This window comes from Miscanthus floridulus, chromosome 14 (assembly GCF_019320115.1).
Source record: "Miscanthus floridulus cultivar M001 chromosome 14, ASM1932011v1, whole genome shotgun sequence".
Classification (NCBI taxonomy): Eukaryota; Viridiplantae; Streptophyta; class Magnoliopsida; order Poales; family Poaceae; genus Miscanthus; species Miscanthus floridulus.
In genome coordinates this window covers 82431943-82504031 of record NC_089593.1, presented here as the reverse complement: position 1 = coordinate 82504031, position 72089 = coordinate 82431943, and the positions used below count along the sequence as shown (strand labels likewise).

Genomic DNA, 72089 nt, shown 5'->3' with positions numbered 1-72089 from the left:
CGGGTGAAGTGCTACGATGGTATATCCGTGCGCTTGTGGATTCTTTCGCTTACGCTAAGAAATACCAACAAGCACTTCTGGTGCAATTGTCGGGGAACGGTTGTCATATTTATCTCCAAACCTAGTTCGCCTATGTATCCTTTTATTTTTACCTTTCTTTTCTTTTTATTCTTTTCCAATGGAGCACAAAACAATTCATCAACTTTCTGCTCCCAAGGGTGAGTTCTTAGAGCCACCACAATCCTCGAAGCCAATCATAGCTTCTAGCTATGAACTCTGCCTTGGCTTTATAGCCATGGTTTGGAAACAAACCTTCTCGAGGTTAGATTACAAAAACCCATATCATCACCTATGGGAATTTGAGCAGCTCTGTGCATGCCTAACCATTTTGGGCATGTCACATGAAACTCTTCGGTGGAAGTTGTTTTCCTTCTCTCTTGATGAGAGGGCAAAACAATGGTATGCCCATAACATAGGGAAGGTAAAAGGACATTGGCAAAAATTGAGGAACAGATTCGGTCTCGCGTTCTTCCCTATATATTGAATCATTTCCCTACGACAGGAGATTCTCAATTTCCAGCAAAAAGAGAAGGAAACCATAGGTGCAGCTTGGGCTAGATTTTCACTCCTAGCACACTCTAGCCCAGACTTGTCTATACCAAACCATGTGCTGTTACAACATTTTTGGTTAGGTCTTAGCAAGGAATCTGCCCTACAGCTTGATATAGCTATCGGAGGTTCGTTCAACCATAAAACCATAGAGGAAGGAGAAGCATTACTAGACCGCATTCTAGAGAACACTCCTCCCCTAGATCCCCTCCATGTAGAGCCCGAATCAAGCCAAGAGGAAGTCTCTTTAGCCAAGGCCGAACTAATACCTCCCATTTAGAGACCCTCACCTGAACTGGAAACTCTGGAGGAAGGTTTCCAACCTTTAGAATTTCCATTTTTCGAGGATGAATTTCATTAAGATTTTGGAAATACCTCAAAATTCTCATACCAAAAGAGACCACTAGTTCCTGCCACTCCCCTTGACCCCCTAGACAAAGAGTTTCTTAGGGAATCCATTAGGGAGTGGACTTCTATCCTAAGCAGTAAATGGGTAGAAGAAGTGGAGCGTTCTTTTGAAGAAATTCAGATTCACACCCCTTCTTTAACCATCCAATGCCAAATCTATAGAACCACGGTTGACGTGCTTTATAATCCTACTGTTGGAGCAAACCTCATGTCCACATCTTTCGCACACACGTACTTAGGTGTTGAACCCCTTGCTTTGACAAACAAATCTCTTAGGGTTGCCCCACGCTCTAGCCTAGAAGGATGTGGGATCCTGCACAACATAATAGTACTTCATGATAATGTTGAAATGGCCCTAGATTTCCAAGTCTTTGACATCCAAGATTTTGACATCATGATAGGGCATCCCCTAGAAAAACTCTTCATAGAGCTACCCACATTAGGGGATCTAGACATAAAGCTAGGGAGAGAAACTTTTTCCATTCCTATCACTTGAGCCAAACACTCGATGGCAGAATCTCTCCCCTATCCCAAACTGCTGAGTAGGTCATGCCGGTTTTGCCCTTTGAATCTCCCGAGTCAGCCTTAGAAAGAGATGCCAAACTCTTCATTGAAGAGGAGGACGACTTAGGTGAGACCATAGACCTTCCCAAGGAGGAAGCACCGGCACAACCTCTGATTGAACTTAAACCCCTACCCATTGGCCTACATTATGCTTTTCTTAAAGGTGACACCAAACTCCTGTAATCATAAATGACAAGCTTACTGATGAGGAGACAGCCAAACTCATCGCCGTTCTTGAGAAACATAGGTCTGTTTTTGGGTATTCCCTTTAGGATCTTAAGGGGATGAGTCCAACACTTTGCACCCATCATATTCCAATCAATCCCTCTAGCACATTGATTAGAGAACCTCTGCTAAGGCTAAATAATGCGATGAGGGAAGTCATGAAGAAGGAAGTCCTCAAACTTCTTCACGCCAAGATTATTTATCCCATACCACATAGTGATTGGGTTAGTCCTGTCCAGGTGGTACCTAAAAAAGGAGGAATGACGGTCGTTGAAAACAATAAAAATGAGTTGATCCCTCAACATACCGTCACGGGGAGGAGGATGTGTATAGATTACCGAAAACTCAACTCAGCTACAAAGAAAGATCACTTCCCGCTGCCTTTCATTGATGAAATGTTAGAGCGGTTGGCAAAGCACTCTTTCTTCTATTTTCTTGATGGGTAGTCGGGGTATCTCAGATTCCTATCCACCCCGATGATCAAAGCAAGACTACATTCACTTGCCCGTATGGAACACATGCGTATAGATGAATGTCATTCGGGTTGTGCAATGCACCTGTTTCGTTCCAACGGTGCATGATGTCTATTTTCTCAGACATGATTGAGGAAATCTTGGAAGTTTTCATGGATGATTTTTTAGTCTATGGAAAAACTTTCGATCATTGTTTTGAGAATTTGGACAAAGTCTTGCAACGATGCCAAGAGAAGGACCTAGTACTTAACTGGGAAAGTGCCATTTCATGGTCCGAGAAGGCATCGTGCTTGGGCACCTTGTGTCTAAAAGGGGGATCAAGGTAGACAAAGCCAAGATTGGGGTTATTGAGCAACTAACACCCCTTGTGAACGTGAAAGGAATATGTAGCTTCCTAGGTCATGTGGGGTTCTACAGACATTTTATCAAAGACTTGTCACAAATCTCTAGACCCCTCATGAACCTGTTAGGTAAGGATACGCCTTTTGAGTTCATAGATGAGTGCTTAAATGCTTTCCATACCCTCAAGAAAGCACTCATCTCAGCACCAATCATCCGTCTCCCGATTGGTCGCTGCCTTTTGAGATCATGTGTGATGCTAGTGGCTACGCTATTGGGGCATTCCTTTGCTAAACCAAAGATAAGAAGCATCACATGATCGCTTACGCTAGCAAAATGATAATAGGAGCTCAGCTTAATTATGCTACCACTTAAAAAGAGCTTCTAGCAGTTGTTTTTGCTATTGACAAGTTTAGGTCTTACTTAGTGGGAGCAAAAGTTATCGTTTACACTGATCATGCTGCATTAAAATACTTGCTCACTAAGAAAGACGCTAAACATAGATTAATAAGATGGGTACTTCTACTCCAAGAATTTGACCTTGAAATAAAAGATAAAAAGGAGTAGAAAATATTGTCGCAAATCATTTGTTGCGCATGCAAGTCACTAACATGTAGAAGTTACCAATAAATGACTTCCTACATGATGACATGTTGCTGAAGGTGACGAACTCCAACCCGTGGTATGCGAACATTGTGAATTTCATGGTCGTAGGATACGTACCACCAGGGGAGAACAAGAAAAAGCTACAAACAGAAAGCAAACATCACCTTTGGGATGACTCGTACCTGTACAGGGTTTGCGTTGATGGCCTGTTGAGGAGGTGCGTGCCAATGGCAAAAGGAATACAAATCATCAAGAAATGCCATGTGGCACCGTACGAAGGCCATTACGGAGTATTCCGCACACAAGCCAAAATCTGGCAGTGTGGGTTCTTTTGGCTGACGATGTACGAAGACACCAAAGAATTCATCTGAAGGTGTCAGAAATGATAGCAGCAAGGAAGCATCACTGCTCGCAATGCAAAGCCCCTACACTACAACCTACAAATAGAGATATTCGATGTATGGGGCATTGACTTCATGGGACCATTACCTATCCCATGATAGCGAGTACATCCTTGTTGCCGTCGACTACATATCCAAATGGGTGGAGGCTTTACCATGCAGAGCTGTTGATGCCAAGCATGCCCAAAGGATGTTCCATGAAGTGATTTTCCCTCACTTTCGAACACCCAAAATGGTCATAAGTGACAGAGGGTCTCACCTTTGAGGGAGCTTGGAACAAAGCACAACATAGCCACACCCTATCATCCTCAAACAAGTGGTCAGGAAGAAGCGTCAAACGAGCAAATTAAAAACATCCTGCATAAAACGGTCAATGAAATGGGAAAAGGCTGGAAGGACAAGCTACCTCATGCACTTTGGGCATACAGGACAGCTTATAAAACTCCCATCAGCATGTCACCATACCAGCTCATTTATGGAAAAATTGCCACTTACCAGTCGAGCTAGAGCATAGAGCTAACTAGGCAATTAAGAGCTGGAACATGGACATAAAACTAGCCAGTAAAAACCGACAAAAGCAAATTGCTGAGCTAGAAGAATGGAGGGAGAAGGCTTACCTTAGGGCCAAGCTTTACAAAGAAAGAACCAAAGTATGGCATGATCACTGAATCAAGCAAAAAGAGTTCAAAGGAGACAAAGTTCTTCTATTTAACTCCAAAGTCAAGCTCTTCGATGAAGGAAGACTTCGGAGTAAGTGGATAGGACCATACACAGTCATCCACACATCATCACATGGCACTATCACAATTCAGGACGACAAAGGTAATACTTTTAAGGTAAACGGTCAATGATTAAAAGTTTTCTTGGAGCCTTCATATAATCCAAAGAAAAAATAGATGTAATAAAATTAATTGCTTTTAACAAATTCCTTAACTCAAAATAAATACATCTCAAATTCAATAAAAGACTTTTAGCAGCATTGTTGTCTACACTTGGTTTTTAGTGTTTTCTTTTGTTTACTAATAAGACAGGTAAGAAAACAAGTGTGGGAGAGGCACCACACTTGCCTCCAACCTAGTTGCACAAAAAGATCACCATGTTCAAAACTTCGGGTTGTGCAACTCACTCTCTCTCTCTCTCTCTCCATATTTAGAACAATAAGAATTTAAAACTAAACAAAATTTTAAGATAAACTACACCATATCTTCCTATGATTAAAAGTTTGCATACTCTTTATTCCTTGCTAACATTCCTATAACTTGTGAACACTTATCATAGGAACCCCATTTTATCTAAGTAATTGACGAATGAGATATAGTAGGATGACATGAAACTTGCTCTTTCTTGCAAAGTACTTGGGGTTTTATCTTTACAAAACAAAAATTCAAATAGCATGTTCCTTGAATGATATGCAAATGCCCACCAGAGCCATAAACGTTCATACATGACAAAAATAACCTTCCGCATATGCCTCTTACTTTGTGTTGAGTTTGGTCAAGTTTTGTGACCCCTGTTGAGAGATGTTTCATGCTCCCAAGATCAAAACGCACGTACACGCCACATAAAACAGCTATTCCTACACTAGGAATATGCTAAAACATGTTTCCATCACCAGCAAATAAGTACTCCATGCTCTAAAATATGATCTCCCTAGCATATTTCTAGAAAGAGACAAAAAGACTATGCAAAAAAGAATTGAAAAAATGGGACACATGAAGGTCCCAAAATATTAAAAAAATAGGGAGACATGAAGGTCCCAAGATATTTGAAATAAATGATGAGCACATAAAGGCTTATAAGAAAAATAAGCTAACCATGTCTCCAAAAATAAAAAGCTTGAGATCATATCAAACAAAGGAGTATAGTTCCACTAAATTCTACACACTTGCACAGTTTTGATCTAAGAGTATGATGCTTCTCTCTGGTGAGGTCCGGAGTTTGACTTTACAACATATGCAAGGTAAGTGTGCCTCAATATTTTCATCCCTACCCAAAACTCTAGATAAGCTTTTTAGAAGTAGGATGATCAAAGGGAAGGCTAACTCTCAACATATGCCTTGGTGAGGAACCACTTACAAATTTGAGTGACTTGAGAGAATCATTCAGGGAACAAAAGCTATCTTTATGTAACACCCTAGTGTTAAGCATTGCATTTGGTTCTTGCATTTCATGAGCATGAGCATATGGAATTTCATCTTATTCTTTACCTATTATCACATGTGATGATGATTATATACATGCATATGCTTGTGATCATGTGTGACCAATGCAAGAGATGGCTGTGAGGTCACAAAAACACCTTAGACACATCTAGGATGGAAAATGGAACAATGTTTGTATTCATGACATGGGCCAAATTTGCTTCTAAGTCATAGTTTATTCAAATTTCATTTCTCATGATACTACTTTGACTAGAGTTGAACTGTAGCATAGAGGGTTTGCATGGTAGTGCACCCTTAATAAAAGTTGTAGTTCTTGACATGGGTAACAAACTTTATTTAAGGGTCATGAGCTAATTCAGTGCCTAACATGATTAAATAGGGCCCACAAGAGTCAACAAAATGCTGTTTTGAGACTTAAAATTTTGCCGAGTCTAGAAGCTGTTTTCAGTTTCAATGTGACCTACTTTGGAGCTTTGCATTTTGTAAACTAGGGAGAATTTGGCAATGCTTCTTAAAGCAAAGTTGTACTACTCACAAAGCTCTACAACCTTCACTAATACAGTTTTTGCTAATTCTGCACTGATTAGGAGTAACAGTGGTACAAAGTTGGGATGTTAGTCAGTCTGATGGCCGATTTGAATCGGCCGGCTGAGCGCGTCCTGGCCAACCGCTACCAGGCTGCGTGCGCTGCATGGCAGCCACTCGCCGGCATCGGCCCAGCCGGTCTGGCCAGTAGAGGGAGTAAAGGGAGGCGCAACTGCTGCTCTCTCCCATTCCCGCTCTCTCGCCCTACCTCTCTCACTCTTGCCCTGGCCATTGTCGCGCTGCCGTCGCCATCGCTGCACCACCATCATGTTCGCACTCCTTTCTTACCACACCACCATCTAATCCATCTCACCCATAGCTCCGCTTTGACATGCTCCACCTCACCGAGTCGCTAGCACCACCATTCGAGCAAGGGTAAGGCCGCATTGCGCGTCGCCGTCGCCGCCATGGACATGGAGCACTGCTGAGCTCCGAGCTCACTATGGCCATCCCTATTCGCTGCTCCTCCTACCTCTTTCTCCCCTAGTCTGTCATCGTCTTAGGTCCCAATAGCTCACGTCGTAGTTGGTTTAGCCGCTACCACCGTCGCCGCGTGGGAACGTGCGACCGCACCACGCGCGCCCGCCATAGCCACGTGCTCAAGCTCACCGCGTCTGGCACCGACTAGACCCCGTTGTCCCCCTCTAGAGTGTGTTTCCGCATGGCCTTGAACTCTAGCACCATCACCAAAGATGGGGACCCGCCATCAACCACCGTCTCGTCATAACGGCAAGTGCTGCCACGTGTGCTGTGCGCCATCATGCTGCCATGCATGTGGCTGGAGCTCACTGCCACTTCACTGTGGCTTGATCCACACCGTAGAGCTCCGCTAAGGTTTGTAGAAGCTGTAGCTGTGCTCGCCTGGCCGTGCCATCACCGAAGACAGTGAGTCCGCCACTACACGCCGCCACGGAGCTGCCATGCTCGCCGGCGAGGTTGCTCCGGTGATGTACCGAGCCAACTGGGGGTACTCCTCGATGTGGCTTAACGAGGTGAGTGTAGTGGTGAAGACCTCACCACCGGCGAGATAGGGCCTGTCAACTGCCACACCCCTGCTCTGTCTTTCTATCTTGTGGGGTCCTTTGACCCGCGGGACCCAGCAGCCAACCATAGTGGTTGCATGGACCGGGTGCACTTAGCTGCTGGGCCCGATTTGAAATTTGATTTTCTTTATTTATTTTCTAGATTTTGTAGCAAACTTAAAAAATCCATATCTTGAGCTAGGAGTGTTCAAATGGGGTGATGCAAATTTTTTTGGATTCATCATGAAGTGTAGTATTTGATAAAAATATGAAACCTACTATTGGGGTATTTTTCTAGGGAATTAAATTAAGCTAGTAAAGTGCTTTTAAATTAGTTTCTATCTTGTAAAATGCATAACTTGAGCCATATAAGTGATAAAATTGTGATTCTAATTTTGTGGGTCTTGTGTTGGCATGCTCTAGCTAGGAAAAATACTAAACCTATAATGGACATACTTGGAATATGGTCTTTCTATTTCACCTTAGTTAAATGCTAGTTTCTAGTGAAATTAATTGGGGTAAAAATGCATAACTTATGATCATGCCAATTTCTACATAGTGTTATTATGCTAGGATGAGAGTAAAAAAATATGAAATATGTTGTTTGACACTTTTCACTAAGCTAAACTATTTTCACTAAAATTAGCCTTTGCAACTTGCCATTTTGTAGAGATGGATATACTTATCAAATTGGCATGAAATTTGTACAGTAGACTTTTGGGGTCATATGTAAGATACTATAATTTTCTCAGAATTTATTGTGTACTAGAAGTATTTATCTTCTAAATCTCCCTATTATATAAGGAAATTAATAAATTTATATAAATAAATTAGTTGGGCTTAACCATGATGTTTTCTGTGATGCTTATGATGCATATGATCTATTGATATTAGTAGTTGTGCTTGGAATTGATTGGTTATATGCAGCTACTTAATCATTGTTTTATAATTCAACTAGATGGTTGCATGAGTAGTTTCCATTGTGTTGACAAATTCATGATGACAGTGACTTTTCCTGTTAAACTTGTTAATAACAAAGTTGTAGATAACTTACTCATATTGCTTTTCCTAAATTTTCATGGTAATGGGATTAATGGTTTAAGAATTATAACTATTAGAGGTCTGCTATCAGATTTGCTTATCCTCTAGACAGATCTGTAAGATTGAATTGTTTGACCTCGATGGCTACTAAATGACGTTAAGATGATTAAAATAGAGTTGTAGGAAATTTCATAAGCTTTTGAGAAAGTCCACAACCATATTGTTTGGATTCGTATAACTCTAGTTATGGTCAAAACATGTGGCTGTTGTCCTGCAGTCCAGAAAATGCTTTTTTATGGGAGTTGTTTAAATTACTAGAGAGGAGATATGCACCCACTCAGTTAATTTTGTTATCACCTGAATAACTTGCTGCCATGGACATTTAGGAAATATGCATTTCATCATATCATATCATCCATGTCATTATCTATGCATCCTTGATATCTTATTTCAAGATCATGCATATAGGCTCGCCCGAAGGAGAAACCCTACTAGAATTCAAAGAAGAGGCGGAGGACAATCAAGGGACACCCCAACCTGTAGCTCCCAAAGGAAAGGAGCTGGTCACTGATGAACTTCCAGAATGCCCTGATCACCGACCCACCTCTTTCCTGAAAGTCAAGCCCCGGAGCATTCTAAGCCTCCTATGTTTTGTAAAATACCACTTGAGTCCTTTATGTTTGATGCATTAGGTTATAAGAGTTGATTTGGAAACACTTGATGCATAGAACTACCTTGTCTAGACATATACTTTAAATCCTATGTAGGTCTAGGATTGAATATATGCTTAGCCATGCTAAGACCGATAGAAGTCGGATGATTTCCTGTCACCTACGAGATATAGGTGGATACCGGAGCACGGTTGGCTATATTTGCTACCGTGGAAAAGAACCATGGGATAATACAACTAGAGGCCAGGTGGAGTCTATGTGTAGGTTGACTCATGTGATTCCGTCTATGCCGATTAAGGACCGCATCGTTGGAGGCTCTCTTGTCATTTTGAACGTATGCCTCTCACTTAGCTGGCCGGATAACTTGTTCCGACCGCAAAGCCGAGTAGCTCACCTTAGGCCGGGCCTCATTCTGTTAAAGTGCGCACACTAGAGGTAGTAAGGATGTGCGGGGAGCCAGTGTGAGGACAAGGGCAGGTTAGAGTCCTAATCGACCTGGCATCCAGTAGTGTCCCTGAGGGTGCGGTGCTGATCGAACCCTCGAAATGTGTACCTGAGTTGTACCAAAGGTGACCTAAGGCTACCATGGCTGGTAGACCTTGGTTTGTGTTAGGAATAACTGTCCAGCTGATTGCAATTGATTCGAATCACCGTCTCTCCCGGATAGTGAGAAACTTGGCGGAGCCCCTTCATCGTAGTAATTGGACTATGGAATGTGATGGTTATGTTGAACATGTAAAATATTACACCAGCTATGGTTACTATTGTATGTTACTAATGATATCCCACATGTTTGGCACAGGTTAGTTGCTAATCTAGAGATGAATAGCTATAATCAACTTGGTTACCGAATTACAAAATGTATAGCTCAACTAGTGGCTTTTATGCAAAATGTTGTCAAGCTAGCTCCACTTATAAAGCCTTGCATGATCCTTGGAGTCACTTTATTTTTGGTTTATGATGGGTAAGTCTAGCTGAGTACCTTCTTGTACTCAGGGTTTATTTCCCACTTGTTGCAGATAACATAGTGTATCATGGATATTGTAAGAACTGCTTCTATCCCATTGTGGATGAGGAGTAGGCCCTGGGCAAGGCGCTTCTCATTAACTCCTCTATCATGCTTTTGTGAGTTGTAATCGTAAACTGGTAAAGTATTTGAACAATGGTGTGAGATGTTAGTTTCAAACTATATTTGTTTCCGCTACTACTTTATTTGAACTTGAGTTGTAATAACTTTAATCGTACTCTGATGTGTGGCAATGTATTTGTGAACTTTATATAACATGTGGCATGTATGTTGAATCATGTACAATCTTGGTTGTATGTTGCGATTAATCAAGACCCTTCATGGTACTCGATGGACTACCGGGTTTATATGGGCTCAAGTATGATAGTGCCACTGCTTCGTAGGCTACCATTGTACTTGTGCTCTTATAAATTGTACGGCTCTATCACACTTTATGTTTTCAAAACCATATAGAAAATCCAAGTTTCTAAGGAAGGATAGAGTGAGAAGATTTGAATCCAAGCTATTCCATTTTTCAATTACCCAAGATATTTTGGTAGACACTTGGAAGTTCACAGGTTAAGGTGAAGCTTGCAACAACTTGTATGCAGATTTTTAGATCAAGGAGATGAACCAGCTTAGTCCTTAAAGCTTTAATCGACGACGAGCAAATGACTAAGTGTGGGGGAGCTTGTTGGCGATGCTTAACTCATATTTCTACCACCAACATTTTAACAAAACAAACAATTAATGAATACCAAAACTTAGAAATAGGGCTTTTAGCTCACATTCTCCACAAGTTTTGGTGTTTAAGTATTTTGCAGAGCAACACATGAAAACATACCAAAATACACAACCAAGGAGGCGCATTCAAGCAAAACACAAAGCAGTCCATCCAAGTTCCAATTCTGGGCCGAGCACTGACGTGGGAGCAGCCTAGGCCCACATAGCAACTAACCAGAGGAAGGTGGTGTAGGGAGGTGCCATCGATGCAGGCGCACCTAGGGTGTGGCCGCACCCCCACCTGCGCCAACCGCCTTCCACCACCACATGTCACTCCCTAGTGGCTCCCCCATGATGGTTGCATGGGTGCATGCAAGGAAAGCTCCTCCAAACCGACCAATCCATAGCTATAAATAGGAGGGGAGGGGCTCTCTCTCATCACACACAAGAGAAGAGAAGAAGAGAAGAGCTACACTCCTATTTTTAGTTTTAGCTAAATTTAGTATAGGGAGTGAGTGAGAGATGAGCGGACAAGTACCGGGAGTTGTTGGCTACTTCCACTTGTGTACTCAGTGTCCCTTGTACACTTAGCGGAAGGAGTGTCGGAATTGTCGGTTCCTCTACACTTGTACCTCAATGAACCAAGTACTACTTGGAGTATAAGGTTCGTGTTTATCTTTGGTGTTGAGTTCTTAAGAAAAGTTATCTTTGATCACTATATTCTTGCGGGTTCGTCGTCCGTCCTCATGATGGATACTCTAGTAGAAGGGCCCTAATAAAGATGGATAACCCTTGCATGCGCGCTAGAGTAGTAGTCAATAGCATAGACATGGTGTCTAGGCTTGAGGCTACCTTTGTTTGCCTTGTATCCTCCATTGAGGGGTAGGTGACAGGTGGTGATAGCCCTATCCATCCCTTGTAATCCCCAACATTTGGGTGCAACGTAGAGCTATAGGCCAGCAACGCTTGGCAGACCAAGTGTTATCCGATGCCCGAAGCAAGTCTATAGTGGTAAAGCTATCTTGACTTAGGATCTCTATCCTTAGAAAACCTCACTACCCGAGCCATCTTTCTTCTTGTTATCTTTGGCAAACTAGCTAAGAGACTATACACATCCATTCCTTTTGGAAAATATGATACCCTAAATACTTCTGGGTGAAGTGCTATGACAGTATATCCGTGCGCTTGAGGATTCTTTCGCTTACGCTAAGAAATACAAACAGCCTCCTCCCTAGCACCTCGTTCTTCAAGCTTGAACCATGGCAGCGGAGAAGCATCCAAGGAAGGAGATGATGGTGCGGGACCTAGACGTGACTAGGGAGGCTCTCCACGCGGAGAACCGGGAGGCAGAGCGGTTGCGATCATGCCTCTCTGCTGTAGAGACAACACTCGCCACAGCCGATAGGAAATGGCCATAGCTGAAGCCGCAGTAGGTTAAGCGCAGGCGTAGCTCGCTGGTAAGGCATTGTCATTACCGTATCTTCTTATTTTGTGTGGCACTGGATCTTCTTAATTGGTAGGGTTTTCTTTGTTCTTGCTTTTTAGCCATCATGGAGCAGCTGAACGTCGCGTCTGTGCTACGGTGGGGCCAAACTTCCTTGAGCATGTTCATCCTCTACCGGTGTGGATCTTGGAGATAGTGACGCATGGCATTCAGTCTAGCCACCACCCACCTCTGTTCAGATGCGGACTTACGTGTGGTGGAGCTGGGGTTCCCGACGGAGCTACTGGTCCAAAGGGCTTCATAGGATTTTTTTCCTATAGTATTGGGATCCTTCAAAATTCTTGTTTCTCCTCTATTCCAAAGGAGCCATAAGTTTTTGAGTTTCTTTTGTCCATTTCTCGGGATTCTCCATTTTGTAGTGTTGGTGGGCCCCGAACAGATGGGGAGATCTGCCCGCGCGAAAATTTGATTTTCCGCAAAAATTTCGCACCGCGCCGAGCAGTGCCGCCAACACACACCGAAAATTAGATATCTCTCTTTTGCCCTCCGCTTAGAAATTAGGTTTACCATGCCATTAATTTTAGATAAGGGCATTTGTGGTACTGTGATGGCCACATAAAAGCGCAAGGAGTCGCCGTCTCCGCCTCCATCTCCATCTCCATCCTCTAGCCGCCACCGTCTCTCCTCCCGCTCCAAATCCTAGCCCCATGACCTTCCTCTCCACTCTCCAGCCATCCCCTCTGCCACCCCTCTCTGGACCCTAGGCGCCATCGACATAGCAACTCAACTCATCAATCTACACTCTCCAACCTCACCCTCTCATAGCTTTATGAACCCTAGCCGGAGCCAGATCCCCTTCGATTCATCGATAGCAGGTCAGCTGATGGTGGAAGGACCTCCTCGATGACGGTATAGGCCAGATCCGAATCCCCTACTTTGGCACCTATCATGGCCATCTGGATCCAAACCCTAGCCAAAGCCAGATTTGGTACCCCTTCATCAACGCCAGCCACACCAGTTCTGCGACCACGATGACAAGACGGCTGTGTCGATGACGAAGCGTAGCCTGGGTACGTGGAGGAAGACATACCTAAATTCCTTTTATGATGTGTGCTATATTTTAGTGGTTCAACCTGGGATATGTAGATAGTGATGGGATTACATATTTCCTATAGTTGAGTGTACCTGACATGTGCTTTATTGGATTAATGACTTTCATATAAGCTATAGTTACTAGTCAGGTGCTTATTTGCATACTCTTGTTCTCTGTTAGGTTGATATTCGCTAGAAGCTTTAGTTAATAAATACCTTTGTAATCTAGATGAACAGCCACTAACTGCTTTTGAACGAGAGCAGGAGGCACAAGTCACAAAGAATCATAGGAAGATGGAAGAACTAGGGGTGGTTGTTGAGGGATTTGGTGATACAGATGAAACATATTCAGATTTACAAGATGACCCAGTGGCCCTTGCAGTTGAGGTGCTTGTTCTACCTTGTATTGAGTTCGGGCGGGAGGGGTCATGGGGGCGCAGATAGTAATGCAATGCTTTGCTGTCTGGATAGCAATGCAATTTATACATGCTTCCTGCTTAAATTTGTTTATCCAATTTCAGCGTCCGGTTTAAAGAAGACGCAGAGGAGGCTCCGCCAGTAGGACAAAAGGTAGCACTGATATCAGTCCTAGAGGAAGGCAGTCCAAGAGAGTGAAGTCAACACAACCTGGAGAGTTAACTGATGGATCTGAGAAGAGCAAGCAAAACCGTGCAAAAGTGAAGTGCCACCAGGCTACACGATCTTGCTCCTATGTTGTACAGTTGCAATCATTTGTAAGTGATGGTTGTGTTTTATTATTACTCTAGCCTTTATATAAACAAAAACTCATGTGCACTATTAATAGAAGTAATAGTGGTAGGAGCCTAAGGCCCCCATTGGAACATAGGATTGGAAAAATGTAGGAACAGGAAAAATACAGGAATATGATTGGAATGCTTATGAAAAATAGAGGAATTTTGTTAGAAGGGGTGTTTGGTTTTGTACAGGAAAAACATAGGAAACCAATACAATGAGGTTTCACTGGATGTTTTTTTATTATGAAACTTGAAGGATAGAAAACTTTACTAAGGTTTTCCTTCCCCCATTTCTTCCTGTGAACCCAAGGCCTCTACGATGCTGATTCCATAGGATTATTGATTCCTACATTTTTTCTTTAGAAATCCGATGAACCAAAGGGGCCCTTAAGTTGGTATCATCATTTAATTTTGAAGTTGCAATACTTGTGTATTGTGCTTATGTAATCCATATCTATAACCTATTGTTTACTGCTTGAATTTCACAGTATGTAATCCATATCCGTACCTATGCGTTGTGCTTATGTAATCCATATCAATATGAAACATGTGTTACTTGTTCTGAACTAATCTCTTAGGTTTTCAATTAAAGTCCTCTTCCACTATCTGTAACCTAATGTTTACTGCTTGAATTTCACAGGAACCTATGAAAACTATGCGAGTAGAACCTGTTGCTAATGGGAACAAACCATTGACAAGTGTTGATGTTGTTCCCATGGTCCTTTGCCTCTCCCATGGCCAGGTCCACTCCTAGGTCAGTGGCAATACCCTTTTTTTGAAGAATGCTGGTATCCCAACAAGCTCTGCCAGAATAGAGACATCGACGAAGAGAATGCTTTAGGAATAGCTTGTTGCTAAATAGGAAAGTTCTGCTAACCTCGTCGAACAAGTGGATGAACTGAAGAGGAAGACAGAAAAGACTGAAAGGGAGTTTGAGGAGTTCAAGATACAGCAACAGGAGGAGTACAATAAGCTACGTGAGGATATTATGCGCTTTAGCTCTTCTTCTAGTAACTCTCAGTCGTCGACTCTGTTGGCTTGATGCAGTGAACATTTGTGGTTTGCTGTGTACTCGTGTGCTGGTTTGATGTGGTGAAACTGTCAGTGGGTTGCTACTGATGTGTAAATAGTAATTTGTTGTATTTAATTGTCATGCTAAATAATTATTTAGACGTCATCTAATAATTATATAGTCAATCTATGCAGCAGTGACGATCTTGAATTACTTTTATGATGAATTGATTATTGGGCATGTGGTAGAACCTGGACAGGCCATGTGATCAAATAAAAATGCAACACGTGAACGAACCAGTGCATGATACGTGAAATAGCCATGGCACGACACGTGGGCTAATAAAAATCTGACACATGGAAGGAAGTCATCAAGCCATATGGCCGAATAAAAAAACAAAACATGGATGGACAACACCATGACACTGGTCGAATAAGAAACAACCACATGTACCAATAAAAATATGACACATGGCCCAATGAAGAAATGACACATGACCCAACCGCAACACGACACAGATGTGCCAATAGAAAATTGACATGTGGAACAACAAGGGCCCGGCATGTGGTCTATTAAGCACCTGAAACGTGCAAGAACTAGAGATGGCCATGTTGTCCAATAACAAGGTGACACGTACTTGAACCATCTCCAATGCAACCGGCTATAGCAGGTACTCGTGGAAAGCATCTCCAATGAAAGCAACCACCAGTGTGGATGCTCCCTTGCCACACATGCCAAAGCAGTTCTATGACAGTCAGTTTTCGTCATAGATCTATCCACATCTATGATGAATTTCTAGAATCGTCATAGAAGTTAAGGCATGACGTGACTTCTATGATGAACTGTTTTCCGTCATAAACTCATCATAAAACTAAAATTATGATGAATTTGGCTCCTTCATTGACGAAAGCTATTCGTCATAGAAGTGGATATTCCTAGTAGTGCACATGCTTTCACCTCCTACATCTGTGGGGATGACCCTGGCGGACCACCCCCGCACTGTGCCGCCATGGGTCGTGGAGGTGGCCACGTACTGCATTCGCCTAGGGGTCGCTTCATCCATGGCCACCACCTAGCTTCGGCTGGGTGAGGACCTGACCGTGGTGGAGCCGAGGTTCCTAGGAGAGATGAGCTATCGGTAGCGCCAGAACCTGATCGGCGAGTTCTCCGTGGGCGATGGCGTCTTGGCCGTGGTGGATGTAGAGGACATAATTCGTAATGCTCCCCGCGAGTAGTTCGATTGTAACATGACTCTGCATTCTGAATAAAAATGTTCATAATATTTAGTAGTTATTACTTTGAGTTCATCTCTATTTGCTGTGACTTGAATGTTCCATTTGTGCACCTTAGAGTGCGCAAACCATATGACACATCCGTCGTTAGTAGGTGCTAACATCTCCCGATCATCATCGCCGGTAGGCTTCACCGCCGCTTTCATCAATTACCAAGCCCACGCGTGTGTCCTACGCGTCACTCCCACGCGTATTTACAAAGTTTGGTAGAAATTTGCATTCCCGTGTCTGATATAGCTGCTTACAAACGATGCTCCCCACCGTATGTTTCTCCTCCTCAGTGCTGCTGTTCCTCATCATCGCCCCTGCTCCCTAGTGCTGAACTGCACGACCACCCCTACTCAGCGGTGTGCAAGCTGCTAGTCACCGCCGACAAGCTAGTGCTCCGCGTCGGTACGCCTCACCGGCAGGTAGACAACACAGATGTAACACCCTAAAATTTGCCTCTTTTAAAATAGAGCTAAAATGATTTATTTATGAATTTTTGTGCGCCTGAAATATAGGAATATAAAATTTTTCATTAATTTAAAATTCATCATAGGGTTTAGCAACTGGTTGTGCATACATGTTGGTGCATAAAGTTTATCGTGATGAGTGGTGTTGATCCAAAACTCCAAAGTAATTTGGAATGTTTTTGAAAAGGGTTTGAAAATGGCTTTGAAATAAAAGAAAAGAAAGAAAAGAAATTAAGAAAATAAAAGTATTTTTAAAGTTGTAAAGTTTATCTTGGAAAGCGTAACAAAATTATCCATTTTTATTTGAATAGGGAAGTATATTTGAAACTATACTTGAATTTGATTTGAATTTGGCTTAGAATTGAAAACTAGAATTGAAAAAAGAATTTGATTTGGAAAAACTCTCTTTCTTCCTTTTTCAGCCCAACCCCGGAAACGGCCTAGCTAGGCCTCCCCTTCTTTCTCCTTTTCTCCCGCGCCTGGCCTGCTCCGCACGGCCCACTCGGCGGCCCACTCCGCGCGCCCCTTTCTCCTTCCCGCTTTCTCCCGCGTGCGCACTGCACGCACCCGTGGCCCAGCTAGGCAGCCCGCTCACTTCGGCCCTTCACCGCAACGACTGCGCCCGCACGCGCCGCTCCTCTCTCCCTCTCACTACGACATGGGTCCCACCCATCAGCGCCGCGCCCCCTTCCCTTTCCTTTCTTCCTCGCGTGCCTTTCCTTACTTGCTCCCGGCAATGGCGTGGCCATGCACGGCAAGCCACCGCGCCATCGCTCCTACAAGGCAAGTGGCCAATTTCACCCGCGCCCCACTTCCCTTCCATCTACGCAGCAGCGTCCCTTCAATAAAACCCGAGCTCGACCCTCCCATTCTTCTCCCTTTTCCTGGCCACGCTCAAGCACTCGCAACCGCCGCCATAATTCGTCATACCCGTGACTCAATCACCGTCACCGATGTGACCCGAGGCTCCGCCGTGTTCCCTCACGCCTGTAGGTACCGCCATTTCTCTCCAAATCGCCGCTGTCATCGACCCCGCCTTTGGAGCCTTCCTGGACGCATACGTCGCCTTTCCTAGACTCACGGTGAGCTCCCAAACCTCCTCGTCCCCTTCTTGTCTTGGTTAGTGCCCTAGAACGTCATCGCAGTGAGCACTCGATGTCGTTGGCCATGGTGCCACCGCGGGACACCGCTCCAGCATGATCCCTGCCCTTGGTTTGCAACCCAACGTGTTCGCGAGCGCCTGTAGAGCGATTAGGTGTGCCTGGTTTGACCCGGGGAGGTCGGGAATGCCCTCTCGACGACCGCTGCCGTGTCTTCCTCGCCGCCGGCAATGGAAGGCTCACTAGAGACAAAGAGCAGCGCCGGAGGATCACCCACACGCACCTACGCCGTTGGATCCTTCTAAATGGTTAGGATTAGATCTTACCAGTTCACTGTGTAATCGGTCCACAGCGATCCATGGACCCGACGCACCATGCCTACGTCAGCGTGCGCCCACGACGCGTGGTGCACCGCGCCAACCGGAGCGCACCACGTGTTGGCCTTGTCAGCAGACGCGGTTAACCCACAGTCAAGCCGCGCTGTTTTGCAGTTTAGCCCCGCGTTTTCAAGTAATCAACCCGTAATCGAAATCAGTTCAAAATAATTTCCTGCAGTCCAAAATAGTTCCTGCAGTCCAAAAACTGTGTAATTTCATATTTTTATTGTTTTCATTCAAAAAATAAGTTCAGTTTATTTATAGAAATGCCATTGTACCTTATTTCATGCGTAACTTTTGCGTTTTAATCCCGATTTGACCCGTTTAAATTGCGTTAGGACCGTATTTACATTCTCTACATGTTTATACTACTATTAGGCATGTTTTTCAATATTTGAAATTCATGGGTTGATTTAATTTATTATTTAACTTAAGGAAAACTTGTTTAAATCATAACTTATTCATTTTAACTCTGAAATAGTCTGTTCAAGTTGCATTGGTTTCATAACGACATGACCTACGCATTAGTATCGATGTTTACTATATTACTATTTCTGAAAAAAAATCATGGTTTAAATCATATCTTGATTAATGATTATGCAACTGGATTTTATAAATAAAATATGGTTTGTTTTACTTTAGTTCAAATATAAAATTGACTTAATTCAATCTATATTATTTATAAAATATCTTATATGGATGTATATAGTTAAAATAAATGAAGACTATAGTTTTCTTTTCCACGTATAAAGCAAATCTCTCGGTAGTTGTATCGTTTCAACCATAGCTCCGATTAGAGTGCTTCTCGCGACTTTGTGTTCGTAGCGATGTGTAGAATCGTATTTCATACTTTTACTTATTTTTCTATGATTGGTGTACTATTCTGATATAGATGCAATTGTATGTTATGCATGTATGTGTATGGATGTTTGTGTGGTGTTCTACGATTATGTCCAGTCGGTGAGATATACGTGGTGATCCAGAAGAAGAAGAAGGACGTTGAAGATTAAAGCTTACCGAAGGATCGATGTGTAAGGCAAGTATAGCATGGGACCATTCTTGATACCTATTCACCATTAATCATTTTATTCATGATGCATGTGTCTACCTTGGCAACTGTAGTAAATTCCCTAGCTAATTGATATCCTGGATTCCTTGATACCTTTGGGATATTGCATTGGGTAGTTTTTGCGAGTGCTTTACGAAAACCATGATCTTGTAACTTGATTAATGGTATATGCAATAAACATTAAAACATGACTTTTTAGTAACATGGAAACAGGGGGCTGGAATGTTTAGCTACTTTCTAAATGCTTCAGATTCCTCTCCCTAAGGACTTATCTATAAGTAATCATCCGGGACTTATAGTATAGCTGTGAGGGCTATATGGCTCTAGCTTTAGCTCAGTATGAGGACCTTTTTTAGCTTGTTAGTGGTTACCTTTATGGCACAAGAGGGGCTTCGACGGGTGTGATCTTGGCCTGCCAAGATTGTGCACTTTATTAGTCACTCCTTGGAGGGGGTTCATGCTTATTGATGGGAAAACCTTAGCGGCCCTAACTTGTTAGACGAACCTTTGAAAGGCTTCATAGTGAACCCTGCCGACCTTCCTTGGAAGTGGGTCAAGAGATTAGCTACCTCGAGCAAAAGGGTAAATCACAACTCACAGTGAAAGTGTACAACCTCTGCAGAGTGTAAAACTGTTATAACAGCCATGCTCACGGACACAAGCGGCCTTGGACCCTTATGGAATAGAGATGATCACTAATGACTAATTGTTTATGCTATTCATTATTCATGTCTACCTGATCAAGTGTTTATGGTTTATGGGCTTATGGATAAACTTGTTGCTACCCAATTGCTAAAATTAAGATAATCAAAAGCTAATCGCAATTAAACCAATGTTAGCCTTTTGAGCCTCATGAACCCCATGATATATTTGTTAAGTACGACATGTACTTACGCTTGCTTTACTTTTCTATACTTTGGATAAAAATCCTGGATGGGTACCAAATTGCTAGTCTGGAGAAGTTAGGCTTGTGGTCAACCAGTCAGTCGTCCCTGTGGATTTGGAGTCTTCGCCTAAAGATCAGAGTTATCTTTCCACTGTCTATACTCTGAGGTTATATTCTTTATACTAATACATTATGTATTTAAGCATTGTCTATTGATATTACCCTTATTTGTGGCTATATGTGAGATTTGACTTCCTGGGCTCATATATAGTGTGTATCTGGTTTTGTCTTTAAAACCGGGTACTACAAAGTGGTATCAGAGCAATACTGACTATAGAACGTAGGCCTAGTTCGAACTGGACGTCTTAGCATGCTTTTATCTTTGCTTAGTTCTTACTTTCTCTCTAACCTTGTTATTTGTGAAAAGTTATGCTCACTTCAGCCTCTGTTCTGTTATGAAAACCTTGTCTCTATTCTGAATCTTCTCTCTTGGTCTATTAGATGGAACGTAACGAGATAACTGCCAACATCAGAGAACAGGAAGACCAAGCTATGCCACCCTTGAGTGCATTTGATAAGGAAAAGCTAAGCGCTATGCAAAAGCAAGTACTTGAAGGAATGACTCAATATGGGAGTTCTCCATAATGCTCGCCACAAGGTCAAACCAACGTACCAAAGGGAGCCGTGAAGAGACAAGTGGTAGAAGCTTGGAAGAAAATGAAGTCTAATGAAGGTGCTGGTAGCAAGACTCTTGGAAAGACAGTATCAATGTCAATGTTGCATGCACTATGGTTTTCCTTGTCTTCGAAACAAGCCAAATCAAGGAAAGGTCAAGGTGAACTCGAATTGTGAAACTAATATGGATGAGAAGAGAAAGGAGGTCTCAACAGAGCAAGTATTGGGAAGCAATCAACATTTGGATTTGTCACATCTAGCTCTGATCCCTAGTCAGATGAATCTAAACTATAAAGAGTTAGAAGCTTCTCAAGCTAAAACTACTTCACATGAGGTATGCATAGATGGGTGGACTGTCACCTATAAGGAGTTTCAACCTCGAAAGACCAAGCAAGCTAGAAAATAGATCAGTCAAACCAAGATGAATCTTCAGAGTTAGAAAGCTAACAAAACACCAAGCAACAATTCCATCGAGTATGACATCACAAAAGATCCAGCTAAGAGAAGGTGTCATCATTGCCAATAGGAAGGACATTATGTTGAATCTTGTCCATGGAAGAATCAACAATTACACCACGGAAGTAGCCAGAGTCAGATCACTACCGGACTGCCACCAAAAAGTGTCAGTGATACCCAACCCGAAAGAAGCATTCGGTGAGAGTGACGAATGAAGAAGTCATGCTAGACTACCCAAGATCCTTAGATAGGGAATAGGAGTTTGTGCCCTTTATGTAATAAAAACGATAGTATCACAAGTTGAGTCAATGATTGAACTGTGCATCTTTATTGCTTGTTGATTTGTCATTATGCTTATGATTATTTTGCATCTTTGTAATGAGTGCAATGATCTTGTGGATTTTTGTCCACAGTTTAATTTAGTTTATAGGTCTAAGGTATAAGGATTAATGAAATAAATAGATGGGTTATGTTTTTTTTCTGTTTTCCCTATCCTGTCTTCGGAATAGCCTGTCTTTAACGGTTCATGTCTCTGATTTTGGACGATCATAAATCATAAGAAAATCTTGGACAATAGTAGACTTCAATACCCTTCTATGACCGCAAAAACCATTCTCATATCTATTTTGGTTATAAAGTTACAAAAAATCACAAGATGATGCAAGCTATACTTTGGTGTCCCCTACTTTACCTTATCTTAGGGGGGGTAGCCAAGTTGAAGGGTTTGCAAGATGAAGTTTTCTTGCATTCTAGTGTTTCATGTGGAAGAATTGGATATCTCGATGGTTGGGGTTTTCTCTAGTCTTTCATACTATCAATCCTATCTTGTCATCTCTTGAAACTACAGTAAAGAATGCTATGAATGACTGAATCCTAATGCATATATGTTGGAAATAGATGGCCTCTACCAGGAGCAGTGCTTCACAAGATGTTGGAAGGAATGTTCCCACTTCTAATCCATCACCGTCAAGTTCCCCGACTATAGAGCAAGCTTTGATGACGTAGACTTAGCTATTATAGACCACTGCTCAGAGTGTGTTGAACAATCCACAAGAAGCACCACCTATTGACAAGCATGGTACATTCCCTCATGCAAGCGACCCACTAGAAGCTGATGACTGGCTTAGAGCTATGGATGATGCTAAGAAACAGAAATGCTCTTTGAAAGGACTGAATGATGATTTGCAACTACATCGAGAGATGGAAGAGAAGAAGAGAAAATGTGATCTTCAATGCCAGTTAAGAAACACTCATCCTTGGTTCGCTACACAACTAGAATATCAGTCGCCTCCTATGAATCTACTTGTGAGTACAGATCAGTATCAGCAACCCGATGATGAAGTGCAACAGGTTAGCTCTCAAGAGCCATGTTTGTCATCTCCTACTATCCCCTTCATTAAGACAAATACATCTACTAGTGAGAAAGGTTATGATTGTGGTAAGATTAAACATTATGAGAACAATTATCTTGAGAAGTTTGTCGAAAACAATCAAGGCCAGAATCAACTGCGACAAGAGCTAGAATAGAATGTCCATACGAAGCAGGTGCATAGAAATAAGTTAAAGCAAAATTACATCCTTGGAAGATTGAACAGTGTGGATATGATTATCACTCATGGAGCTAAGGAGGTCGTTTATGGATTGATTGCAGTAGGCCTAGCCACTGCTATGGTGATGTTTGACCCCAGTGCGTCACATTCATTTATCTCTAGTGCATACATAAAAGATCATAAGATAATTATGCTTCCAATGAGGAAACCAGTGATAGTTAAGTCCCCAGGAGGAGAAATGAAGGCAAACCGCATATGCCCAAGAGTTAGTCTTGACATAAAGGGGGTAAAATTTGAAGCAAACCTTATTGTATTAGAGTTAGTGGACATTGATGTTATTCTTGGAATGGGATGGATGTCTACATGTAAAGGAGTGATCAAGTATGCCCAGCGTTCGGTGCTTCTAACTACACCGTCAGGAGAAAGAATTGAGTATGTGGGTATTCAACCTTCACCTGAGGAATATGACAATGGGAATAATCTATTAGAAGGTGTGAACACTGAGGATAGTAAAGTGGACTGTGAGTTGCCAGATGATGGTGTAGAGGAACAAACACCCTTGGAGGAGCTCCATCTGACAGATGGTGATTATCCAGTTAGGATCTTAGAAAGAGCCCAGGGAACTCTGATGGGAATAGTGCTTAAAGCGTGTAAGGTTCAATGGAGTAACCAATCAGAGGAAGATGCAACTTGGGAAAATGAGAATCAAATGAAGATGAATTTTCCTCATCTCTTTGAGGTGTAACATAATCACGTTAGAGTCACCCAGAGTGTCATATGAAGTTTGGTTATGCCCTTGAATTTAAAATTTCTATATTCAAGACAGTTGTATCCCTTGACTTAAAGGGGTAGTCCGTGTATCCAAATCTTTTTATTCTTGAGCTTTGGAGATGAGACATGTGTAGTTTGTTAAGCTGGTTTACAATGCAAGTTCAGATGTTGGAATGTTTATAGGAGTTCTATTCCTAGTTCTGTCTCCCTTCCTTGTCCCTAGTTTTTCTCAAATCTCGAGACGAGATTCATCTTAAGGGGGTAGAATTGTAACACCTTAAAATTTGCCTCTTTTAAAATAGAGTTAAAATGATTTACTTATGAATTTTTGTGCGCATGAAATATAGGAAAATAAAATTTTTCATTAATTTAAAATTCATCATAAGGTTTAGCATCTGGTTATGCATACATGTTGGTGCATAAAGTTTATCATGATGAGTGGTGTTGATCCAAAACTCTAAAGTAATTTGGAATGTTTTTGAAAAGGGTTTGAAAATGGCTTTGAAATAAAAGAAAAGAAAGAAAAGAAAATTAGAAAATAAAAGTATTTTTAAAGTTGTAAAGTTTATCTTGGAAAGCCCAACAAAATTGTCCATTTTTATTTGAATAGGGAAGTATATTTGAAACTATACTTGAATTTAATTTGAATTTGGCTTAGAATTGAAAACTAGAATTGAAAAAGAATTTGATTTGGAAAAACTCTCTTTCTTCATTTTTCAGCCCAGCCCCGGAACCGGCCCAGCTGGGCCTCCCCTTCTTTCTCCTTTTCTCTCGCGCCTGGCCTGCTCTGCATGGCCCACTTGGTGGCCCGCTCTACGCGCCCCTTTCTCCTTCCCGCTTTCTGCTGCGCGCGCACCGCACACGCCTACGGCCCAGCTAGGCGGCCTGCTCGCTTCGGCCCTTCACCGCAACGCCTTCGCCCGCACGTGCCGCTCCTCTCTCCCTCTTGCTGCAACGCGGGTCCTGCCCGTGCCACGCCCCCTTCCCTTACCTTTCTTCCTCGCGTGCCTTTCCTTTCTTGCTCCCGGCAATGGCGTGGCCATGCACGGCAAGCCACCGCGTCGTCGCTCCTACAAGGCAAGCGGCCAATTCCGCTCACGCCCCGCTTCCCTTCCATCTACGCAGCACCGTCCCTTCTATAAAACCCAAGCTCGACCCTCCCCTTCTTCTCCCTTTTCCTAGCCACGCTCAAGCACTCGCCACCACCGCCACATTTGCCATACACGTGACTCAATCACCGTCGCTGACGTGACCTGAGGCTCCACCGTGTTCCCTCACGCCCATAGGTACCGCCATTTCTTGGTTTTGGTCATGGTTTGATCGGATTTGCCCTCATCGTGCCCATTCTTCTCTCTCCAGATCGCCGTCGTTGTTGACCCCGCCTTCAGAGCCTTCCCGGATGCATACGCCGCCTTTCCCAGACTCGCGGTGAGCTCCCAAACCTCCTCGTCCCCTTCTTGTCTCGGTTAGTGCCCTAGAATGTCGTAGCAGCGAGCACCCGATGCCGCCGGCCATGGTGCCACCGCGGGACGCCACTCCAGCACGATCCCTGCCCTCGGTTTGCATCCCAATGTGTTCATGAGCGTCTGTAGAACGATTAGGTGTGCCTGGTTTGACCCGGGGAGGTCCGGAACGCCCTCCCAATGACCGCCGCCCTGTCTTCCTTGCCGCCAGCAATGGAAGGCTCGCCGGAGACAAAGTGCAGCGCCGGAGGATCACCTGCATGCACCTACGCTGTTGGATCCCTCTAGACGGTTAGGATTAGATCTTACCAGTTCACTGTGTAATCGGTCCACAGCGAGCCATGGACCCGGCGCACCATGCCTGCGTCAGCGCGCGCCCACGCCGCGTGGTGCACCGCGCCAACCGAAGCACGCCACATGTCGGCCTGGTCAGCAGACGCGGTCAACCGACAGTCAAGCCGCGCCGTTTTGCAGTTTAGCCCTGTGTTTTCAAGTAATCAACCCGCAATCCAAATCAGTTCAAAATAATTTCTTTTTGGTCCTATTTTTATTCACTTTGGACCTTGTATTTTCCAAAAATAGATCCCGCAGTCAAATAACCATGTAATTTCATATTTTTATTGTTTTAATTCAAAAAATAAGTTCAGTTTATTTACAAAAATGCCATTGCACCTTATTTCATGCGTAACTTTTGCGTTTTATGCCTGATTTGACCCGTTCGAATTGCGTTAGGACCATGTTTACATTCTCTACATGTTTATACTACTGTTAGGCATGTTTTCAATATTTGAAATTCATGGGTAGATTTAATTTATTATTTAACTTAAGGAAAACTTATTTAAATCATAACTTATTCATTTTAACTCTGAAATAGTCCGTTCAAGTTGCATTGGTTTCATAACGACGTGACCTACGCATTAGTATTGATGTTTACTATATTACTATTTCTGAAAAAAATCATGGTTTAAATCATATCTTGATTAATGATTATGCAATTGGATTTTATAAATAAAATATGATTTGTTTTACTTTAGTTCAAATCTAAAATTGACTTAATTCAATCTATAATATTTATAAAATATCTTATATGGATTTATATAGTTAAAATAAATGAAGCCTATAGTTTTCATTTCCATGTATAAAGCAAATCACTCAGTAGTTGTATCGTTTCAACCGTAGCTCCGATTAGAGTGCTTCTCGCGACTATGTGTTCATAGCGATGCGTAAAATCGTATTTCAAACTCTTTTACTTATTTTTCTATGATTGGTGTATTGTTCTGATATAGATGCAATTGTATGCTATGCATGTATGTGTATGGATGTTTGTGTGGTGTTCTACGATTACGTCTAGTCGGTGAGATACACGAGGTGATCCAGAAGAAGGACGTTGAAGATTAAAGCTTACCAAAGGATCAGTGTGTAAGGCAAGTATATCATGGAACCATCCTTGATATCTATTCACCATTAATCATTTTATTCATGATGCATGTGTCTACCTTGGCAACTGTAGTAAATTCCCTAGATAATTGATATCCTAGATTCCTTGATACCTTTGGGATATTGCATTGGGTAGTTTTTGCTAGTGCTTTACCAAAACCATGATCTTATAACTTGATTAATGGTATATGCAATAAACATTAAAACATGACTTTTTAGTAACATGGAAACAGGGGGCTGGAGTGTTTAGCTACTTTCTAAATGCTTCAGATTCCTCTCCCTAAGGACTTATCTGTAAGTGATCATCCGGGACTTACAGTATAGCGATGAGGGCTATATGGCTCTAGCTTTAGCTTAGTATGAGGACATTTTCTAGCTTGTTAGTGGTTACCTTTATGGCGCAAGAGGGGCTCCGACGGGTGTGATCTCGGCTTGCCAAGAGGGTGCACTTTGTTAGTCACTCCTTAGAGGGGGTTCATGCTTATTGATGGGAAAACCTTAGCAGCCCAAACTTGTTAGGCGAACCTTTGAAAGGCTTCATAGTGAACCCTGCCGATCTTCCTTGGAAGTGGGTCAAGAGATTAGCTACCTCAGGCGAAAGGATAAATCACGACTCACAGTGAAAGTGTACAACCTCTGTAGAGTGTAAAACTGTTATAACAGCCATGCTCATGGACACGAGCGGCCTTGGACCCTTGTGGAATAGAGATGATCACTAATGATTAATTGTTTATGCTATTCATTATTCATGTTTGCCTAATCATGTGTTTATGGTTTATGGTCTTATGGATAAACTTGTTGCTACCCAATTGCTAAAATTATGATAATCAAAAGATAATCGCAATTAAACCAATGTCGGCCTTTTGAGCCTCATGAACCCCATGATATATTTGTTAAGTACGACATGTACTTACGCTTGCTTTACTTTTCTATACTTTGGATAAAAATCCCGGATGGGTCCCAGATTGCTAGTCTAGAAAAGTTAGGCTTGTGGTCAACCAGTCAGTCGTCCCTGTGGATTTGGAGTCTTCGCCTGAAGATCGGAGTTATCTTTCCACTGTCTATACTCTGAGGTTATATTCTTTATACTAATATGTTATGTATTTAAGCATTGTTTGTTGATATTACCCTTGTTTGTGGCTATATGTGAGATTTGACTTCCTAGGCTCACATATAGTGTGTATCTGGTTTTGTCTTTAAAACCGAGTGCTACAACAGATCCACCATTGACCAGGCTGGTACTCATCACCGCCGTCGCCGCTCGAGCTTAATGCCGCAAAATCCAAAGACAATAGTAATGCTTCGCACTTCCCTTATGCATTGTTCTTGGATTTTTATTCTGTTCTTCACTCATCTGAGTATGAATGAAGCTTCCATATGATTATTAATGAGATCATGAACACATCTTCGTAGTCATGCCTTCTCTGATTCGAGCGATAGCGCCGCTGCTTCCATTGTCATCCTCGCTCCACCAGATCCTTATCAAGATGGAAGAAGAGGCCCCTAATAAGAGGAACAAAGTGGCCATCCTCATAGACCATGTCTTGGTCCTCATCCTTAGCTGCCTCACTGCCCGCTTCTTGTGCAGCTGCAAGTGTGTCTGTCACTCTTGGAATGGCCTCATCTCGGGATCCGAGTACCATAAGGAACTACTCCAAATTGTCGCTGGATTCTTCTACCGCAGTTGGAAATGCAAACGCAACTTCACCAGCATCAACGGTGAATACCCCTCCTTATCCTTCATGCCCTTCACCATTCAGGATGTTGGGATCTCAAATTGCTCCTAGAGCCTCATCCTCTTCTGGTACTCTAGGTTTCTCTATGTTGTCTGCAATCCGATGACTAAGAAATGGTTGCTACTGTCGGGTAGCAACCATTCTTATGGTTTAGCTCGCTTGGGGTTTGATCCGATAGTCTCCTCGCACTTCTATGTGTTTGAATATGAGATCAACGATGATGACTCCTTAGGTGTCAATATCTACTCATCTAAAACTAGAGCTTGGATCTTTAAAGAATCTGAATGGGGCAAGGGTATTGTAGTATCCACATATGGGAAAAGTGTGTTTGTTAATGGTTTTGTGCAAATGCTGGAGTTCACCCAGATAATTGCTGTTGATATGGAGGGAAAGACATGGAGGAAAATTTGTAGGCCAACTGGTGATGCAATCTCCATCCATGAAGCTCAAGGTCAGTTGTGTTTATGTACTGCTGATACTTTGAATAGGTATGAGCTTTCAATGTGGATCCTTGAAGACTATGGTACTAGTAAATGGATATTGAAGCATAAGGCGACCACGTTGGAGCTATTTAGAAAGAAGAATATTGAAATTGGTACTGACGTTTGTGATGCGGCCTATAGAGTGATTGCAGTTCATCTAGAATGGAATTGATTTTCCTTGTTGGGGAGGACAAATCACTGCATGCATATGACATGAACCGCAGTAAAGTCATATCCTCCCTACCTATGCCATCGGCTATCTAGAAGTATCTAGAAACTATTATGTACGAGCGTCGGACCTCACTATCTTTATTATGTTCCCTTATTTATGGAGTCATTAGCAGAGCAGTAAAGGTGCATATGTTATATTTTGTTGTAATTATGTCATGCCTTTGTTCAGGTAGGTAGTTGTTTTGATTCTATATATAGGCCAATTTGGGCTTCGTAACTAAAGGAATGGTGTGTTGAATATTATTAATTGTGCTGCTTTGTGCAGGTGGAGTCTGAGTGCTTTTGAACAATTTTCCTGCATTGGCAAGGAGGAAGAAGAGGGGTTCCATGGTGCATTGCCTACCAATTCAAAGGATTCACTAATTATATTCATTTTTGCCTAGCAAGCAGGACTACCACAAAGGAGGAGCATAACTATATCATTTCTTTATGTAAGTCTATAGAGGTTAGTACCTTTAGTTTGCAATCTGTGTACCGCTTGTGTTAGGACATCAGTTGAGAAAGATATTATTGGGCACCCATCGCGTTAATTCACCTAAATCGAGTGTCAAACACTTGACCCCTCAATTTAAGCAAATCACCATTGTGAGGTCCCCAAGAGTGCATGTAGCAACTCCTCTTTAGGATCTTTGCGCTGAGTTACACACACATACCGAATACAATGCGTACCAGGCAACTCAATCACATACACGCTCTAGTCTCACGCTTGTTCCTGAAACATAGTTGATAACAAAATAGGATTTAAGAGAATAGGATTACTACTAAATCTGATGCTCCAATCAACTCTATCCCTGCACTGGTTGCCACACTTGTCGCTCATCTACTCGTCGAGTTACATGCAGCTCATCTTGGAGAATGCTTGTTCTAAGGTCTGCTAACCTTTGCATTCACCGGAGCTCGTCATAGTTCATAATCCATTCTACCATGGGTATAGAAAGAAAGAATAACCGAATAGTTCCGTCCCGAAGGACTTTAGACTTTCAAAACTCTGCAGAGGTGTACAACTATACCCACATGGAAAATTTGACTAACCACAATACACCGGGTCCGGTAGTAAGGGTTGCCTCAAGTTCTCTAACCTTTCCCTAATCTAACCCGAGTGTCCGACGAAAGGTTCGATTGGGTTCCCTGTCAATGTCCCAGACATTCCTGACCGACGCCACCCCCCTTGCTAGCTTCACGGATAAATAGGTTGCTACTAGTTACTAGACTTGTCGACCCTATCTGCGACATGTGGTCTGTACGGGTGGTTACTTGGACTTATGTATCCCAATACACGGTACTTACTGCTCCACGAGCTACGTCATCTGAGATCCCACACTCATGATGACCTACCCCTCGCATGAGCAAGATATCCAAGTGATCATCAAGATTATCACATTAGGGATATTATTCCTTAGCTAGATTAGTAAGATGAGTCAAGTTGTACCCTCGTTGGTTTTAGTAGTTAATTATCCAGGTGTAGCATCCTACAAGCGCGGGCATGAGTTCCCTTCTCATGCTCGACTTCTACCGTTGCCCAAGCAACTAAGCAGTAAGCAATTACATGTTCCCATTCCCTTTGTTTGGGTGAAAGGCTACTAACAGATTAAAGAGTTACTCTAAGTGTTATGTGAAAGAGTTTATTATCCAACTATACATGCAATGCATAACTCATAATGCGACTTGATAAGTATCCAAAGTAAGGCTCATAATAGTGGGGTGCTGCCTGATGGTGTTGTTGTTCAAACATCTAGAAGCTGACGATGACACCCTATACGCGCTTCACTTCAAGACGATTCCTAAAAAGAGCGAGAGAGATCTGATTGGAGAGATTCACCGATGATTCGGAATGATGATAAGGAATATGGATAGATCACTATTGGTTCCTAGGAAGTGACATCTAATGGTGGGTCTACTATTGTGTTGCTGGCTTGGGATACTAACTAGTATTGTTGACTTGCCTGGGTAAGCTTGTTAATTAAAATCACACTTTCTGTGACTGTTGGATACTCCATTCTGACTGTCGGACACTCCATTGTGCTGGTGTCAAGGTGAGTCATTTCTAGTTGGCCTTGTTTAGGCTCTGGTGGATGCTCCACAGTATTCACGAATGCTCCGATAGGTTTTGGGCACTCTTAGGTTACTAGGTTACTCTATATATATTTTATCGGATGCTCCGAAGTGAGTGACGGATGATCCAGTAGGAATTAAGTGCTCTCGGTTCTTCTGGCTGGGAGTCTTTATAATTCAGCGATACTCCGATCAATAGTGAGGCACTCTGTTGTTCACACTCATGATGGTCTAGGTGCCTCTGCTGGGAGGTTTACTAAATTGGGGAGGTTTATCGGACACTCTGCCAACCGGGCGACAGAACCTATGCTCTATGTTCTGGGGTTGATTAGTTGCTACTTTGAAGTGGTGAACATCCATGCATATGCACTCGACTTGTAGGATAACCTTGGGGATATGCTAGGGTAAGCTTAGCTAAATCTTTGGATTTGGCTATCTAGTGCATCTAGTGATTTGGCTAAGTCTCTTCCCTTGAACCACTTGTGATAAATACATGAGATTGAGCAAGAGGGCTCAACTCCAAGATTGAGGATCATGAGATGCTAGATTTCATGATGAGATATTGAACACACCTTGCCTTTCTGATGAATGAGAGGTCACCACACTCCATGTTCCATACATGCATGAGAGGTTGAGATTAGGGTTTGAGAGAAATCTTCAACTAAAGAGATGATGGCCCATGGACTAACCATGATCATTAGATATGGATGGCTTGACCTTGATGAGATGATGATCTTGGATTGCATCCCTTCACTTCATCTTCCACCTTCATCTCCATTTCCAATCTTCATCTTCTCTCTAGTTCTTCCTCACTCTTGTTCCTTTAGAGAGAGAGGGAGAGGGTGAGAAATGGGAGAGTGAACTGGGTTGGTGCTACTTTAGCTGAGGTTTGGTGTATCCATATTGTGCATATGACATGTGGGGCCAAGGGTTGAGTAGAGGATAGCTCATTCCCCACTCACTACATGTAGTTCAGTCACTGGCAGATGATCTGGTATCTCATCGAGTTGTTCGATGGTCTCTGAACTCATGGAATTGATCGAAACACTTGAGATTTGGTAGTGGGGCCAACTCACTTGTTCCAAGGGTTAATGACCTGACTAGTGACATCCTAGGTTGTGATGACATGCTCCTCATTGGTTGTGTTCACTATTGTCAACTTTATGCGCTTCCGACTTGTGGGTCGTCTAGTGAAGTAGAAAAGCAGTATATCTACGAGTTCCATGGTATCCAAATGTCCATAGGGATTTGTGCAGAAATTTCTCCAACCATCCAAAATTGAGAGCCTAGGTGGTTGTAACGAATTCAGGTTGTTACTACTCTCCCCACCTTAGAAAAAGCTCGTCCTCGAGCTTTCCCGAGGTTCCATTGGGAAAATTTTGCAGCTAGGCAGGTTCTAAAAGTTCTCCCTTCGGTCTCTATGTTGCCTTTTTCCTTTCCTTCACAATTTGTCTCTCTTGAGGGTCACTAAGGAGAGAGGACATTCTCCTACTCACTATCAGATGGTCCGATAGATCCGTCAGATGCTCCGTTAGTTCTATAACTGCCTCGAAACTTAACTGTCAGATTCTTAGCTTATTAGATACTCCACCATTGCTGACAGATGATCCGGTATCTCATGGCTATATAAGGGGTTACAACTGAATGGTTAGGGTTTCACCCTCATTTTCCACTATTCCTTTTCCTCTAAACCAGCCGTCGCTTGCGCTTAGGTCATCTTCGTTGTTGATTCCGGTTGCCCTCCATGCTTCCAAGCTTCTCGAGATGGGAAGGTAAGCATCCTTCTTTGTTCAGTCGTTCTCCTCTCATTCTTCCATGGTAAACTAGCTAGAATTTGTTTGATCTATGAATAGGGTTGGTTTTGTTGAAATCCCACCTGGTGAAGAGGTAGAGCACACTTAATTTGTTCAGTGGATGACTCTTGGGTTGTTGAAAATTGCTCGATGTAGTAAATCTTGGGGTTTGCTGGGTATTGTGGTTTCCCAAACTATGCTAGATCAAAGTTTCACGGACTCTCCATCAGTCCTAGAGGAACGTTCCATGAAAACCTTGGGAGCTTCAAAAAAATCTGGATCAGTTGGTCGTTTCCAAGTTGACTCTGGCGGAAGGTCTAGGGTCACTGCAGACTCTCCATCATGTTTAGTCTGTAACTTAAATTCCTTTCTGTATGTTGCCGAACGACTAACAAATTCTCCATAACTTACATCAAAGACTCCGATAGGTACCATCTAGGTTCAGGTACTAGGCTCATAGCTTCAGCGGATAGTCCGTCATCTTCATAGATACTCCGCTGCTCCCTGGTCAGTTACCAATCCATTTCTAAATGATGTTCTCATTTTCCATCTTATGCTTAGGTCCATAGGGAACATTGTGCATGACTGTAGTACTATACCATTAGTATTCTGAGCTAGTAAACATGTTGTTGCCTTCTATTTTTGTTTTCCCTCTTTAAACCTTTCCTTTTTGAGCCAGTTGAATTGTGATCTCACTCTGTGTTTGCATTCATAGGTCTAGTTTCAGTCGTCACCTATCCAGTGGGGGTACCGGCCAAAAGAAACCACGCTTTGAGGAGCAAAGCAGCCATCAAGCATCTCGTGAGCGCGTGGTGCCATGTAAGAAGAGGAAGACACCGCACATAAGGAGATCCAAAAGGGCCACTTTGCCCGGCGTCATCAATGATGAGGAATGGGCCATGCTCAAGTGGGAAGAGGATGAGCAATCTCTCAGGCATGGCAAGGGTTCAGTAGAAAGATCTGAGCGAGAAGCTTCTCCTTTCAATGAGGTCAAGGTTGACTTCAGTGATGATGAGCATGAGGAAGATGGGGTTTGTCCCGTCCGCTTGGGAAATCGACCCAAGATTGACTATTCTTGGAAGGGCATCATCAAGTACCAGGAGGATTGTAGCAAGAAGTGCTACTAGGGAGAGAGCGACACCTTTTCTACCTACTTCCATTCATCCAGGCAATACAAACTCTTTTGGGGTGAATTCATCAGCAGGCCTATGCAAAAGAGCTAATGGATCAACTGGTCCTATCTGGAAGAATTCCCACACATTAAGGACTTGGTGCAACATTTTTGGGGCATGGGTCTTCGCAAGGTGATGGAGTTCAGACACAATTGGAATGAGTCTGTGGTTCATCAGTTCTACGCCACTCCTGAAGTTGACATGGAGGATGAGCTTTTGACGTGGATGACTAGGAAGAAAAGCTTTGTTGCTTCGTTCTAGGAATTTGCTTCTCCCATTGGTCTCGATTATGCAGAAATGAAAACTGGGAAATCTATGAGTGACCTTCTGGTAATGCAAGGGCAGGAGACCTATGCCTTTTATCCAATTGGGAAACATCAGCATGGTTCTAGCAAGCATTTGAAGAGGTATCCTTCCCTGATCTTTAGTATGTTGAGGCATACCATCATGCCTAAAGTGGGAAACTCTAATGTTGTTTGCTTTCCCTACTATAAGGCGATCCGAGCTATTCTGTCTGGGGACAAGCTAAACATGGTTGAGTGGATGGCCACTAGGATGATAGAGTGCAGACTGGATAGGAGAGGTGCCTTGGTCTTCCAGCCATACATCATGGCATTGGTCAACAACGAGATGGTTGTCTTGGATGTTGATGATGGAATGAGAAACTCACCTCCGGCTGAGGTTCCTCTACCACCAGTTGTAACTACAGCTGGAGAGGGTGCTAGTGTGTGGGTGCCACCAGAAGATTACTTTGTTCCATATTTTCGCATGCCTTGCAACACTTAGTTCTAGGACGTCGATTACCCCAATATGCTAGGCTTTGGATGAGAAGTTCATCATGCTAGAATAGTTTCTTAAGGATAGCTTCATTGACCCGATGACTACCAAGGTGAACAGTTTGGCCTGATCAAGTGGAAAGGATGGCCACTAAGGAAGAATCGGGTCAGCTTCGCTCTGAGGTTGCCACCCAAGTTCATGCTACTGGGCAACTCAAGCATTCCTTTGACACCTTGTACAAGCATGTCTATCAGTTGTTGCCCTAATGCCATCAGCTGGCACTAAGATTGGTACCCTTCCTTCTCTCCAACTTGCTCGTATTCCATTTTGTAGAAGTTCTATTCACTTATAAAGTTGTTCTTACTTCAACCCTTATTGATCATAAGGAGCCCACTCTGCTCTAGGTGTGTCCATTGCTCCCGATGCCTCAGGAGACTATTGCCCTTCCAATAGGTGCTTTAAATACACCGACGTTTATTGCCAACCATAGTTTATAATGGCATTTGTCTTCTACATTGCTATCCAAACTCCTACTAATGACTTATGTTTGGTCCCTTTTATAGGTGGATAGCCCGAGGTGATTCCTCTAGGAGCCTTCCATCCTCTATTGTACCTGCAGATGCCGCCACTACCACAATAGCCTCGCTAGACTTCGTCCAGCCAGTAATCATCGTCGTGCCTCATCGTCATCGTATTCTAGAGTTGGTTCCGCTCTGGTCCTTTGAGGGAGCATTTATTTGATACTCTAAACTTGATTTGCTTCATTGCCTAGGGTGTTGGGCATACTCGTATTGTGCTATACCGGATACTACTTGCTTATCTTGTGCATCATCCTTTGAGGTGACAAGTTTGATACTCTATTTAAATTCCCTCAGTTGAACCTTTGGGCTTATCTGGTGCGTCATTCTTTTGTATGCGTATATCTACATGTCTATCTTGCTTCACTGTGATTGAGAGATAAGGCCAAGATATAGAGAAGATGGTGTCGAAATCTTTGGCCGAGCTCTCATGACAAATGATGGGAACCTGATAAGGAACTCCAAAGGTCTAGATAAGGGCATCAGAAACTAATCTAATGGCGCTATCGATACGACACGTTCGATCTAGGGGTGTTTTAGCGGGTTCCTACTATGCCTCTCTTAGGTAAACCACAACTATCAACCGTAAGCCTATAATGACACTAACTAATTTTCTACTATTTCTTTCCAAAACAACTCGTTTGGACATCTTTGCAACTTATAGTGTCATGGGAAAGAGGCTAGAATTAACTAGAGAAGAGAGTTAAAACAACTTAGGGTTCACCTATAGCATAGTGTAAAATAAAGTCGAAGGCTGAAGTGCATATCGAGTGAGTTGAATGATGCCTTGTATGAGGCGTGTAGGTGTAAGTCAGTCAACTACTCTAATACTCCACTACTACCGCCTTGTATGAGGCTACATCATTTCGTTATGTAAGTTTATAGAGATCAGTACCTTTAGTTTGTAATATGTGTACTGCTTGTGTTAGGACATCAGTTGAGAAAGATATTGTGGGGCACCCATCACGTTAATTCACCTAAATTGAGTGTTGAACACTTGACCCCCTCAATTTAAGCAAACCACCATTGTGAGGTCCCTAGGAGCGCATGTAGCAACTCCTCTTCAGGATCTTTGTGCGAAGTTACACACACATACCCAATACAATGCATACCAGGCAACTTAATCACATACACGCTCCAGTCTCACACTTGTTCCTAAAACATTGTTGATAACAAAATAGGATTTAAGAGAATAGGATTACTACTAAGTCTGATGCTCCAATCAACTCTATCCCTGCACTAGTTGCCACACTTGTCGCTCATCTACTTGTCGAGTTACACGCAGCTCATCTTGGAGAACGCCTGTTCCAAGGTCTGCTAACCTTTGCATTCACCGGAGCTAGTCTCGGGGAGATGCCCTGATTACCTACAAAACAACTTAACGGCTACACCGTGAGTACATTGCATACTCGCAGGACATAATTCCAACATATAATACCTAGTGGATGCATAGGGTAATTATCAGGCATTTGTATAAGTGCGGAAAGCAATGATATTCATTAAGAGTATGACATGCTATGCTCAATGTTAGAATTAAAGAATTTATTATTATAACAAAGGTGCTCATAGTTCATAATCCAATCTACCATGGGTATAGAAAGAAAGAATAACTAAATATTTCCATCCCGAAGGACTTCAGACTTTCAAAACTCTGTAGAGGTGTACAACTGTACCCACATGGAAAACAGGACTAACCACCATACACCGGGTCTGGTAGTAAGGGTTGGCTCAAGTTCTCTAACCTTTCCCTAATCCGACCTGAGTGTCCGATGAAAGGTTCGAGTGGGTTCCTGGTCAATGTCCCAGACATTCCCGACCGACGCCACCCCCTTGCTAGTTTCACGGATAAACATGTTGCTACTAGTTACTTGGCTTGTCGACCCCATCCACAACATGTGGTCTGTACGGATGGTTACTCAGACTTACGTATCCCAATACACGGTCCTTACTGCTCCACGAGCTATGTCATCTGAGATCCCACACTCACGATGACCTACCCCCTGCATGAGCAAGATATTCAAGTGATCATCAAGATTATCACATTAGGGATATTATTCCTTAGCTAGATTAGTAAGATGAGTCAAGTTGTACCCTCGTTGGTTTTAGTAGCTAATTATCCAGGTGTAGCATCCTACACGCGTGAGTATGAGTTCTCTTCTCATGCTCGTCTTCTACCGTTGCCCAAGCAACTAAGCAGTAAGCAATTACGCGTTCCCATTCCCTTTGTTTGGGTGAAAGGCTACTAACAGATTAAAGAGTTACTCTAAGTGTTATGTGAAAGAGTTTATTATCCAACTCTACATGCAATGCATAACTCATAATGCGACTTGATAAGTATCCAAAGTAGGGCTCATAATAGTGGGGTGCTTGCCTGATGGTGTTGTCGTTTAGACATCTAGAAGCTGATGATGACACCCTATACGCGCTTCTCATCGAGATGATTCCTAAAAAGAGCGAGAGAGATGTAATTGGAGGGATTCACCAGTGATTCGGAACGATGATAAGGAATATGGATAGATCACCATTGGTTCCTAGGAAGTGACATCTAATGGTGGGTCTACTATTGTGTTGCTGGCTTCAGATACTAACTAGTATTGTTGGCTTGCCTGGGTAAGCTTGTTAATTAAACTCACACTTTCTGTGACTGTCGGATACTCCATTTCGACTGTCGGACACTCCGCTATGCCGGGTGTCGAGGTGAGTCATTTCTGGTTGGCCCTGTTTAGGCTCTAGCGGATGCACCATGGTATTCACGTACGCTCCGATAGGTTTTTGGCACTCTCGGTTTACTAGGTTACTCTATATATATTTTATCGGATGCTTCGAAGTGAGTGACGGATGATCCGGTAGGAATTAAGTGCTCTTGATTCATATGGCTATGAGTCTTTATAATTCAGCGGATACTCCGATCAATAGTCGGGCACTCTGTTGTTCACACTCATGATGGTCTAAGTGCCTCTGCTGGGAGGTTTACTAAATTGGGGAGGTTTATCGGACACTCCACCACATCGGCGGACACTCCGCCAACCGGGCGATAGAACCTATGCTCTATGTTCTGGGGTTGGTTAGTTGCTACTTTGAAGTGGTGAACATCCATGCATATGCACTATACTTCTAGGATGACCTTGGGGATATGCTAGGGTAAGGTTAGCTAAATCTTTGGCTTTGGCTATCTAGTGAATCTAGTGATTTGGCTAAGTCTCTTCCCATGAACCACTTGTGATAAATACATGAGATTGAGCAAGAGGGCTCAACTCCAAGATTGAGGATCATGATATGCTAGACTTCATGATGAGAGATTAAACACACCTTGCCTTTGTGATGAATGAGAGGTCACCACACTCCATGTTCCATACATGCATGAGAGGTTGAGATTAGGGTTTGAGAGAAATCTTCAACTAAAGAGATGAGGGCTCATGAGCTAACCATGATCAAGAGATATGGATGGCTTGACCTTGATGAGATGATGATCTTGGATTGCATCCCTTCACTTCATCTTCCACCTTCATCTCCATTTCCAACCTTCATCTTCTCTCTAGTTCTTCCTTACTATTGTTCCTTTAGAGAGAGAGGGAGAGGGTGAGAAATGGGAGAGTGAAATGGGTTGGTGCTGCTTTAGCTGATGTTTGGTGTATCCATTTCATGCATATGACAAGTGGGGCCAAGGGTTGAGTGGAGGATAGCTCATTCCCCACTCACTGCATGTAGTTCAGTTACTGGCAGATGATCCGGTGTCACATCGGATTGTCCAATGGTCTCTAAACTCATGGAATTGATCCAAACACTTGAGATTTGGCTAGTGGGGCCAATCTCACTTGTTCCAAGGGTTAATAACCTGACCAGTGACATCCTAGGGTTGAGATGACGTGCTCCTCAGTGGTTGTGTTGACTATTGTCAACTTTATGCGCTTTTGACTTGCGGGTCATTTGGTGAAGTAGAAAAGCAGTATATCTACGAGTTCCATGGTATCCAAATGTCCGTAGGGATTTGTGCAAAAACTCCTCCAACCATATAAAATTGAGAGCCTAGGTGGTTGTAGCGAATTTGGGTTGTTACAGATATTATGGTAAGCGTCCATTGTTATTGTAAGAACATGGTTTATGGATGCAATGATTATATATGTATGCTTTGTGTTTAGTAAGCTATTGAGGGTTGTTTATTGTTTTGTTATCACCATCGCTGTTGGTTGTGCAAACGTCCAACACCGTCGCTATACGTTTTATGCGGCAGGGACAAAAGTGGATCACCGCCAAATCGTTTAGTAACCCGACACAACTAAACGATCATCAAAGGTGGATCGTGGTGCAAGGTGACGGTGACCATGACCTTTGTACTGGCGGATCATATGGTAAAGTAACGGTGGTGTTAACATCTACACAGGCGTCTCGGCCGTCGAACCGATAGTGAACCCGCACCGCTGACAGTCGGGTCGAAGTACAAGGCGATGGTACCGGTGACCACTAGATAGGTGGTTGATGTGCCCACATGACGGTTTTGATAGCCTTGACACAGTCAGATCATTTGCCCATGCGGTGATGTTAGTGTACATCCACAGCTGGGTCGTGCTCCAATGTGACTGAAGTAAGGACCTAATCATAAACGTATCATAAGCCAATTGGCGGTGTTAGTGTACACCGCAGTCGGTCCCAGATGCCGACGGTGAAGGCTATGACCATCACTGTCGACAGCTTACCGCCGAGGCCAAAATTAGACTGCAATGTGGGTTATGACACGGCTATGAAAGGTGCGAGTGTAGTAGTGACACCTTTATGAGTTCGACTGCTAGTCACAGTCTATAAGATGTGGGTAATCTCTAGATACTCATGAAAGGCCTCGAAGTGTGACTTATATGCTTCAACCAAAGGGGATGTTTGTAGCAGCCTAGTACCAGAAAAGAATTTTGGTGAAACTCATTTTGCACAAAACTATCAATTCAAGGCATAGTCTATTGTTCAGTTGTGAATGTGTGTAACCCTTATTCTAGGTGGATGCTTAATTTAACAATCTCCACCGAAACTCTGGGAATACCAAAGAACTATGGATTTGAGATTATTTATTATGTGCCCTAGAATTTGGTGGGGATTGTTCGATATATTGTGGGGCTTGGCCCACATAATATTTAATGTATCAAATAAACTCTAAGGGCCCTATAAATAATGTGCATGTGATGGTTTTAATACCATACGGAATTGTGACTAGATGCTAAGCATGGTGTGCCGTTCCTGTGATGTTTTGCCACTTAAGATAAGTAAGTACAAGAGTTTATCTTATTAATGCTGGTTAATATGGGAGTTTCGACTGGTTAATAAGGGAGTTTTGGAGTTTCTCTTATTAACGCTAGTTAATATGGGAGTTTCGAAAGTTACTGGGAGTTTCTAATGCTAATGATGTGAGTTACTAGACGGGAGTTTCTCCTGTGAACGTTAATTCTATGACGTCTCTCTTGTCTCCTATGTCTGCTCGTCTTGCCTGAATATGAGAAAAAATTCTCATCCCATCGTCCATTCATCCTTCTTCTTCGACACTTGCAAAAACCACAGCTTTCACTTATCATAGTTCTCCCCATCCTAGATCTTACGCGCATGAGTTCTGGGAGAGTAGGCCTCCGAAACGCGCTACCCTTGGGTTCACCTGCTCGGGTGAAGGACAGCAATCACATTTTTGAGGAGTGTCGTTGATGACACGACTACTCGCTACATCTTCTTCTTCCCGGGTGTCTTGTTGGTCTTCTTCTCGGCGCACGGCGAAGGCTCTCTGGTGATCGACACTGCTTCCCTTATACACTGCATTGAGCGGGATGACTACACCGACAGGCACTATGTCGACTAGTGCATCCGGCTCTACCGCTGGGTATGTTTCCGTTGTTCGCTATCCAGTAAGGTTTTGGATCAATATCGTGCTAGTTAGTATCATCTACATGCTATTCATGCTTAGATCACACATGCACATATATGATATCACAAACATATTGTTTATCATTTTCTAGATTAAATTCCTACTAAATTTCTAACAAATGCACCATTCGGCTAGTTTATATACAAAGCCTAGAATGATATAGGAAATAGGAGAAATAACTTATAGTTATTGAGTTGCTTGTATGGTCTACTTCATCTTAAAAACTTAAGCTGGCGAAGAAAGATACGATAATTTAGTTTATATACTTCAGTATTCTCCCTCACGTGAGGTCCCTTATTAGGCCTTGTTTGGATGTTGTCGGATTCAGCTCAATCCACATGTGTTGGGGTGGATTGGGGTGGAATCTAGCATAAGTTCCACTCGAATCCACCCCAACACATATGGATTATGCCAATCCGACACATCCAAACAAGGCCTTAGAGAACAAGGAAAGCAGGTAATGCAAAGCTATACTCACTCTATCCTGAAATATAAGGGCCTAATTTTGTCCTAAATCAAACTATAGTTAATTTCAAGTCCTACATATTTTTCTTCTTTTCTATAAACTTAGTCAAATTTATTATATTTTGACTTAGAATAAAACTAGATTCCTTATATTTTAGGACGGAGGGAGTAGATGTCACAAAATGGATCCCAAAGGCGTTGAAGAAATAGATGATGAACATAGAGCTTGCAAGAAGAGCATGAGCATGCAATGTAGGACCAGCTTCAGGCGGTGCGGTGGATATGTTGTGTACACTACTACACAAATGATTTTGCAAGACGGTGCCCAAACATTAACCGAGGCGGTCACAAAATCCAACCGCCTCCAAAAATGCCAGACGATTAACGGAGGTGGTCATTTTCATTTACGGAGACGGTCAAAATTGTCTGCCTCGTAAAATCCTATTACGGAGACGGTCCAAAAATGGTCTATTTTCGAAGGCGATCGTTTTAAGGTGTTCGCCTCCATAAATCTATTTTCGGAGGCAAACACACTATAAGGCCCGCCTGTGTTAATACAGCCAAGGCCTAGTGCGCCGCGCGTGGCCCAGCAGGACCGTTAGCTAGGTTCCAAGTATATAAGCGTCAGTTAGGGTTTGGGAGCCTCCCATCACCCATTCACCTAGCTGGCCTCTCTCTATCCTCTCAAAAATGCGGCGGTGGCTCTCATCTCCCTCTCTCTCTCTCTTCGCCCACACGCTCTCCCTCCACTCTCTCTCTCTCCTTCCGTCCACTCTCTCCTGGTGGAGATGTGCCCACCCGACAAAGGGCCCGGTGGCGGCGAGGGCCAGGCGGAGATGCGCCCATGCGGCCCCTAGTGGAACCCACGCCCCCGGTTGTTGGCCGCGTGCTCGGCGACGGGGACCTGCACGCGCCCGGCGGCTTCAAGCATCGGTGGCGCACGCTGCTACGGTGGATCCGGCGTGGGGGCCGGCACGGCGGGCGGGCAGCACAGATCTCCTGCGCGACGCGGGGCTCCCACGGTGGTGGCGCGGGGTCTACCACCATGGCGGCGGGCTCCCTAGCTCCCTCGTGCGCAGGTCCGCCAGATCCGGTATGGATCCGGCTCGGCGGGCTCTACCACGGCGGTGGCACGGGCTCCACCACAGCGGCCTCCCTCCCACCTTCCACCACGGTGCCCTGCTCCACTACGGCGGTCCCCCTAGCTCCCTCGTGTGCAGGTCCGCTAGATCCAGCGTGGATCCGGTTCGGTACGCTCTCCCATGGCCGCGCTCAGATCCAGCGAGGAGGCGCGCCCAGATGTGGCGGACATGACGGCAGCGGGCTCGATTGGGCCCGGTAGCAGGCATGATTGGGCTCGCTAGTTTTTTTTATTTTTTTAAATTGATTAACGGAGGCGGACAACTTAATTCGACCGCCTCCATTAATCGATTAACCGAGGCGGGCATTATAACTGCCTCCAAATAGGTTGGATTAACTGCCTCCAAATAGGTTGAATTAACCGCGACCTTTGATTGGAGGCAGTTGCAGTGCCCGCCTCGACTAATCCTAGATGCTCGACTCCATTAAGTTTTTCTGTACTAGTGGCAGGTGGAGGCGTTTGTAGAGTCCGTAAAAAAGGATGAGATACGTAGTTTGAGCATTTTGAAGAGACTCTTTATATTCTTCCTAATTTACAGGAATAAAGATTTTGATATCCAAATATAGACATTTTATGTTCCGGATTTCTCGCTAGCCAAAGATTAAGAACGAAGATGACTCTCTAGATTGTGCACAAGATATAGAAAAACTATTGGAGTGTTTAAAGATATAGATAACGATTTTTATTCCGATGACTTTCTAAATGATGGTTTAGAAAATAGATTTTAGAAAGGCTCTTAGAGATGTACTTAATGATAAGATACTAGGTAATTAACCCTGCACGTTTGCCGTGGGAACTGAAGAATTGTTTTCTCACATGTTACTGCAGGAACTAAAGAATTGAATTCTCATAAACAAAGGATGAAGAATGGATATATTGATGTGCCAGGGGATCCTAAAGAGTCTTCTTTATGAATGTGTTCAGTTAGTTTGACATGAGCATCATGTACGCAAAGAGAAATTGTATTCATGAATTTGGCACAATTTATTGGAGGAAGCGTCTGGTGGGGCTTCTGAGTGATAAGCAGCATAATAAAGCAATCCATAAATGGACATAAAAAATCAAAAAAATGCAAGTAGTAGGAGAGCTATAATTAGAAATCTAGTTAGGCCCTGTTTAGTTTTCAAAAATTTTCACTTAAAAGTGTCACATCGAATCTTGCGGTACATGCATGGAGTACTAAATGTAGACGAAAAACAAAACTAATTGCACAGTTGGATGAGAAATCGTGAGACGAAACTTTCGAACCTAATTAATCTATAATTAGACACTAATTATCAAATACAAATGAAAGTGCTACAGTAGCCAAAACCAAAAAAAATCGCGAACTAAACGCGCCCTTAGTCTAAGGAAGAAATACAATGCGATGGTGATCTGATAGTGGTCCATTTAGTTCACATGTACAATGCCTTGGGATGACACTGTTTTCTAGCGATGGGCACGTGGTGACCAGCAGGAAAGTGGATGTTGGCCATAGCGTCGATGTAACAGGCTAACAACGCACCTTAAAGTTGATGCAGCCATGGCCGTAACACCCTAGCCCGCTACAAGTCTCTAGTTGTTGTGAAGTTAGCCAATGTGACCAATATGACATATGTGAAGTTGTAGTTGGTGAGTTTAATGCCATCTTGGAAGTTTAGGAGTATAAGGGTCAGCTTATAATCCTCCTCGCTCCAAACGTTACACTTCCGGTTAATCTTTTTAAACGAAACGAGGATGAAAGTGTAAGAGAGGTTCTATATGTATACAAATAAGCAAAGCAATTTTTGGACACGGACGTTGACCCGCCCACCCTATATATGCATGGTCTCAATATTTCATCTCATTGGTATGCTAAGCTAATCGGGAAATGTAGGCAATTTACCTCAAGCCTTAAACATAAGTAGAAGGCGGTTATAATTATTCTATTAAAGTGTATGCGTTTGTTTTTTGAAATGGAGCGATATATACCGTATATAGTCGTGATATATGGAGTATACCGGCTTTTCTTTGAAATGGAGTGATATATACCGTATCAAGACACATGTATCAATAAGTTTATTCCATTACTCAAAAACTTATAGGGTGAGAAAAAGGATAATCACTTGTACTTCAAGGAGGTGAACGTAAGCTCGTTGATTTTGGTACAAAGAGTACAAATTTATTTAGGGTGTGTTTGGACACCAGACTCAGTTTCGTTCCTCAGGTGAATCGGCTGAATCAGCGCCAAATGGCTTGACGCATGCAGAAATCAGAGCAGAAACGATTCGCTTCTCTTGCGTTAGCCCTCGGAACTGGTAGACCGTGGTTTCTCCTGATTCCGTTTATATCAGTGATTTTTTTTTCAGTTAGTACTTTTTATGTAGCATGTTCAAACGGTATATAAGTTGTTCTTTGTCCAGAAAAAGTTCTAGATTTTTTTGAAGCATATTTTAATTATATTATTTTTTGTTGAATTAAAAGACTTTTTTTTCGAATGAGAATTCAATCTACTAGCCAAACGATTTCAAAGCGATTTTGATTCATCGTCTGAAATGTTTTTTTAGAGAATAGGGACCTGAAACGCTTGTGTGAGAATCTGAATCCCGACGAAACAGACATGCCACACTGTCAAGGGAACAAGATGTGTACGGCATACCAGCTCCAACCGTAGCGGCTTCAATGCTAGTACTGCAACTGAATTGCATTGGATTGGACTGAATTGCATTGGCGGTCGATCAGATCGACCACAATAATCAATCACTTGGTGTGGAAGAGCTCCTCCATGTACTCGAGGCTCCGCCCCCTGGTCTCCGGCAGGCAGGCGTAGACGAACACGAAAGACCCACACACACACACACCCACACCCCCCACACCCCACACACACCCCATTTGACAGTTAGGCCTACTTTGGCAACGGGGGAACCCAGAGGGATCCCTGTGATTTCCCTAGGCCAAAAACCCACGAGCCAATCTACCCCGGGACAATCCGTCACGCACTTTGGAAGCCCATCCGCACCGGGCTCGAAGCCCGCTTCTCCTCCTTTTTCGCGCAGGAAGGAATCCACTACTCTGGAGGCTGGGAGGGTTTCCCCGACTCGTCACTCGCTCACTCGCGACTCGTGAGGCTGCCCAGGCGCGAGGCCGCCGCCACCCCAGCATCCGGCCGCCGCCACCTCGGCATCCCGTCGCTGCCGCCCCTCCGCCGCCTCGACATCCTGTCGCTGCCGCCCCTCGGCCTTCTCATCGCTTCGGCTCACGCCAACAGTGAGCACGCCTCAACATCTCTGTGCACTGCTAGGGTTTCGGGTCTCATCCTCTCTTCTCTTTCTTGTAGATCCTGGGGCTGCCGCCGCCACCTCAACGCCCAGCTGTGTGAAGCTGATCCAGTGCCGCCGCCGCCCGCCGACCGGACCGCACCGGCTCAATCTCCACTGCTCCGTGACTGCCCCCGCCTGGCCGCCTTGCCTCGTCCCAAGATCCAGTGAGTCCTTCCTCCCTCCTCCTTGTCCCTCCCAAGTTTGAGCTTCTGCTGACTTGGATGTGTTACCTTTTACTCATTGGATGTGCTTGTAGTAGCATGCTGAGAATATCATGTTTTGTCTGATGGTTAAAGAACTGCCTTAATTAGCTCAATAGACTTTACAAATACTAAAGTGAGGCTGATATCAAGTATTCAATCATTGTATGAATAGACACAAGCACGGTTTTGTATGAACAGAAAAGTTTCATTGACAACACAACCATAACCCCAGCATCATCAGGTCAAGGATATATGTTGAAACAAGAACATGTTAGATACATCAAATGCACAGCATAATTTAGGGCTCGTTTGTATCCTGGATAGGATTTTACAATCCGGCCAAAAAAACCAGAATCCTATCCAAACGAAAGGGCTTCTAGGGGATTCTGGTATGTGTTTGAGAAATCCAAGGCTATAGTCGAATATCCCTTCTATATGAGGGTGGGAAAAGACAATTTTGCCCTTGCTTCAACTTTATCCACAAAACCATCTCAAGGGAATTTTAGACATTTAGCTTGTACAATGCATCCACTATCCAGAGTATAATCTGGGAATCTAAACAGATTAGATTATTTCTATCCAAAATCACTATCTACTATCTGGATTCTTATAACCCCAGGAGCATCCAAACGGGGCCTTGTACACATATTGAAGTCAAATGGCGGGATCAAAAGAGCCCAGAACATTAGCCACTAGAACTATGTAGGTATCCCAATCTTTAAAACGACCTCATGAAAAAATAATCTTTAGAACAAGGTGCCCAATTTCCAAGAAACAAACAGTGCTGAAGGAAGTACCTTGTCGATCCACATATCAACTAAAGAAAGAAGCAGATTATTGTTCACATAAATCCCAGCTTGTTGGATGCTTGCTAAAAGGGCAGGCTCTGATAATAGTTGTGCCGAAAAGTTTGTATTCATCACCAGAAGCCTAGCAAGAATCGCCCCAGAGGATGCCCGGACAGTTGTCCTAGACGGGTTTTGCCCATCATCTTGACTCAACGATATGAAGGTAAGTTTCTAGAAGTTGTCATGAACGCACAAGTTAGATCAATGGAAATGGAAAAACAATGTAATGAAAAATGGAGGGTCATTGGAGCACCCCAGACACATGACCAAGTTTATAAGTACCTGAAGAGCACTGGATATAAATGGTGGAGCTTCCAGAGGAAAGATCTGCACCAAGAAGCTCTGATTAGAAACTTAGATCTCAGCAAAAGAAGGAAGCTAACTGCAACAAGTTTTTTTAAGGAGATATAGGTCTAGACAATTCAATTATAGGACCTTATGACCTGATGGGCAGATAAAAAAGTCAATGAATAGAAATTCTTCACAGCACAAGGCTCCTTAACTACAAGCACTGCATATTCAGGACCAACCGTTTCCTTGTAGTTCTAGCCTATGAAATTATGGTTACAGCAAATTTAGTACGGTAGAAAACTAGGTTCCCTCACATCAACTTGTCCCAACAAATTCACAGTAACCAACATCACCAGAACTCCTAGAAGTTACTCGGGAAAGTAGAGTTGCTTCACTAGGACAAAGTATTGTAACCTGAATAAGAAGATCAACAATAGGAAGCGCAGTGAGAAGTCCTTTGTCATTGACATTTCCAACAATAGTATCAATGATGTTAGCTAGGCTTGCACCATGGCTTTTCAAAAATTCTGATCGACCAAAAATTATGTAATCCTCAATTATTTTCATTGTGACCTGCAAAATAATCTAATTTGAGAGTCAAAGCAAATAAATATCTCCAAATCTGGAGATATGGCATGTAATAAAATAAACTTATAAACTCAAATATAGCACAAATACAAATAAGAGCAATCTAAAACTGCATATCACTCAATTTGCAGCAACAGCTAGGAGAAGTTGCTTTTAGAAGTTCCACTTTCACCAGAACAATATATCGTATGATTATGAAGAACTTTGGTCTTGTACCAAAATTCAATTGGATCCTTTCATGGATGTATATGAGGTAAAAAAAACAAACTAACTAAAAACTAAAAGCTAACAGCAATACATAGCTGGTAGAATAAGCAGAAGCTGGACCATTTGCCACCTCCAGATGATAGTACGCCGAGATGAGATCAACAAAATAAGTAAATATAACAGCACCACAGTTAATGAGCAATATGTAAATAACCATAATGGTAAGGCTAAATTGGTGATAATTGATCTACTTGCCAGCAAGTTACCATTAACAAATAAATATGATTAGGTGCTTCTGTAGAATGTTATAGAAAATGATTAGGTACTTCTGAGTTTTTTAGACTTTTTATACTTGTTTTCTCTACTTTTAATACTTGTTTTCTCAACTTTTTTAGACTTTTAATACTTTGAATCTGCCCTTCTAATACTTGTTTTCTCTACTTTGAGTGCTCTCCTTTTCTCTAGTTGATTTGAATTGGTAATATATATGTAGTAATATAATTTCATATATGTAACACTAGATGGCTTCTTGGGAAGAGCTTGCTAGGAATTTTTTGTTGGAAGAGGAAGAAGAAGATGAGGAGCTATTCTTTGTTCTTCTCCCTGCTGTAATGCCCTTTCTCGACGAAGAGAAAACACCTAAGCATACATCTTCTCTTCCTGGTGCTAAAAAGGTTAAAGAGATCCTCGAAGGACACGAGAATTGGTGCAAGGAAGAATTTAGGATGGAAGCTGAAATATTTAGAACTATAGCAAACTTTCTCAGGGCCGAGAACTTGCTGCATGACACACGTGGTATGAAGATTGAGGAGCAACTTGGTCTTTTTATGTTCATGCTCTCTCATAATGCAAGCACAAAGAGGCTAAAGAAGGAGTTTCAACATAGTGGTGAGACAGTGCATAGGAAAATACATGATGTCTTCAATATCATTCCAACAATAACCCAAAAATTCATCAGACTTCCGAATCCAAGCCACACACACGTGAAGATTACATGTGACCCTAGATTCATGCCATTCTTTCAGGTCGGTTAATACATACAGTACACTTTCCTTAATACCATTCCTAAATACAATCCAAATCTTTAGTAATTTTTCTTACCTGCAGAACTGCATCGGCGCTATCGATGGTACGCATGTTCCCAATCATAATTGGACAAGACAAGGCCAGTCCCTATAGAAATAGGAAGGGGACACTATCGCAGAATGTTATGTTCGCCTGTGACTTCGACTTGAAGTTCACTTTCATCTCATCTGGTTAGGAAGGATCCGCATCTGATGCAGGAGTGTTGCAGGTCTGCTCTTGGCAAGGGATTTACTGTGCCAGCAGGCAAATTCTATCTTGTAGACGGTGGATATGCAAACACACCATCATTCCTTGCTCCCTACCGAGGAGTTAAGTATCATCTCAGTGAGTTCAGGAGACGTGGCCAGAGGGGAAATGCATATGCCAACTACAAGGAATTGTTCAATCATCGGCATGCGATTCTTCGAAATCACATTGAGAGGGCCTTTGGGGTTCTCAAAAAGCGGTTTCCAATTCTAAAAGTGGGGACACATTACCCAATTGAATCTCAAGTTATGGTTCCAGCAGCTGCTGCTGTGTTTCACAACATCATTAGAGGGTTGAATAGGAGTGAAGAGTGGCTAGACATCCTACCTGATAATATCAACCCATCAAATTATGTCGACATGCCAGAGGGAGACACTAACTACCCAAGTGAGATGGAATCAAACCATGGAAATACCCTACGAGACCAGATAGCCCATCAGATGTGGGCTGCCTACAATGTGTAGGATAGTAGTGTTTGGAATGTAATTTATGAGTTATGTATTTCTGTAATACATTATGTGATGCAACATTCTGTAATAAATTCTCCAATACATTCTATAATATGTTATGAGTTATGTATTTCTGTGTGATGCAATATTCTGTAATAAATTCTCCAATACATTCTATAATATTTTATGAGTTATGTATTTCTGTAATTATTTCTTGCAGCAATGTCGAAGGCAAGGGCTACATGGAACTCTAGATATGAGAAAGGGCTTGTTGACATTATGAGGGACCGTGTGAACATCCCCTTGTTCAGGGGTCAGAATGGATGGAGTGGAGAGGGTTGGAGAAGTATCTCAGAGAAGTTTACCCAAATGTATCCTTTAGCACGCTTCACAAAGCAACAGCTACAAGAGAAGGAAAAGGAGCTAAAGGGCAGTTGGAAGGCGATACATGTAGCGTTAAAGGATAGTGGTGTTGGTTGGAATGACTCATTGGCCATTGTCATTGCGAAACCGGAAAAATGGAAGAAACTGATCAATGTAAGATTTTTTCACTGAACCAAAAAATTGTTGCCATATTCTGGTTGCAAGTACTAACTATGTTGTTGTCTTGGTATTAAATAGGATAATAGAAAAATGGCTAGGTTCCAGAAGAAGTCGTTTCCTTTATATGAAGATTGTATGTCATTGTATGCTGGTATGTTATTTGAAACTTCTCTCTAAGGTTATGTAGCCTTATTGTTCTACTTGAGAGTAAAGCACCATCTAACTTGATAGTATGACTATGCACTGCTTTCAGTTTAAGTTATAGTATGCCTGCACTTGAAGTATGATTGTGCACTATTTTTTTTTTTTTGCATAGGAAGTGTTGCTACAGGAGATCTAAACTTCACATCAACTGAGCACTTGCAGCCTGCTCCTCTTGTTCCTATTGCTGCTCCAGCTGCTCCGGCTGCTCTGGCTGCTCCAACTGCTCCTGCTGCTCCAGTTGCTCCTGTTGCAGTGTCTGATGGCACAAGTCTAGGTGCTACTTTTGATGGGCTAGACGTCTCAAGTGCACGCAATGAAGCTCAGTCTACACCTTCCAATCAAGATTATGTGCAAGGAATGAGTGGTGGGAGAAAGCGTAAGCAAAGTCATATTGGTGCTGCTATTGATGATTTTGTGCAGTTTAAGAAGATGCAAACAAATAAAACCATGGAAGCTCTGAATGAAAAGAAGAAACAAGACGAAGAATTTTCAGTTGACAAGTGTCTCGATGAAGTGGATGCAATGGAACTTACTGATGTAGAGAAGGCGTATGCTATGAATATCTTCAAATCTAAGATTGACAGGGAGGTATTCATGAAAATGAGAAACAAAAATGTTCGCTTAGATTTGGCTCAAACAGCAGATTAGGTAATGCTTAGCTGCTACTTGACTAGTTTACTTTGGTATGCCTTAGCAGCTAATGTTTTTCCTTGTGCTTACTTGCAGTGGTATCAGTGGAGGCATTGTTGGTGGAGGCAATGTTTGAATTGAGAAGAAAAACGCAACTGCAGTCATTGTATGCAGGTATATTATTTGAATTACCTGTTCTGCGTAGTATGCTACTGCTGCTTCTATATGTGTGGATAATGAACTAGTTATATGTGTAGATAGAGATAGAGGACATTTATGAGCAGTCATGAATTGGCAGCTATGAGATGTGTAAAGTTTTCAGAGTGATAGTACTGCTAACTGTGATTGTACTGTCATAGCCTGTAGATCAAGTTTTCAGAGTGATAGCCTATAGATCAAGTTTCCAATGCATCTACTGTTTAACTGTGATAGTACTGCTAACTATAACTAGTTCATATCCGTTTCTGTGATAACTAAAACCGTATCCAGTCTTGCTAACTATAACTAAAACCGTATCCAGTCTTGAGATCTGAAAGTTCAGCAAGTAGCCAATACTTAGTCCAGTGCAATCTAGATTCATGCAGGGGATTACATTGAAATTTCTTATGGTACAATCTTAGGACTTCCTTGATAGACCTTGACTCAGCTTCCGCTTCACCATGTTTTTTTTACTGTGGCTACTATAGTATGAGGCAACTTGAAGCCCTAAAACACTAGCTTCACAGGCTTGAACACCTATCTAGCTAGTTCATTTTGCGTCAAATGACTTTATCGGGTTCACACTACAATACCTCAACAAGCGCGTGACAGTGAATTTATCATAGAAGCTAAAGCCTTTTTAGGCTATGTCAAACAGGCCCTTACAACTATGTTGCCAAACAAATTGGCCGCAGAGGATCACAGATTGGATGCTTGGGGATCATCCTCCTGCGTCCTGTTCCCCTTCCTGTTACCCGCACCCAACTTTGATTAAGGGAATGATGACAAGTTGCCAGCAGCTACAACCCATGCAAGCACTTTTGGTCTTTTGCTAGAGCCAGCAGAGCCACCTTGGGCAAAGCTGGTAATCTTAGCACGCACCACATTGAGCTCCAAACCAAAAGGCAAGTAGCCAAGTACCAGGAGATTGCATATGCCATTACAATATGCGTGGAAGATTAACTTCTTCTGCCTCTTTACTCCATGCTTCAGTCCCTTTCATGCAGGGGAGTTGGGCCAGCCGGAGCCGGCCAGGCCCCGTCGGGCGCCGGTCTTAAAGAAACTTTGCACTGATGGATTTTACTATTCCGTTGTAGGAGTATTTATAGATTCTTTTGCAAGTCTTACAACTTTTCCCTGATCTGTCATGCATGGTTTGTCACTGTGAGAAGTTATTAGGATCATAGGATGTGCCATGAATCCGATCAGAGGGCCGGTGCTTGCAGTTTAGATTACACGTTCGTGTGCAGTTGTGCTGATAGGGCTAGGATCCCTACCGGAGCGGCTACACAAGTTGTACGGATGCGAGATGGCTGGACGTGGGCGAGGACGGCGCGAGGGCGCCGTGGCTGCAACTGCCGAGAGAGAGAAAGAGGAGGCGGCTAGGGTTTCACCTGGCTAGGGTATCTCCCAGCTCCTTGAGGAAGCCGGAAACAATAGTATGTTTCTGCTTAATCTCCCAAATAGAGTCTTACAAATATTTATAGGTCTCTCTAATAGCGATAATTATAAAATAACCCTCTAGCAACACTATAATTGCGACAATTATATGGGCCATAACCCTTTGATGGCCGGCTTCCCTCCTAGCCCTTAGCTGGGTTGCGACGGCTGTAGGGGATGCCGGTCATAACATCTCTCCCCGCCTGCACAAACAGCTCGTCCTCGAGCTGGAAATCGGGGTGCTCGGCGCGGAACTCCTCGAGTAACTCCCACGTTGCATCATCTGCTGACAGACCGCGCCACTTGATCAAAATCTTCCAAACACCCCGGCGCTGCTGAGCGCGCAGGGCGCGTTCCGGGCCTGGCAGGACCCGACCATCCAAAGCCGGTGGCAGGACGCCGACGGCAGTGGGGGGATCGCCGTGGTGCTGCTTCAGGAGGCCCACATGGAACACATCGTGGATGCGGACGTCATCGGGCAGCTGGAGGCGGTAGGCGACGCGACCGATGCGCTCAAGCACGCGAAACGGTCCCGCCCAGCGCGGCCCCAACTTGCGCTTGGAGCGAGGGTCGAGGGACTGCTGCGTGGTGCGGTGAAGGAGACGTAGCCAGACCCACGAGCCCACCTCGAACTCCACATCCCTGTGGTTAGCGTCGTAGTATCGTTTGGAGAGCTGCTGGGCTTGAAGGAGCCGCTGACGGACCTCAGCGAGCATCTCGTCGCGGCTGCGGAGTATGGCGTCGGCGGCCTCGGTACGAGCCGTTCCCGGCTGGTACGGCAATATGGGCGGCGGTGGTCGACCGTAGATGACCTCGAAAGGCGTGGCGCGGAGGGCGGTATGGAAAGAAGTATTGTAGCAATACTCCACCCATGACAGCCAGTCCACCCATGCCCGAGGCCGGTCACCTGTAACACAGCGCAAATACATGGCAATCACCTTGTTGACCACCTCCGACTGGCCGTCCGACTGAGGGTGGAAGGCGGTGCTCATGCGGAGCTTGACGCCCGCCATCTGGAAAAGGTCCCGCCACACGTGGCCGGTGAACATGGGGTCCCGGTCACTGACGATGGAGAGGGGAAACCCGTGGAGCCGTACAATGCCGTCGAAGAAAGCACGGGCGATCGACGCGGCCGTGTAGGGGTGCCCGAGCGCGATGAAGTGCGTGTAATTAGAGAAACGGTCGACGACGGTGAGGATAACCGACTTGCCGGCGACTTTGGGCAGCCCCTCGATGAAGTCGATCGAAATGTCCGCCCAAACTTGGGAGGGCACGTCGAGGGGCTGCAGCAGTCCCGCTGACTGCAACGCCTCCGTCTTGTTGCGCTGGCACGTGGTGCAGGAACGCACCAAGTCTCGCACCAGTGCCCTGTCCCGTGGAATGTAGAACTCGGCACGGAGGCGGTGCAGCGTCTTCTGGGTCCCCTCATGGCCGGCGGCATGAGCCAGCAGGAGAACCTGGTGGCGGAGGTCCCCGTGATCCGGCACGAAGATGCGAGACCCGTGTAGGAGGAGGCCGCTGTTCAAGCGCCACGGCTCCGCGAGCTCCCCGTCCTAGAGCTGCTGTAGCAGCCGCTGGCCATCCGGCACCGCGGCTGTAGCGCGCCTGATGGCGTCGATGAGGTCAAACGAAGGCCCGGACACAGTCACCGCTGCCCCGAGTGCGTCCGTCGAAGGTATAGGCGCCCCCGCCTCACTGTCGTGGCGTGACAGAGCGTCCGCCACGGTGTTGAGGCGGCCCGGGCGGTACTCCACGGTGAAGTCGAAGCCAAAAAGTTTGCTGATCCATTGGTGCTATGGGACGGTAGACAAACGCTGATCAAGCAAAAATTTGAGACTGTAGTGGTCAGTGCGAACCAGGAAGGGGCGCCCCCACAAATACGGACGCCAGTGGCGCACAGCTTGCACCAAGCCGATGAGCTCGCGTTCGTAGGCCCCGAGCTTGAGGTGGTGAGCTGCAAATGGCCTGCTGAAGTAGGCGAGGGGTCCCGCGGCCTGGTGGAGGACGGCGCCGAACCCCGCGCCCGATGCATCACAGTCAACCACGAAAGTAGCGTCGAAATCCAGCATCTGAAGCACGGGCCCCGTCGTCAAGGCGCGCTTGAGCGCCTCGAAAGCCGTCATCGCGTCGTCGTCCCACACGAACGCGTCTCGCCGCAAGAGACGCGTGAGCGGGGCCGCGATGATGCCGAAGTAGCAGATGAACTTCCTGTAGTATCCTGCCAAGCCCAAGAAGCCGCGAAGGCCCCAGGCCGAGCGAGGTAGAGGCCACGCCGCCACCGCGTCGACCTTGTCGGCGTCCATGGCGACACCGCCCTCGGCGATGACATGGCCAAGATAGGTCACGGATGGCACCCCAAACGAGCACTTGGAGCGCTTCAAGTGAAGATGGTGCGCCCGCAGGGCGCTGAGGACGATGTTGATGTGCTGAAGATGCTCGGACCACGACGAGCTGTAGATGAGGATATCATCGAAGAAAACGAGCACAAACCTCCGGAGGTAGTCGTGAAGCACATCGTTCATCAAGGCCTGGAAGGTGGCCGAGGCATTAGAAAGCCCGAAAGGCATCACCAGAAACTCGAAGTGGCCGTGGTGAGTGCGGAACGCCGTCTTGGCGATGTCGTCGGGATGCATCCGCACCTGATGATACCCCGAGCGTAGGTCCAGCTTTGTGAAAAAGCGAGCTCCATGGAGCTCATTGAGGAGCTCATCGACCACTGGAATCGGGAACTTGTCCTTGGACGTCTTGGCGTTGAGGGCGCGGTAGTCAATGCAGAAGCGCCACGACTGGTCCGCCTTGCGCACCAGCAAGACGGGCGCCGAGAAAGGCGAAGTGGTCGGGCGGATGATCCCTTGGTTGAGCATGGCCACGCACTGCCACTCCAGCTCATCCTTCTGTAGCTGGGGATAGCGGTAAGGGCACACCGCCACCGGTGCGGTGCCCGGTAGCAAGTGGATGCGGTGGTCGTATGCTCGCGCCGGCGGAAGGCCCATCGGTTCGGTGAAGACGACGGCGTGCTGCTGGAGGACGACGTCCAGCAGCGGCTGCCGTGGGTCAGAGGCAGCTATGGCTAGCAGCTGTGCCGAGGGGGCTGGAGAGGGTGCAACCTCCCCGGCCACTCCCTGCCAGGTGACGCGGCGGCCGTCACGCCAAAATGATAGGGTGAGGGCCTCGCAGTCCCATAGTATGGGGCCTAAGGTGCGGATGAAGTCAAAGCTGAGGATGAAGTCAAATCCGCCCAAGTTGAGGCCGACACACGTGATGGCGAAGTCCTCGTCGTAGATGCGAATGGGCACGTTGCGCGCGATGCCCTCACAAGGCATGCGGTCGCCATTGGCCACCATGATCCGCAGGCACTCCCCGCCCGCAGGAACGAGCCCCAGTCGGCGCATGGTCTCCCCCGACACGAAGTTATGGGTGGAGCCCGTGTCAAGGAGGGCCAGGAAGCGTTCGCCCTTGATGACGACGGGCAGCAGCATGGAGTTGGCGGCCCGAATCCCTGCAACAGCCTGGAGGGAGACCACGAGGGCGTTAGTGGCAGCCATCTCCGGGCCGGCTAACTCGCTGGAAGGGGTGTCCTCGGTTGCCTCCACGGGAGTCTCCACGATGTAGTCGTCGACCTCCAGGTAGAAGAGGCGCTTGCACACGTGCCCGCGTACGTAAGGCTCGTCACAGTTGAAGCACAGCCCCTGGCGGCGGCGCTCCTGCTATTCGGCCGGAGAGAGCCGACGAAAAGTGGGCGCCGCCGGGGTCGGTGTAGTAGCGGCGGCTGTAGGTGGAGGACCCGCGCTCGGCGTTCGCTGCTGCGGAGGCCAGGTTGACCGTAGGGGCGGCCGGGCGCCCTGAGGCTGCGGGGCAGGTGGAGATACGCAATCCTCGAACGCCCGTGCCAAGTACATGGCGGTTTGGAGGTCGGGCGGTGCGCATAGCTGAACCTGCTTGCGGAGCTGGTCCGGCAGCCCGCCAACGTACAACTCCGCCTTTTGGCGAGCGGAGAGGTTGCGTGCGTGGCACAGGATGGCATTGTAGCGCTCCGAGTAATCCTGCACGGAAGAACCAAAAGGAAGGCGGGCAAGCTCCGCCAACCGTGTGCCCAGAACAGGAGGCCTGAAGCGGAGCGAACATAACTCGCGGAAACGCTCCCAAGGGGGCATGCCCTCGTCCTGCTCCAGGGCGTAGTACCATGTCTGGGCAGCACCTCGAAGATGGTAGGACGCGAGCCATGTGCGCGCGGATGCGAGCGTCTGCTGACCGCGGAAGAACTGCTCGCACTGGTTCATCCAATTCAGGGGGTCTGCCGAGCCGTCGTACGTAGGAAACTCCAATTTGTAGAATTTGGACCCCGCCTGAGCGCTCGCGAGGGCAGCACCAAGGCCCGGGTCAAAACCCCTCTGCTGCTGGCCGCCCGAGGAAGAGGGCGCCCCGAAGAACAGCGAGCTGTCCACCCCCCTAGAGAGAGGACCGCCGGCGGAAGGCAGGGTGGGAACCGCTGTTGTCGCGATCGTCGTGGAGGTTGATGGGGTTGTCGACGTGGCCATCGAGTAGAGCGGAGCAGACGCCGTCACGGGTGGCTGCAGCCAATCAGGCAGCGGTGACGGCGAGGCCGGCCATTGCAACAGATGGAGCGGAACTCCGGCCCCCGTCGACGGCATGCCGTAGGGGTAGGAAGTCGCTGGCGCAGTCGGGATCGGTGCCATGGGCACCGGTGGCTGAGGCAGTGGTGGTGCGGGAAACGGCGGCGGTGGAGGCGCCTGGAGCAGGCCGGCCCACGCCGTCTGCATGGAGACCACCGCGTTGGCGATCAGATCAACCTTGGCCCCCAGCGACTCCAACGTCAGGGGCTGGGCAGAGGCGGGGGACGCCTCCGACAACTCCGACGACGCAGCGGTCGGCGGCGAAGTGGTCACCGGGATGGAGGAACTCGGAGGAGCAGTCGTCATCGAACCAGGCAATGCTGATACCAGGTTGATAGGGCTAGGATCCCTACCGGAGCGGCTACGCAAGTTGTACGGATGCGAGATGGCTGGACGTGGGCGAGGACGGCGCGAGGGCGCCGTGGCTGCAACTGCCGAGAGAGAGAAAGAGGAGGCGGCTAGGGTTTCTCCCGGCTCCCTGAGGAAGCCGGAAACAATAGTATGTTTCTGCTTAATCTCCCAAATAGAGTCTTACAAATATTTATAGGTCTCTCTAATAGCGATAATTATAAAATAACCCTCTAGCAACACTATAATTGCGACAATTATATGGGCCATAACCCTTTGATGGCCGGCTTCCCTCCTAGCCCTTAGCTGGGCTACGACGGCTGTAGGGGATGGCGGTCATAACATGTGCACAGTTTGTCTGATCTTTATTTTAGGCTAGCAGAACCATTCATGCATGGCTGGCACCTGGCACGCCATTATTTTAGCATGTTTGCTGTATATCTCTTCCCCAAAACATTCTCCCATTGAAGAAGACGCCTAGTAAACTGGAAGAGACGAAGACGAAAGGTGGATACTCTAGTACTGTGATGACGTAGATAGGTGGATACTTTAGTACTGTGAGCCCTTACCTATGAATTAGTCTTTTAGCTGCAAGCTATTTTACCTATGAATACTATTGTGCGTAGTAATGACAATATTTGCTATGGCATGCCACATGTTTACCCTTGATTGAAGTTGATGTATTCTAGCAGCACTAGATTAGTTTATATTAGGTATGTCTCTAAGCTACTAATGTTTTTCTTTGTTTACCTGCAGGGTTTTTGGTGTGGAAGCAAATGCATGATTTGAGAAGAAAAATGTTTTTACTAGCTGCAGTGCCTATGTGAGAAGCTTATGCAAATAAGTTCTTTTTTTCTCTCGAACACTACTTATGAAAGGAGTTGAACCATAATTTTTTTTCATATATGTCTTGGATATCTGGATGGAGATGATCTATGATTTGGTGATGAAAAATTCTGTTGTTTCTTAATTTTCTAAGACATTGTTTTCAATTTTCTAAGACGTACCGAGGTTCAGTGCCTGCAGTAGAGCAGAGCAGTGACTTGGCTTTCACTAGATTTTAGATGATAGTTAGACATGATGTCAGATTTGAAATATTTATGTATTTGTATAGAGACTTATTCAACTTGGCTTTCACTAGATTTCAGATGACAGTTAGACATGATTTCAGATTTGAAATATATATGTATTTGTATAGAGACTTATTCTGGAGATTTTCATGATTCTGTGGTTCTAACCTTGATCTGTGGTGAATTTCTTATATTATTTAACTTTTTCTGTTTTTCTTGATTTTTTATGATTTTTTGAGATATTGTTTTCAATTCTTCAATGGTGACAAGCAGCACCAAAGAAACCAATCAGCATCAGCTGAACTCTTGCTCTCGTGAGTCCTCAGTCCTCACAATGGGATGCCAAACAGTCTCACGGAAAACTCCCCCCGCATGGACATCTCCCCAGGGATTGTGGCGGGAATCAAATGTCTGGAAAAATCAACAGGCGTGGCTCTTTTCCTGGGGTTAATTCACCCGTGCTGCCAAAGTAAGCCTTAAAGAAAAGGAGAATTCACTTCTACTTCAAGAGGTGATTTTGGTACTCAATAATACAAATTTAATACGAGTTCCAACCGTGGCGGTTCCAATGATATTGAATTAAATTGAATTGGCGGTTGGATCACACCACAATAATCACTTGGTGTGGAAGAGCTCCTCCATGTACTCGAGGCTGCGGCCCCTCGTCTCCGGCAGGCACAGGTAGACAAAGACAAACGCGGCGGTGGCGATGGCGGCGTAGAGGAAGAAGACGCCCGCCATGGTGATGGCCTGATAGAGCGAGATGAAGGTCATGATGACCACGCCGCACATGATCCGGTTCATGGCGGTGCCGAGCCCGGCGCCCTGCCCTCGCAGCCTGAGGGGCAGGATCTCTGAGCTGTACACCCACGCCAGGGGCCCGAACCCGAGGGCAAAGGCCACCACGTATGCCACCGCGGCCGCCACGCTCACCGCGGCGACAGCGGCGTCGTCCTTGGTGCCCACGGCGAACAGGGCGCCCAGGAGCAGCAGCGACGCCGTCATGCCGCCCGTGCTAAAGAGGAGGAGCGGGCGGCGGCCGACGCGGTCGGCTAGCACCATGGTGATGAGAACGGGCGCCGCCTTGGCGACGCCGAAGAGGATGTTGAGGCTCAGGATCAGGGTGCTCGACGTGACGCCGGCCGTGGCGAGGATCCGCGGGCCGTACAGGACCATCATGTCGATGCCCGACGCCTGCTGGAAGAACTGCAGCGTCAGCACCATGGCCAGCACGCGGCGGACGCCGGGCTTCGTCGCCACTTCCCTCCACGCGCTGGCGCTGCTGCCGCCGCCGCCGTCGACGCTTCCTCTGTTGCCGCTGGAGACCACTTCCTCGATCTCGAGCAGCCGCTGGTCGGCCTCGTCCGCCGTGTCCGACGTCTTGTGGAGCACAGCCTTCGCCTCGGCGACCCGGCCCTTCATGGCTAGCCACCGCGGTGACTCCGGCATGGTGAGCACACCGGCTGCCAGGAACACCGTGGGCACCACCCCCGCCCCGAACATCACCCGCCATGACAGGTGCACTGGCAGGCCCGAGAAGACAAGGTTTGACACGTAGCTCAGCATCGCCCCCGAAGCACAAAAAATCTTTTGAAAGGTCAACAAGAAAGAAAGCAACATATAAAGCACAAAAAACTCAAATGAATTCATTAGCTCAATACTCAATTTGTGTGAATAATCGGGTTCAGTTAATACCTCGGGGAGACAGGTGAGGAGACCGCGGGATGATGCGGGCGCGATCTCGGCGGCGTAGACGGGGCCGATGACGAAGGCGTACCCGACACCGATGCCGGCGACGAACCGGCCAACCATGAGCGCGGCGAACCCTCCGGCAAGCGTCATGGTGAGCGCGCCGACGAGGAAGAACACATTGGTGAGCACGATGGTGAGGCGCCGGCCGTACCGGTCAGAGGTCCACCCCGCCAGCAGCGCGCCGATGAGCGAGTAGATGTTGATGACCCCCGCGAGCACCTCGATCTGCGTGTCGGTCACCCCGATGTCCTCCGCCATGAAGATCTGCGCGCCGCTCATCACCGCCACGTCTGCCGCCGATCACAGACATGGTGGCGTGGGTGAGGAATTCAGCATACGTACACACGTACTACATGCATATGTGTATGCAGCAGAGATGCTAATGGAGTGAGCGAGGGTAGGTACTGTAGCCTGTGAGGACGGAGGTCATGGAGGCGAGCACGGCGCAGAAGAACGGGTACTTGTTCCACTTCACCGCCGCCGGCATGGACGGGGCAGAGTGGTCCGCCTTTGCGAGCAGCGGCGCCTCGGCACTACTAGAGAACAGACTTTAGAACGATGTCCCAATTTAGCATTAGCCTCGCATTTTTTGCCCCTGGGACTAAAGGACCCTTTAGTCCCGGTTGGTAATACCAACCGGGACTAAAGGTCCCTGCCCAACGGTCGTCCGCGGGGCAGGGATCTTTAGTCCCGGCTGGTATTACCAACCGGGACTAAAGGTTTACCTTTAGTCCCGGTTGGTAATACCAGCCGGGACTAAAGCTTTTAGTCCCGGTTTGGGTTATGCCCCGGGAATAAAGATTAATATTTAGTCCCGGTTTGGACCCCTAACCGGGACTAATTATCCCGGCCTATAATTCTGCTCAATTCTTCCTCCCCGAGCCCGAGCCATTCCATTATTCAAACTCACTGTCTCTGTTCTTCAGCTTGCTGTTGTTCTTGCACTCTCCCCCTCCATTGGTGTTGCTCTTCGATTTTGGAGGTAACAAACTTAATCCTCTTATGTTTTATCAGTAGCTTATCTCATTTTGCGATGTAGATGCATGTGTAACTTTATATGTTGGACTTTATTATGATTTTATATGTCATTTTTAGCTCAAAATCACATGATGATTTGCATATATGTTTGGATAAACAAAAGTTAAATTAGTTCATCAAAATCACGCCTCGCTCGTCCTCGCTGGAGCACGCGCCATTCTCGTCCCCGGTGGCTTACGTGATCTTAGAATTAATTTTTCCATGAAATGAAAAACTTAGAAAATTGTTAGAAAATTGTAGAAAATCCGTACTAGTTGAACTTGCGGACCGTGTTCATGTCGGCGAGCATGTTCTCTGCCGAGCGGTAACGGACGTCAAGGAGGAGCTTTGATTCTACGAGGGAGAGCGGCAACGGTCGTGGAAGACCGTGTTCCCTTTCTCGTAGAATCAGAGCTCTTCCTTGGCCAAGTACGGTGCCGTCCGGTGGAGAAATGCTCGTCGAGATGATCACGTAAGCAAGATCAACTAGTACGGATGGTTATTTATTGAAACATGTTTTTGAGCTATAATTTGATGGATATTTGAAAATATGAAATTTACACTAGTTTGCAAAAATAAGTATAGAAAGTAGATGACAACTGTTACTGGATCCTCGGCCTCTCGTTCGGTTGCGAAACGACTGAGGCCAGAACTCCCTCTCATTATCTGCGGCAAGTGTAAGCAGAAGATTGTGATGGAGTACCGAGTCAAGAGACAGGGACCCAACAAGGGTCGTGTTTTCTACAAGTGCCCGGATCGCGATGTGAGTTTCTTACGCATTTTATAATTATGGCTAATTGACCTGCTTTTCTTGAATATTTTTGACTAAATATTTTTTGGCTTTAATTTCAGTGGGAGGGCAATGGATGCGATGGTTGGTACTGGGAGGAAGATTATGCTACATACGTGCAGAATTTGGGTGCGCTTGAGGTAGCGGATGCTGCTGATGAGGCAGTGAGCCAGCAGGAGAAGCTTATTGATATTCAATAGAAGAATGATTTGTCTGTTTTAGTTGCGTACGATCACAAAATAATTATGTTACTGAAGTGCATTGTAGTTTTAGTTTGTTTAGTGATAGTTGGGATTGCTTACGTTGTAGCCAGGCTTAGTTAATTAATCAACCGTGTGTGTGTCATTTATGTTGTGTAATAAAATACTTAATTATGTTCAAGGTTTTCATAATTTGTCGTGTAATACAGATTATGTCACGCCATTGGATGTACAATGCCGATCGTCGCTCCCAAGACTTTATAGAGGGCTTGCACTATTTCTTAGGTGTGGCCGAGGCAAATAAGCGGGATGGTTTCATATGCTGTCCATGTGCCCTATGTAAGAATTTAAAGGAATATTCAAGCTCAATGAGTCTTCATTCACATTTGCTTAAGTCAGGTTTCATGTCAAACTATATATGTTGGACTAAGCATGGAGAAAGCGGGGTCATGATGGAAGAAGGTGAAGGAGAAGATTTAGACATTTATGACATTATTGCTCAGTATGGTGCCTTTGATGATACTACAATGGGGGGAGATGAAGAAGAGGTAGCGGTAGAAGATGATCTCGGTGATGCTCTTGGCGATGCCATTCGTGATGCACAACAAGAATGGGAAAGTGAAAAAGAGAAAGTTAAGTTGGAGCGCATGCTTGAGGATCATAGGAAGTTGCTATACCCGATGGCCGAAGAGGGGCAAAAAAAGCTGGGTACAACACTGGAATTGCTACAGTGGAAGGCAAAGAATGGTGTATCCGATAAGGCATTTGGGAATTTATTAAACCTCATAAAGAAGATGCTTCCGAAGCCAAATGAATTGCCCACCACTACGTACGAAGCAAAAAAGGTTGTCTGCCCTTTGGGATTAAAAATCCAGAAGATACATGCATGTCCTAATGACTGTATCCTCTACCATGGCAATGAATACGAGAATTTGGATGAATGCCCGGTATGTAAAGCATCGCGGTATAAGATCAGGCGCGATGATCCTGGTGACGTCGAGGGTGAACAACGTCCTAGAAAGAAAATCCCTGCCAAGGTTATGTGGTATGCTCCTATAATACCACGCTTAAAACGTTTGTTCAGAAATAAAGACCACGCAAAGTTGTTGCGGTGGTATAAAGAAGACCGTAAGGTAGACAATATGCTGAGACACCCAGCTGATGGGTCCCAGTGGAGAGCGATAGATAGAGAATTTTCAGAGTTTGCAAATGAGGTTAGAAACTTAAGGTTCGCCTTAAGTACAGATGGTATGAATCCTTTTGGACAGCAGAGCACTAGTCATAGCACTTGGCCAGTTACTCTATGTATCTACAACCTTCCTCCATGGTTATGCATGAAGCGGAAGTTCATTATGATGCCGATCCTCATCCAAGGTCCGAGGCAACCTGGCAACGATATTGATGTATATCTGAAGCCATTAGTTGAAGAACTTCTAGTTTTATGGAACAAACCAGGTGTACGTGTCTGGGATGAGTACAAACAAGAACACTTTGACCTACGAGCAATGTTGTTCGTAACCATCAATGATTGGCCTGCTTTAAGTAATCTTTCAGGTCAGACAAACAAAGGATATAATGCATGCACACATTGTTTTGATGACCTTGACAGTATATATTTGAAAAGATGTCGAAAGGTCGTGTACCTTGGCCATCGTCGATTCCTTCCTTTGAACCACCAAGTAAGAAAGAAAGGGAAGCATTTTAAAGGTAAGCCAGACCACCGGAAGAAGCCTCATAACCGAACCGGGGAAGATGTACTCGCAATGGTCAAGGATGTGAAAGTAGTATTTAGAAAGGGACAAGGCAGTGAATCTGTTCCCAAAGATGCTAATGGACATGCACCCATGTGGAAGAAGAAGTCCATCTTTTGGGAGCTACCCTATTGGTAAGTCCTAGAGGTCCGCAACGCAATCGACGTGATGCACCTGACAAAGAATCTTTGTGTGAACCTGTTAGGATTCATGGGTGTGTACGGGAAGCCAAAGGATTCACTTGAAGCACGCCAGGACTTGCAGTGCATGAAAGAACGAGACAACCTTCATCCAGAGAAGACAGGTGATGGACGTCATTACTTAAGTCCTGCTAGCTACACGCTTAGCAAAGAAGAGAGGGACAGCATGTTTGAATGTCTAAGCAGCATCAAGGTCCCATCGGGATTCTCCTCCAATATAAAGGGTATAATAAATGTGCCAGATAAAAAATTCCTAAACTTAAAGTCCCACGACTGCCACGTGCTTATGACGCAATTGCTTCCAGTTGCTTTAAGAGGAATTCTACCTCCACATGTACGTCTAGCCACCGTGAAGCTATGTGCATTTCTCAATGCAATTTCTCAGAAGGCAATCAATCCAGTGGAACTAGCTACTCTACAGAACGATGTGGTTCAATGTCTTGTCAGCTTTGAGTTGGTGTTCCCTCCATCCTTCTTTAATATCATGACACACATCCTAGTTCATTTGGTGAAGGAGATTAGTATTCTTGGACCTGTGTTCTTACATAACATGTTCCCCTTCGAGAGGTTTATGGGAGTCTTGAAGAAATATGTGAAAGTCCGTTCTAAGCCTGAAGGAAGCATCGCCCAGGGCTATGGAACAGAGGAGGTCATTGAGTTCTGTGTTGACTTTATTCCTGACATTGCTCCGATTGGCGTTCCCGAATCACGACATGAGGGGAGACTCAGTGGTAAAGGAACTTTAGGGAAGAAAACATATATTGGCATGGAAGACGATTATTTCAATAAAGCACACTACACAGTTCTTCAGAACTCGTCATTGGTGTATCCGTACATCGAGATACATAAGGAGTTCTTACGATCCAAGTTTCCAGGGAAGACTGAAGCTTGGATTAGGCGTCAGCACATGAAAAGTTTCAGTGGTTGGTTGCGAAAAGAATGTCAAGGCGATGACAATATTGATGAGCAACTGTATTTGTTGACTAGGCAGCCATCGTGGCATATCCTCACGTACCAAGGGTACGAGATAAATGGGAATACATTTTACACAGTTGCCCAAGATAAAAGGAGCACCAATCAAAATAGTGGTGTTCGCATAGATGGCACAGATCCAAATGGGAATATACAAACATATTATGGCCGCATAGAAGAGATATGGGAACTAGACTACGCACCTAATTTTAAAGTCCCTTTGTTCCGGTGCCAATGGGTGAAGCTGACCGGAGGAGGGGTAACAGTCGACAAAGAGTATGGAATGACAACAGTGGACCTCAACAATATTGGATACAAAGAGGAACCATTCGTCCTTGCTGCCGATGTGAGTCAGGTGTTCTATGTGAAAGACATGTCTACAAAATCAAAGAGAGGAAAAAACGAAGACATCAACTCAATGATCAATGAGCCAAAGCGCCACATAATTCTTTCTGGGAAAATAAATATAGTAGGAATTGAAGACAAGTCAGACATGTCAGAAGATTACGAAAGAAATGTCCGAATTCCACCCTTCATAGTGAAGAAAGATCCAAGCATCATGTTAAATGATGAAGACACTCCATGGTTACGACAAGATCATAACCAAGGGTCATACGTCAAGAAGAAATTCACTGTTGTGCCCGTATGATACAACGATGCATGTTTAATATATTATGTTTTAGAGACGGATATTATGTAATATGTTTTCGGAACCCTAGATTGTCTAAAATTGAAAAGTTTTGAATATCAAGTTTGTTCATATCATCAATATCTACAATCCTTATATAGACCATTTTTTCATTTGAGAAAGCTTGAACAAAATGTAGTTCAATTTTCACAAGTGTGTGACATAGTTTTAGAAAGTCTATAAGAGATAAGAAAAATTGTGACTAGTGTTTGATAAAAATTTCTCAAATGGGAAAATAATCTATGTAACAATTGTAGATCTTGCTGAGATGATCAAACTTGGTATTCAGAGTTTTTTCATCTGAGGTCATTTAGTGTCTCATTTGAGCAAGTTTGACCAAGTCAAATTTGGTCAAATGAAAAAACAACACTTTGACCCTAGTATTATGGACTCTAAATGACTTCAAATTGAAAAGTTTTGAATACCAAGTTTGTTAAACTCAAAAAGATCTACAATTGTTGTTTTGGTCAACTTTCCATTTAAGAAAGTTTGGACGGTTCAAATTTATGATTTTTAAATTTCGACGCCTACAAACTAGTTTTCGGAACCCTAGATTGTCTAAAATTGAAAAGTTTTGAATACCAAGTTTGTTCATATCATCAATATCTACAATCCTTATATAGACCATTTTTTCATTTGAGAAAGCTTGAACAAAATGTAGTTCAATTTTCACAAGTGTGTGACATAGTTTTAGAAAGTCTATAAGAGATAAGGAAAATTGTGACTAGTGTTTGATAAAAATTTCTCAAATGGGAAAATGATCTATGTAACAATTGTAGATCTTGCTGAGATGATCAAACTTGGTATTCAGAGTTTTTTCATCTGAGGTCATTTAGTGTCTCATTTGAGCAAGTTTGACCAAGTCAAATTTGGTCAAATGAAAAAACAACACTTTGACCCTAGTATTATGGACTCTAAATGACTTCGAATTGAAAAGTTTTGAATACCAAGTTTGTTAAACTCAAAAAGATCTACAATTGTTGTTTTGGTCAACTTTCCATTTGAGAAAGTTTGGACGGTTCAAATTTATGATTTTTAAATTTCGACGCCTACAAACTAGTTTTCGGAACCCTAGATTGTCTAAAATTGAAAAGTTTTGAATACCAAGTTTGTTCATATCATCAATATCTACAATCCTTATATAGACCATTTTTTCATTTGAGAAAGCTTGAACAAAATGTAGTTCAATTTTCACAAGTGTGTGACATAGTTTTAGAAAGTCTATAAGAGATAAGGAAAATTGTGACTAGTGTTTGATAAAAATTTCTCAAATGGGAAAATGATCTATGTAACAATTGTAGATCTTGCTGAGATGATCAAACTTGGTATTCAGAGTTTTTTCATCTGAGGTCATTTAGTGTCTCATTTGAGCAAGTTTGACCAAGTCAAATTTGGTCAAATGAAAAAACAACACTTTGACCCTAGTATTATGGACTCTAAATGACTTCGAATTGAAAAGTTTTGAATACCAAGTTTGTTAATTTTGGTCGAATTGAAAAAACAACAATCCTTATATAGGCCATTTTTTCATTTGAAAAAGTTGTACAACAAAAAATACTATATTTTCTTTATTTTTATAGGTTTAACAAAAATTTCCTGTCAATTTTGGTCAAAAACCGAGAAAAAATTGAAACATTGACGTTACAATAATGTGATAATAAATTTCCTATCGAATAATATTAGTTTTATTAATTTTAAGTTACAAATATATTTTTGCATTAACAAAATACTTAGTATTAGTAACATTTATATTCTATATTCATAAAAGAAATTAAAAACTATAGGTTACAAAATTTTCCTATTTACAATAAATAATTAGTTAATCAATAGAATTTTTTAAAATAAATATTGCAAAGTATTGAAGTTGCTATGGAATTAATTGATTAACCTAGTATTAAACAAAATCAAAATCCCAGGTCTTTCCAATTACGCTGGCGGGTTGCCAAAATTTTCGGTGCCTTCAGTCCCGGCCCAGACCAAGAACCGGGACTAAAAGGTGAGTGGCAATTTCGGTGCCCACCCAAAATACTTTTAGTCCCGGCTAGTAATACCAACCGGGACTAAAAACCCTTTAGTCCCGGCTTGTAAGGCGAACCGGGACTAAAGGGTTGGGCCTTTAGTCCCGGCTGGTAATACAAGCCGGGACTAAAGGGTTTTTAGTCCCGGTTGGTGTTACTAGCCGGGACTAAAGGGTCCCGGCCTATATATATCGAACGGTTTCATCTTCTACCTTTCGATCTACACGTCGATCATCGCCGCCGCCACCGCCATCTTCGATCTCGCCTCCGTCGCCCCAGCCCCGCCCGGCCGTACATCGAGCTCGTCTCTGCCGCGCCGCCGTCGTCTTCTACCCCCGCCCGGCCGTGCCATCCGCCCGGCCCCGTCTCTGCCCGCACCCGAGCCCCCTCCGTCGACCGCTTCCCGCGCGCCCGGCGGCCTCATCGTCGAGCCCCGCCGTCTCCGCCGCCGTACGTCGTCCTCGCGCGATCGAGGTGCTCAGCTCGGCCCCGCGCGTGGCCGGCCAGCACGCCCTGCCGGCCCGTGCCATCCGCCTCGATCCACAGCCTGCTAGAGCTTAGCTTGCTCTCGGCCGGCCAATATTAGATTAAAATGTTAGATTTAATTAGTAGTTTTTGATATATGTTAGATTTAAATGTATTAAAATTTAATTAGTATTTTATTTAGATAGTTTTTTTAGATAGTTTTTTATTATAGTATTTGATATATGTTAGATTAAATTGTATTAAATTTTAATTAGTACTTATTTAGATAGTTTTTTTTAGATAGTTTTTTATTATAGTTTTTGATATATGTTAGATTAAAATGTATTATCTATTACTAGTTTATCTAATTTCATGTTAGATTTATTTAATTGGATTTAGTAATTATATATTCTATCTCTCTATATATATATCTAGAGAGAGATTCTATATGTATACATATGGTACTTAATTAATTATTTCTACATGTACTTATTTCCATGTTTTTGGATCGAAAGTGTTTTTGATTCGATTCCAAAGCCTATACCTTATTATTGTTTATCCTTATGAAATATTATGTGTTATTATATTTAATTGGATTTAGTAATTCTATATGTGTTATCACATGTACTTATGTTATGTACCATAATAATTCTATCTATGTGTTATCTTGAAGATACAAATGGCTGCTCCGGATGATAACTTGAGTGATGACATAATGGCGGATATTATCAACGCCGGCACCAATGTGGATGTAGATGACACGAGTCAGTACTTTGCTGATTATGAGGATATCCTGAATATGCCGGTGGTTGAAGATCAACAAATTGTCGCGCAAGAAAATACTGGCGAGGTATATTCGATTATCTATCATCTCTTATAGATGCATGCGTCCGTATATTTGTTGTTAATCGTTGTGTTTCTACTCATGTAGCCGGTCTCTGGATCTACATCAACCACCGACAAAAGTAGGAAAGTCCGAGGGCCAAAAAAGCCATTAGAGGGCCGTTTCATAATATCAGAATTCGACACCGACACCGGCAAACCATTGGGACCACATGCTCAGACATATGTCAATCAATGTGGGTTCATTGTAAGGGATAGGATCCCAGTTAGTGCTCGTGAATGGAAGCAGAAGATATCCGCTCCTAATGTTAGTTTTGTATCTGATCGTGATAAGAACCTAGCTTGGAGAGATATCACTCAGCATTTCACATTACAAGCAGATGATGCTTTGAAGGAGCTAGTGAGGGATTGGACAATGAAGAAGATGGCAACATTGTTCCAGAGTTGGAAGAAGACATTGTATAAAAAGTTTATCTTGAAGAATGCTACGCCGAATTTCAATGCTAAGGCGTTTGTCAAGTTGGAGTCCCATTGGGATGCCTTCGTAGAATACAAGACATCTCAAGACAGTGAGGAACGTGTGATGAGGAATCGGCAGAATGCCCGACAGAAGCAATACCATCATCGCATGGGATCAGGTGGTTATAGGAGTGCTATTCCCAAGTGGCAGAACCTAGAAGCAGAGATTACTGCCATGGGAATCATACCTGAAACAATAGAAAAGAACTGGCCTCAACGCGCGAAGAATTGGTTCTACGTTCATGGGGGAAGCCTAGACCCAGACACTGGCAAGCTAATTTTTGGCCAAAAAATTGAGAGAGCAACACAGAGACTAGCTCGTGCTAGGGAAGAAGCTGATAGTGGTGTTTTCAAGCCCAACAGAGAGAAGGATGAATTGACATATGCCCTAGAGAATCCCGAACACGGTGGTCGAACAAGAGGCTATGGGGCGGTTCCGTGGCTACACGCATTCCCAGCAGACAAGGATACCTACAGAAGCCGCCAGAGAAAGAAGGATGAGGAGGCAGAACGAATTCGTGCATTGGAGCAATTTGTTGATGAGTCACGACAAGCATTGCTTGAATCACGTGAACGAGAAAAATCTCTTGAGGCAAGAATGCAGGAGGAGATCAAGAGGCAAGTGCAGCTAGCAATGAGTCAAATGCAATCGCAATCAACGCCGGGAGTCACCATTAGCCCCGTTGGTCAGATGAAAAGCAGTTGTGCTTCTACGGAGCTGCCAGTTATTCAAGACGACGCTGGGTTGCGCTTCCCTGTTGATGACATTACCGAGCCTCTAACAAAATGTGAGCTGCACATTCCAGATGGTAATGCATCAATCATGGTGGCTGTCGGGGTTGTATCTCCAATAGACCGAACGAAGACACCAAGAATCCATGGGTCAGTTATTCAACCTGGATATGCTAGTGTCTCGGTCGATAGAGTGCTCAAAGGTTACAGCAATGTTCCTCTTGACATTGAAGACGGTGATGGGGAGAAGACACTAGGAGAAACAGAGAAGACATTTATTCAACGGCGCAAACGCTTCATCATCATTCCTAGGGCGCCACCGCTTCCCCTACCTCACCCTAGGTACGAATGAAAGTGAATGAAATATTATTTTCCATTAATTTTCTATTGGCTTCAAAAATAATTGACACACAAATTGTTTTTATAGCAGGGTCTCTCCCCAGCCTAGCCTAATCATTCATTCCCCATCTCATCACAGCGTCGCGGGGGGCGAGACGACTTTATCCCCACGGCGATCGCCAACTCCTACACCGGCCCCATCGCCTCCACAACGATCTCCAACTCCTACACCGGCCCCATCGCCTCCACAACGATCTCCAACTCCTACACCGGCCCCACCGCCTCCACAACGATCTCCAACGTCTCCACGCCGGTCTCCACCAACACTGGCCTCATCGCCTCCACGCCGATCTCCAACACCGCCCCCACCCCCTCCACAGCGACGCACTACAAAGACGTCTAAGGTCCCGGCGGCAAAGAAGACCCCAAGAAAAAGAGTTATTTCTCAAGAAATACTTCCTGAAAAGACTGATGAGCAAATAGCAGCTGAAGAAGACAAAAAAGTAAAAGATTTTTTTATAGATATAAAAAACAAGAGTCAAGCAAAG

General features: G+C 44.5%; 2 protein-coding genes, 1 long non-coding RNA gene and 1 pseudogene across 3 annotated transcripts; 2 read left to right on the top strand and 2 right to left on the bottom strand.

Annotated features, from left to right (window-relative positions):
- The first annotated feature begins 45855 nt into the window (after positions 1-45855).
- Positions 45856-50203, top strand: LOC136502565 (uncharacterized; annotated as a pseudogene).
- LOC136502835 (uncharacterized) lies at positions 47331-48165 on the bottom strand. The gene is made up of 3 exons (XR_010770727.1): positions 48027-48165; positions 47604-47648; positions 47331-47492 (listed from the first exon to the last, which is right to left on the bottom strand). It is a non-coding gene; the product is annotated as an uncharacterized lncRNA (long non-coding RNA).
- A 207-nt stretch (positions 50204-50410) lies between the features above and the next one.
- Positions 50411-51700, top strand: LOC136502875 (uncharacterized). Its single transcript, XM_066498128.1, has 4 exons — positions 50411-50725; positions 50810-50882; positions 51048-51583; positions 51662-51700. The coding sequence occupies exons 1-3, from the start codon at positions 50411-50413 to the stop codon at positions 51581-51583; spliced, it is 924 nt and encodes a 307-aa protein (XP_066354225.1). The 3' UTR covers positions 51662-51700.
- Positions 51701-59704: 8004 nt separating this feature from the next.
- LOC136505546 (polyol transporter 5-like) lies at positions 59705-61532 on the bottom strand. Its single transcript, XM_066500723.1, has 3 exons — positions 61413-61532; positions 60951-61297; positions 59705-60842 (listed from the first exon to the last, which is right to left on the bottom strand). Exons 1-3 carry the CDS (start codon positions 61492-61494, stop codon positions 59871-59873), a joined length of 1401 nt encoding a protein of 466 aa, XP_066356820.1. The 5' UTR covers positions 61495-61532; the 3' UTR covers positions 59705-59870.
- Positions 61533-72089: the final 10557 nt, after the last annotated feature.

What these genes read in the sequence shown, in the direction of transcription:
- LOC136502875 (XM_066498128.1), top strand. Translation starts at nt 50,411, where the DNA reads ATGTCGAAGGCAAGGGCTACATGGAACTCTAGATATGAGAAAGGGCTT. An exon ending in AATGGAAGAAACTGATCAAT is followed by an intron (nt 50,726 to 50,809) that starts GTAAGATTTTTT and finishes GGTATTAAATAG; the next exon opens with GATAATAGAAAAATGGCTAG. An exon ending in TTGTATGTCATTGTATGCTG is followed by an intron (nt 50,883 to 51,047) that starts GTATGTTATTTG and finishes TTTTTTGCATAG; the next exon opens with GAAGTGTTGCTACAGGAGAT.
- LOC136505546 (XM_066500723.1), bottom strand. Translation starts at nt 61,494, where the DNA reads ATGCCGGCGGCGGTGAAGTGGAACAAGTACCCGTTCTTCTGCGCCGTG. An exon ending in CTCCGTCCTCACAGGCTACA is followed by an intron (nt 61,298 to 61,412) that starts GTACCTACCCTC and finishes GATCGGCGGCAG; the next exon opens with ACGTGGCGGTGATGAGCGGC. An exon ending in TCCTCACCTGTCTCCCCGAG is followed by an intron (nt 60,843 to 60,950) that starts GTATTAACTGAA and finishes ACCTTTCAAAAG; the next exon opens with ATTTTTTGTGCTTCGGGGGC.